Here is a 72,089-nt window from a genome sequence, read left to right on the forward strand (position 1 = left end):
GACAGAGAATGCCATCCTGGACAAAAAGCAACTGCCACAAGGTCACTCACATCATCATAGCCCAGAGAAAGCTTCAGATCTCTAACATCTGACTCCGTGTTGCATTAGGTCATCAACTGTGTTTCGGGTATGCATCTTTTATATTTCCTTAATGGCACATATTATACATGAATACAAACTGGAAAAATATACAGACGTTAACTACTGCCCCTTGCTTTTATAGATAAGAAAGCACTTTCAGGAATTTTCTCTGTAAAGTTTTGGCAAAGTCATATTCCCTTGATTTGGGGGATCACCAACTCCTCAGAGAAGAAAATGGATGTGTTTTGGTTATTTTCCCTGGAAAATGCTTACTGAAAAATTCATGGGAAGCACATAGCTTGCCTATTGGCTGATGTTGCAAAATTTAATTCACAAGTCAAAAAAATGAAGAGAACATATCTTAAATCTCAATTAACCCAGCCTCCTCCATAAGTCTCCTCCCTCTAGTTAGTGAAGAGAAGTAATTGACCAGTTTGTATCATCAATCAGAGTGAGTTTTAGCCAGTCCCAAGGATAGTCTTCAGCTCCACCTTACAGTAATATATCATCTCTCAGAGCACCCTCATCCATCCACCTCCAGCCTAGTTTCTCCCTAGGAGAGTACCAGGTGTAGGGTTAGGAAGACCACCCATGTTCTTCTTTTTTTCTAAGGGGGCATTCAGTGAACTGGAGAAGCCGTGTCACTTTCTACCTGTCACAGGGTGGGTGAGTCAGGCTCCTTGGGGACCATGTCCTGGTCTATTTGGCTACTTCTAGCCCTATTGATGTGCAGGGATAGCTTCATCCATTTGTGTCCCCTCAGGTTCTTACTCCCTCACCTTGGCTCCCTCAGAGGTCTAGCTGGGCTGCCACTGGGCCTGGGACTAGTCTTCTTGGCAGCCCTCTACCCCTTCATGCCAGCGATCCCCTATGGCAAGTTCTCAGCCACCATCTCACCTACTTCCGTGGGTGCATCTCTCAGGAAATCTCAGCCTTACAGGTGTGCACCCAGCTGTGGGCAGCCTGGGAGGTGCTGTTCTCCACCATCCTCTGCAGGTGAGCAGGTAGAAGTTTGTCTTTAATTCTTCTCCACTTGCCTATTCTAGAAAGTTCAACGGCTTTGGTCTCCATTTCTCATAGGCCAGAAAAAGGTTAGACTTTTCTTTAGTACCCCTGAGTCTGTTCGTTTAGCCTTTTTTCACTATTAATGCCAATGTTTAGCCATAGGTTCATTAGAATAAACAATATGCTTACAGGAATGGAGTGGGTAATATTTACTGTTTGCCATAGGCTGAGAAATGCATATAAATACTTAAAATAGTATCTCATAATACCCACAACTCACCTATAAGGGAGCTGTTGTTATTCCTCACTGGGGAGATGGAAGAACTGAAACACAACCAGACTGAGTGCCTTGCCCAAGGCTGCTCAGCCAGTAAATGGACAGACATGATTCAAGTGCAGGAATTCTGAGCTCCAGAACCCATGGTGTTAACTGGTACCCACCATATACCACCTCTAGCATGACTGAAACAGAGTCTCACTTTGAGAAGGATCTAAATGAAAGCTAGAAAGACGAGCAGATAGAAACTTCAAAGTCACAGTTACATGCAATATCACTGAAAATTAAAATTTCCAGTCCTTGGTAGGATGACATTTTTACATTCAGGACTTCATTTGCTTAAAATCCAATTTCATGTGCTATATTGGACACAACTTTGCAGACAGACTGAAATGTACTGAGCTTTTCCACGTGCATGTTAACCTGGGTGCTACTTTACTCACAAGGGTGAAGCCGTAGTTCACTGAGCCTGCTGAAGGGCATCCATCCAAAAACACTCCTTATTAGCCCCATTTTACAGATGAAGAAATAGAAGTTTAGCAAGTTCAGTCCTTCGTCCAAGGTCACGCAGCTGGTAAGTGAACCCTCACTGAACTGCATCTGTCAGACTCTGGAGGCTCCATCACCATCAAGCAGTACTGCACATGCCGTAGAAAAAACACCCACACAAACAACTGCCCGCCAGGAAAAGACAGAACAGAGACCCCTCTCTTTGGGATCTGGTGTAAGGCCAGATATTTCTCAGATCTCTGTGTTTTTCTGTTCAGCCAAGTTTTTCTACATCCTCTGGGGCCCCACATTTCAAGGCTACAGTCATTCAGAAAGATGGAAAAATCCCATTTCTCCACGGGGCTGCCCACGAAACACCAGCCCAGATCCTCAGAGAGCCTGAGACACGATCAGCGTGAAAGTGGGTCCCGAGGTTCCCAGAGCTCCCCTCCGGTAACTGGGAGAGACCAAGCTAAGGAACTGCAACACCAGCCGCGGCCAGGGGCTCGACAGGTGAGAAACACGCAGGGCGAGGCCCAGTATCAGCTGGGAGGAGAGAAGGGTCATCACAGCTTGCCTGGGACGGCCACGGTCAGCACCAGAGAGGCAGCTGCCAAGGACCAGCGCTGTGAGACTGCAGAGGAAGTATAACCGCTAAGGAATGAACAGTGTGCATCCACATGAAGACAAACAGAAGTAAACCCTAATTACTCCTAAGTTGCCTGAATTCTTTGCTATTTTCATCTAGTAACGCAGAGCTGTTATAAATGTAATTACTGTGCACTGCTGATCTCATGATAATACTGAAGGTGCTACACAAACATTTATTATTAAGTTCTCTTTCATGGCAATCCAGGAAGCTCTTTTGAGTTCAGATTCCTCTTTTTTTTTTTTTTTAATTTACATTCTTACTTGTGGTCTGAAGGTAATTTCTTTGAACAATCTGCCAAAATTCTCAACAATCCTCTTAATAACATGAAATGTTGGGAGGGAGGGTATAGCTCAAGTGGTAGAGCGTGTGCTTAGCATGCACAAGGTCCTGGGTTCAATCCCCAGTATCTCCTCTAAAAATAAATCAATAAAATAAATTACGTCCCCCCACCCCAGAAAAAATAAAGAAAAAAGTAATATGAAACTTTTCTTATTTCAAGATCTCTTTTTATATCTTGGACCACATATTAAAAAATTAAACCCTCTAAAAATTAGAAGTTGTATCCTTATTCAAAATATGTGTATGTACACACATGTGCATATACATATATATAATAAGAGGTAACTAACTAAATACATTTGGAGAGGGGAGAAAGGGAGAGACACTACCCAAACACTAGTAGTAGATACAGAAAAAAATAAAATATTCTAAGCAAATGTTTCCTATGAAGATTTGAGAAGCACCAAAATTGTAAACTTGTACCATTGAACTTCATCAACATAAAAATTTCTTTGGAAATAGTCAAATTATGATTTGCTCCTGTTATTTCCTGATCTGATTTTCACCTCTTTAACAAACCTAAGATAATAAAAAAATGTAAGCATGGCAATCATCAGAGGTTGAAAAAAACATGGATTTTCCAAAAATCTTGATCTTTCTCTCCTGTTTTAATCCACCAATGAAAAACCAAGACTTTTTAAAATTCTCTTTTTAAAAAATATTATTTACTTATTTTAGCGGAGGTGCTGGGGATTGAACCCAGGATCTGGTGCATGCTACGCGTGTGTTCTACCACTGAGCTATTTCCCTCTCCACTCCACCAACACACACACACAAAAAAAACAGATTTGAATGCATGAAGTTAACTCTCTTTTAGTGAATTTCGACTGCCCCAGGAAGAATTAGTCAAAGGAAGCAAAACTACTAAAAAACGATGGTTTGTGTGATAGCACTCCCACCAGCAGTGAGCAGAAAGGAAGTAAAAACCAAGGAAAGAGAGGGAAGCTCCCAGGCTCCTGATGGGTGGGTTGGACTGTCTGCTCTCCCTCCTTGCCCTCAGCTGATCATCCCCTCTTCTATTTGCAAAATTCTCTGTAATTCTATTATCCAATTAGAGAAGGAAATACACAATCTTATCGAGAGGAAATCAGTCTGACAGTTGCTGTTTTCCCATTAAATAAGATCCAGGACTGTCAACTGTAAAGTGGGGTGAGCTTGCTAAAAATGTGCTAAAGAAGAAGGAAGCTGAACCAGAGGCCTGAGGCGAGGCTTCTGACCACACTCCTGCCATGGGATCCCTACGAGGCAGATTAAACCACATCTGCTGAAACAAGAATTCTGGCACCTGTCAGCTCTCCCAATCTACAATCCTGCTGTCATCTGTGCCCATGACCTACAAAATACCAGACCATTTTCTACCCTTCAATCAATAACCTTTCATTTCCATCATTATAAATAATACTACACTAGTATCAACTGAGCACTTAATATACACCAGGGATATCACAACTCCCAAATAATGTTCAGGTTGGATTCTATTACTTACTACCCTCATTGTACAGATAAAACACACACACACACACAGACGAGTGTTAAGCATTAGATTGCCAGCAGTAAAGTCCAACGTGGGCCGATCACAGAGCCTTAGCTTTTAACCCCTATGAGGATTGTTTATGTCTTTTTTTGTTAAAAGAAAAAAAAAAAAAGGCTTGGGATTGCCTGGATTCACATTCCAGCCCCACCAATACCTGTGTAAGTTACTTTCCCTTTCTGGCCTCGTTTCTCACAGGGTTGTGGTGCGTGTTTGTCAAACCAAAACATAAGAAATACTCGCTTAGCATGTACCCTAGACTACCCAAGTGTTTGCTGTTACCCTTATCCTTGTTATTACTACCATGCTTTGAAAAAGAATTTCTTATCCTTATCTTTCAGGTTTCAGGATCTGTGGAAAGGGTCATATCTGACTATTCCAGTATTTCCACCCAACCAGGTGGAAACAGTTCTTATCTCCAAAATGAAGACCCACGGTAGGTTAGTCACTGAGTGTGATGGAATCATAACAGTATCCAACAAGTGCCTGTATACCACGGGCACTCAAACAATGCTGATGTGCCGGCCGATGACACAGTACCTCGGGGCCAAACTCCAGATAAAACCTGTTGGAGGTACCCTGCCTCACTCTCAACTGTTCTGCACCCACCCCAAGGTGGTCAACTTGCTCTTTCGGGGAAAGAGGGCTAGTAATGCTACAGTCAGTCCATTGCTGGCAGGGCCCAACCATGCCCGGCTGTACAAGTCAGTGATGTCCTCACAAGTGGCCAGCAGCAGGGGTCTGTCCCAGGGCAAAGACTGGAAAAAAAAAAAACATGTTGCCAACCCCAAGATTCACAATATAGAGTCAGTCCTTACCCTGAGCAGCGCTGCTAGAAGTAGCAGTGGTGCGAGTTGCTAGATTATTCCAGGATTATCCCACGATTATTCCAAGCAAGATTACGCCTTGCCTATCATATTCTTTCATTCCAGTAAGTGAAAATAATCTACTGTTCGGTTGCTGCAGTGTCTCCTAGTTAAGTGCCTACCAGCCATTTAAATAAATATTATACAGAAGCATAACCAAGACATCCCCTCCTAAAACAGTGCTAAACTTCAAAGAAGGTGCAGTTACTAATCTAACACTAAGGATGGAGGGAACTTAAAAGAAGTGAGCTCCAGCAGGCACGGTCATGAAGCACTGCTCAGCTAGTACACTACGGAGATGCTCTACAAGAGGTTGACCTCAGCCAAAACTTACTTTCCAATACATTACATGTATAAACCTTACTCTGAGATGACAGCCTGTAAGGAGATTTTTTTCATTGTATTAGAAGTGTACTTTTGTCTCTTTTTCCTTCCCTTAAAGTTTTTCCCCTACCTCATCTTCCCCTCATGCATACCAGTTCACAAATGGAATCCGACTCTAAATCCTTTTGCAATCCCTTTATGCACAGACTATTTTGTAATTGATGGTCCTTACCCAGGAAACCAGAACATGTAGGTGTTCACAATACACCAATTTTCATGCCTTGATGGTGTTAATCTGAAAAAGCAGGAATTAGAGAAACAGAGGTCTATGGTTCTTAGGTGAGGAAGACTGGAATACTTTTCAAGCTATTAATACTATATTTTATGTAAAATCTGAATCTCAAATATGAATGCATAACTATGAAATCAACTAGCTTATATGCAAAATTCCCAAAGGGAGAGAGAACATGTAAGAAGTAATTAGAAATCTCTTGTGAGTACACAGTCTATATATGATGTACATACACACAGGATAGCAGCCTAAAATAAATTTAACAAACAGGGTGTCTCCTTTCCGTTACTGCCTTTTACAGACATCTTTAACCTTTCTACATGGATCAGGCTGCCCTAATAGTAGCGGATTTCAGCTACAGATACTTTCACCTGGGAAGTCAAACATCATGAGGCTCCTGCAAGCCCCTCGTCTCAATTAAGGATCAGGTGAGCCCAGCTCAACTGAATTATGGTCCACAGTGTGTACCACGCTGACTGCAATGAGATGAGTGACTCAGTCCCTCCAGCAAGGGGTGTGCAGTCTAAATAGAGAAGCCAGATCTACACAAGTGACAAATGGAGGACAGTAAAGCCAGGGATATTTTGATGCTAAAATCTGCCTTGCAGAGAAGAAGTGACACCAGAGCTAAGACAGGGTTGCCCAGGCTTAGCCATGGCTCAAAGAGGCTTGAGCTGGAAGAAAAGGAGTTGTTGGCTAGATAACAGTCAGGTGTGCCCTAGCCTAGGGGTTCGAATCGAGGTCAGTAAATGAGGCTAAAATCACAAAACTAAGATCACCCTTGAAAATCCCCTAACTCTATAAAGTACAGTTTGGCATTTAAAATACAAATACAGAGGACAGTTCTATAGTACTACTTAATACATATCTATATAGCTCACATTGCTTAGATTAAATGCACAGATGATACTTCATTGAAGAGAAGTTCAGATGGGTTATTCGAAACAGCAGTCTGGCTTCTCAAAAGTCCAAGTGGAAGAGCTTCCTAGGGATTGCAGACCTTGCTTCAGAGAGAATGTTGCTTCATGTCCCAAGGTCTCCAATCTATGCCTTAATTCCGTGTCCTACCCAATTCTAGTTTAGTGGTCCTAATGCCAGGTCCTGCTACCCAAAATTACAATCCTGAGATTTCTGCCCAGCTCATTTTTGACCCAAACTGAGGTCCATTCTGATGTTGTGATTTAGACCTACCCTAAGCCATGCTAGCCTGTACTCATTCCAGAATTCAGTTCTATGCCTGGATCTTAAAACAACTTGCATTAGAATGCACAGCTCTCCATGGGACTTCATTTACAATTTAGAGCCACAGATGCTCAAGGTTTGCAACAACATCAAGTTCATACAGTCCAACCATAATTCTGATCTTCAAATCCCCACTAAAGTGAACTTGTTACATGGCCTCACAAATCTCATTTGAGCAACTTCAGTTGATCAACTGTCAATTCCCAAAGGCAGGCATTCATATCATACTCAGTGTGACACACACACACACCAGTTCCTTACAAATGCCTTCCTCACCTAGCAATCCAATGTCTGCCTGTCTCTCTCTTATGTAGCTACTTGAATCCTTTGAGGCCAGCAGTCAAACTCTTCTTTTTTAAAATTAAGGTGATGGGGGGTAGTGTATAGCTCAGTGGTAGAGCACGTGCTTGGCATTTAAAGGTCATGGGTTCAATCCCCAGTGTCTCTGTTAAGGGGGAAAAAGAGGGTAAATAAATAAATAAATAAAATTAGGATGACCACACAACCTGTTTTCCCAGTGCAGTCCTTGTGCATGAAGGCTTCCACCTAATCATTAATACTACCTCTCTTTTATTCTCAAAGTTGCCCCCTTTGGAAAATTAATTATATGGTCATCCTAATATAATAGATCTTAACCAGCTGGTAGATTCCCTGAGTCTGAGCCATCTCTACTCCCAGCTAAACTTTCCTGTATCCTTCAAACAGTCCACCTGGTATAATTTAAATCCTGTAACCATTCCATTTTCCTCTTTTGAATACAGAGCAGCCGGTCTCTGTGTGGGTCTGGGGAAAAGAAGACAGATCCTAAGTTCCCCTTACTCTGTAAGTCTGCTGTTTACATTGACAGTCGCTTCACATCTTGTATTCAGCTTGTAATATTTTCTTTCTTGTGAGTAATAGCTTCTATTTCTAATTTTGCAGTGGCCCTTGGGATTTCATCTGCTCTTCAAAATGGGGTTCCTACAAAGAGTTAGTTAGCCCGTCACTGAGGTCAAAGACTACATTAGATCCCACTCAGTTGTGTTTAACCACTGACATCAGTCCAAACTATGTGAATAACTTGACAAGGGAGTTTTGTAAAGAAACACAGAAATAAAAATGCAAACACAAAAGACTAAGAGTCAGAATGCAAGCAGCCATACCATGTGAGGAAACAGCACTGAAACAGGAAAATCAAGCCCAAATCTACTGTCACTATGTTGCTGCTATTTTAGCTTTAGAGACCAGCACTAGAAAAAAAAAAATTGTGCTCTTTAACTCTGAGAATTTGGGGGATGCTCTTTTGAAAGTTGTGCCCTCGGTATTTCTACCCTTGTCCCATGTATGACTTAAAAAAATTTACGTACTTTCCCTCAAACTAGCCCTTCACAAAATATACAATGAGTAGAGCCCCTGACGGCTTCCATATTTCAGTCTGATGGAGAGCATGGCTTCGCCCTTCCAACCTCCTTTCCTGGAGAATCAACACAGTCTCACAGACACATTTTCCTTTCAAACAGACCCCTTATGTGACATTCACAGGACACTGGTATTAACATTTAATAGAGTTTGTGGGCATAAAGCACTTTTATGGACACCTGCTAGAGAGCTTTATTTTCCTTAAAAGTTTTATTGGAGCTGTTACATTTTTCTGCAGTGTTTTATGTGACTTGCTGTAAATGATTATTTTACTGCATTAAACACAACAAAATCACTGGTGACAGGCAACTAAAAAACGACATGACCAGATGCTTGTCACCTATTTAGAAGAAGGGAGAAACAAATCTAATGTCACATAAAACTACCCGGTTTTGCTGGTGAGGAAAATAAAAATTAAATAACCACATAGGGCCTTAAATGAGAAATTTGATAAAAAGATACATAGATACAAACGAAATGTAAAAATACTAGCAACTTACACAAAAATCATTGATTTTTCCCCCTCTGATTACTATTTCAGTGATCAGAGTATATTAGGTACTCGCTTGCCTGTGATGTGTTTTATTAATGCTCTGTATCTGACACCCAATTTGGAAATCAATGCTTATTTCATCATTTTTCTCTGAGGGGTTCTATTATTTACAATTGATTTAACAGGAATGAAAGGCTTACCATTAACAAGACCCAGTGGCTGACACTTCGCAGATGAAATATTGGAATTCAAAAACTGAATTAACTTAACCATCGCCAAGACTGATGGTTTGATAATTTTTTTGCACCAGGTTTAATGTATTTATAATTAGATGTCAAAACAATGGTGCTCTTGCTTTGCTATCCTTCAGGATTTCTCCACTTTATAATATTTAAAAATGTGTCTGCATCATAGACCATCATTCCTTTGAGTCTAAAAATATTCCTTTAGTGGCCTAAAATACTGCCACATTATGACTGTTGAAAGTTTGGCTCCAAACATGTCCAAGTAAACAGGTATCTTTCACCCCAAGTTGATATCAAAGGAATAAAGCACATAAAAGCATATAATTACTAGAGGTCAACATCACTATCAAATGAAACTTACTTTTGGAAAAATAGCAATTAAAATGACTTCATTTGCAAGTTTTTAAAAATTTAGATTAAATTGACTAACTTACAGAGACTTATAAAATCTAAGTTAAAAAAAATGGGGTTAATTCCCAGGGTTGGTTAATTTAGTTCCATGTGTCATAAGGACCCATATTTTACTCTGCATCCTCAAATTCAGGTCCCCTCAGTGCTGCATGCAGTTTCAAGAAACACAGCTTCCATCAACACCATCCATCAGATGAGAACCATCCTGTGTCTTTATAAGGCAACCTCTTCCAGATACTATCACTGGTGAAGTCTCTCCCCCAGGTCTAATTGGTCAGAATTCTGTCCATATGCGTTTGCCAGCTCAACACTGGTCAGAAGAATGGAATTGCCAATGCTGGTTAAACAGAAATCCATGGGGAGGAAGGTGGAGTTCTAAACACAGTGGGCATTCTGCCAGAGAGGATGTGGAGAATGAGAAACAAAATATTTTCAACCAGGTCTTTATCTTACAGGCAGAAGATAGTAAGTTTCCCCCTGTCCCAGGGAAATCTTATCAGTTCAAGAGGAACCACAAGAATTCTGACACCAGAGGCTCCTCAATATATGGTACATACAGATCATTATTTACAGTAGTGGTTCTCAACCAGATTGATATGAACCCTGCCTCCATTCCAGGGAACACTTGGCAATGTCTGGAGGTATTTTAGGCTGTCACTATTAGGGAGTGCTAATGGCATTTGATGGGCAGGGTCAAGGATGCTGCTCAACATCCTACAAAACACAGGATAGCTCCTGACAACAAAGAATTATATGGCCCCAAATGTTAACAGTGCTGGCATTGAGAATTTCTGACTTAAAGCAATCCTCACCATTGATATGCCCCAGCTACCCTTTCAGATCCTCCAGTCAGCTTGTTTCCCATTCTAAACCATAGTCAAGCAAGGCTTCTATCATGTATCTGAGGACAGCATTTAAAGTGGAAGATAGAGGACTATGCAAAGGGAGAGATGAAACAAAAAAAGCAACATGAAGGAAATATGTCAAGTAGGAAGAAGAAAATTAAAACTCAACTGTGTGCTATTTATGAGGGACACACATAAAGCACAGAAACATTTTTTAACTGATGGGAAATGACATACCAGGAAACTATCAACAAAAAGAAAATTAGTATAGCTATATTAATACAGACAAAGGAGACTTTAGGACAAAAGTTTGACTTGAGGAGTTATTATGTAATGATAAGACTTCATTCACCAGGACAGAATAACAGTTCTAAACAGGTATGCAGCTAACAACATAGCCTCAAAACACTCATTCTGTGCTTTTCTTTACTGTTCTCATTTTGAAACCTTACACATACACTACTTTTATTTTTCCTTTATGTCAGTAGGGGGCCATCTGGGTGGTAAATGGGCCATTTTTCCTCTCTTTCTGAATGCATGTCTGTGTTGTAAAAATACCTAGTATTCAATATATTTTGAAAATTAAACAAATAAAAAGAAAATCTGATAATATCTTTCAAAGCTGATTAGAGAGTTCACAAGCATCTTGGAGGCTGGTAGACAGGATGATTTCCCCTCAATCATCACTACCTCTAAGTTGTTTTTTGTTGTTGTTGTTTTCAGCCCTAGCTGTACTCAGTATCTTGGCTGCAGTATTATGGTTTTGTTGGATCAACATCTTTACAAGTGAAATTTTAGGATTTTGCAGAGGAGGTTAAAGTCATTGTAATTGTTTCTATTACAGACTTTCAACAAATCCTCCTATTTTCAGCCAAACGTGCACTCCACTTTTTAAAGTTTCCTGGGACTTGCTATTCCTAAGTCTCTAAAGAATTTTAGAAAGATTATATGAATTTATATATTAAAAAAACGAAGTTACTTTCTTTGAAAAAACTGACTAAATCATATAAAATTTAGTATGACTAATTTCAGATGTTGCAAGGAAATGCATCAAACCTTTTCAGGTTAATGTATTTATATCCTTTTTGACATAAACGATGAAAAGGGGGTGCTTAAGAATCACTGTGCAGCTAAGAAATGTTTCCATTTAAATTGAAACAAACAGCTTTCAAAAAAATTGTACAGGTGTTACTTTTACATAGTACATCCAACCATTAAATTAAATATTTTTCCAATGCAGGGCACTGCTAATAAAAATTTGAGAAAATGCACAGGATAGAACAAACGCGTTTGCATTTAGTAGAGACATATATTGCCATTCCAATTTGTACTAGTAGCTCTCAGTCCTAAATATTCTTATTAATATTCTAAGGTAGCCTCAGGGTTAATAAAATTATATTTCTCTTGCTACTTATTCCTTTATGATAAATTTATGTAAATTCTGCTTCTGAATATGCTTATGCCTGGGAATGAGATTATATATTGTAATTCTTACATCAATCCATAGTAATAAATACTTGATAAATAAAATACCACTATCTAAATTTCATTTTCCTAATTGGCACTAGGTTTTAGTATAATATAACACAGCTAGTTTTTGTTTCCCAGAGCTAAACATTTCCAGCAATGAATATATTGTGGGATTCTTAAAGATACACATTTTAAAAATGCAATAGAATTAAGAAATTAAGACTTTGGTTTATACTACATGAAATTAATGAGAAATAAGACTTGGGTAGTTCATAAGATTTACAGTTCCTTTGTATTATGGGTTAAAAAAATAAATATTAAATTTATTTGCTTGCTAAATAATATGTTCACATACATTTCACATTTCAGATTTAATTAATCCTGGATATACTTATGATTCTGAGCTACCTGTATGTGGTTCTCTCCTTCACACCCTTTCACATTATTACTATAATTTATTTTTATTATAATATTACCCATAATAATTGAATTAAATAATAGAAAAAGGGACAGGTCTCCCATATAGGAAAACATCTGAGTTACTAAACACAGAATAGATGTGGGAAATAGAAAATCTCCATTAAGCAAACACTCTAATAATGAGAGTTGCAGTCAAGATCCATCAACGGATGCTAAAATTAGTGGTTGAAAGTTTGAGAAGAAACAGGATATTTGCATCGTCCCAACGTTATCTTCTCTAAGATATTCATTAATCACAAATGGAAAAGTGTAACCTTATAGTGAAGAAACACAGCAGGCACCACCTAACTAAGTGACCCAAGTTAACATCATCATCATCAGTAATAAGACATGTTGACATCATGTACCCCTGATATGATGCACTGAAAAGGGCTCATCACTTCTGTGATATTCTCGTCAAAGCGTGTAACCTCCATCCAAGCTTATGTCATCAGAGAGCTCTGAATCAAAGGATGTTCTAAAAAATAACTGACAAATACTCTTGAAAAGTGTCAAGGGAAGACTGAAGAACTGTCACAGACAGGAGGAGACAAGAACATGGGCCAGCTGAACTGCAGTGTGGGATCCTGAGTTGTGCTCTGGAATAGGAAAAGGACAACTGGGGAACTCTGAGCAAGGTCTGGAATTTAGTTAATACTATTGTATTAGTGTTACTTCCTTGGTTTTGGTAATTGTACTATGGTTATATAAGATATTAATATCAGGACAAGTTTTGTAAAGATATATGAGTACTCCCTGAAATACCTTTGTAACCTTCCTGAAAACAAACACTTCCAAGGTTTTGGTCTGATTGTTTCAAGGAACAAAGTCACCAATAGCAGAAATTGAGAAGCCTTGCATGAAACAGGTCTGGTAAATGCAGGGAAGAGAATCAAAATTTAGTTTTAGACCTGTTAGATTTGAGATGTCTGCTGGGCATCCAAGTAGAGGTGCTAAGTTGCAGTTGGATATCTAAGTCTGGTCTTTTGGAGAGGGGACTAGGCAGAAAATATACAGTTGAAAACATAGCCATAAACACCTAGAGATTACTAAGAAAATAAATGTTGAAAAGAACTGTGTCCTGGGACACTCAGACATGTAGAGATCAAAGAGAAGAACCAGAAAGGTACCTGAAAAGGAGCAAGGAAGAAACCAAGGAGACAGGCGATAGTGGTTGGAGGTTCCTAAAAGCCCAATGAGAGAAGTGTATCAAGAAAGAGGGCCTAGAGGTCAACAGGTAAAATAAGATGAAGGGTGAAAATTGACCATTCAGTTCAACATCAAAAGACTTAAAAAGAAAACTGTATTACTGTCTTAATAAATGTTAAAAAAAGAGAAACATTAAATAAAAATTAGCTAACATAATAAGAAGTCCTAGAAAATTAAGAATACAAGCAAATTTCCTTAACCTAGTAAGGGGTTGCTATACAAAAACTTTTAACTCATTGATTAAAAATATTCCCCTAAAAATTAGGAACAAGACAAGGTTGGCCACTTTCACAAGTTCTATTAAAAATGGTACTAGAGGTCTTAATCTGTGCAATAAGATGCATTCATCCACCCTTCTCCACCTCCTCCAACATCCAGAGCAAAATGATTGAAGAAAAACAAGAATCACATATAATACAATTCCAAAGAAGCTACAAATTATTAAAATTAACATGAGTTTGTAAACTTCTCTGGATATAAAAATCAATTATATTTATATGCTATGAACAAGCAGAAAATATTATTTTTAAAAAGTTATCATTAAAATACTAACAAAAATAATGTATCTACAATAAGCTAAGCAGAATTTATGCCACTTCCATGAGGAAGAATATAGAAGTCTTTTGGTTTTTTTTTTATTTTTTTCCCTTTATTTTCTTAAATTTTTTTTAATTCAAGTATAGCTGATTTATAATGTTGTATTAGTTTTAGGCATACAGCAAAGTGATTCAGATAGATAGAAAGATAGATAGATATTCTTTTTCAGATTCTTTTCCACTATAGGTTATTACAAGATATTGAATATAGTTCCATGTGATACACAGTAAATCCTTGTTTGTCTATTTTATATATAGTAGTGTGTATATGTTTTGAAATACATCAAGAAGTCAAATAAATGAGAGTAATACCCATATTTAAGAATTGTGTCTGCCTAATTTGCATATAGGCAAAACTATTTCAATCAAAATCTCTACGGTTTTTTTTTTACAAAACTTGATGAGTGATTTCAGAAAATTATTAGGAAAAGCAAAGAAAGAGAAAGCAAAATATTCCTAAAGACGTACAAGGTAGGAAAAGAAAAGAAAAAAAGTATAAGGCTTAACCTTTCAGAAATCAAGACTCAGTGTACATACACATTATATTGCCTGTAAATACATATAAACAGTATACTGCACTTTTTTTAGCTTTCATATATGTACCAACTATTGTTCCTAAGATAATTCTACATAATAAAACTGGAAAAAATAATAAAATTAAAAAAAAAATTTTTAAAAAGCAAATTCATTACAAAAACAAACAAAAAGACTCAGTGAAAAAAAAGTAATTAAAGCAGTATTGATATAGAGTAAACCTATGAACAATGAGTCAGAAGTAAGGGGTCAGAAATACACACACACACATGAATTTTATTTATATCAGGAAAGATATTTATCATTGAGATAAGGATGGACTATAAAACAGAGTTTTGGAGCAAGAAGTTTCCACATTAGGAAAAAAACAGATCCCTACCTCACACCAGTTACAGAAATCAATTCCAAATGAATGATGTAAAAGGCAAAATAAGATGTTTAAAAGAAAAAAATACTTTTATTTTCTTGAGATAGAGCATAAAAGAAAAGAAAATTGGAATGCATTAAAATTAATAAGCTGTGCTTATCAAAAGACACCACAAAGATAGTAAGATATGCTTCAAGCTGGGAGTGTCTATTTACAAAGCATATCATTAACAAGGAATTACTCTACAGGACATATAAAGAACTTTGAGAAATCAATAGAAAATATCACAGGCATTTCATAAAAGGTAAAGCACATATGTTTATTGAACATGAAAAGACACACAGCCTCATTAGTAAATTAGGTAAATGCTAACTAAAACTATGATATATTTTTCTATACCAAGCAAGTGCAGTAAAATAAAGAAGTTTAGCAACACAAAGTGCTGGTGAATATATAAAACAACTGGAATACTCATATACACAATATATTATTTTGACATACACACAAATGACAGACCCATAAATAGGGAAATTATTAACACAAAACTCAGGGAGCACTAAGGCTCTGTTCGAAAGATGCAGAGATAGTAAAAAGGTACACCAGTGGGTAATGACAACATTCTGTTTCTTAAACTAGGTGTGGAATAATGGGGTTTTATTTTGCATATTATTACATATTTTGCTTCTTGTTTATTATTGATTATTTTATTTTAGAATTTTATTTTCATTTTATTGCTCTTATTTCACTATATTATTTATTTCATTATTTTGTCATTGATTATATTTATTTATATTTCTACAGTAAAGAAATATTTGCATTTGTTATTTTGTCTATTATTTTCAAGTATTTTAGTCATTATTTTATTATCTTTTATACACATTCTTCCATGTATATTAAGTTTCATGACTATAAATTACCCTGAAAAAACAAACAATGGAAATTAAGCCACAAAGCCAAATGAAAATCTCAGACAAAACTCATTATCTCAAAGCAATTCAGGAACAAGTGACCTCTGAAACAAGAATACAGAGATGGGATGGAAGATTTAAAAAAAAAATAAGGTAACAGAAAGAGATGAAGAGTTAGCTAGCCTAGCTCAGAAAAAATTGGAAATGAAAGACAAAACTATTACTGAAACAAAATCACACTAAATCAATCAGACAGGCATAGTAAAAAATAGTCAGCAACTTGAAAAACAGGCTGGGAGAAACTGAGCAAAATGAAATTAAGGCATTAAAATGGAGAAAAAGATTATTGATGTCTAAGTCAGACCAAGGTTATACAAGGAATGCATGAATTATATCCTTACTAAAATGAGGAATATTCAAAGGATCTTTTTTTCTAAAATAAAGGAAGTTCTGCACCAACGAATGAGAAGTGTATAGAGAATGGGGAGAGGGGAATAAATAATCAACACTAAGGCATATCTTGGTAAAGCCGCCATGTATTAAACACAAAACAAAAATTAGAGAGTCAACCACAGGGATGAATAAAAAGACAAATATATTCTGGGTTGGAAATTAAAGAATGCAATGATGACTTCTCTCTGAACTGTAACTGTAATTCAAATTTGATTCACATCTTCAAATGAGGAGAAAGTAGGCAAGTGTGAATAGCCAGGAAAAGGCTAAAATCAGCAAAAAGAGTAATAAGAGAGACTGACACTCTCAATTATTAAAGTTTGTCATAAAGTTGTAGTAATTAACAAATCAACAGCTACATCTATGGAACCAAACAGAGAAACCAGAAATGGACACAGATGAGAGTATCTCACAGCAGTAGGCAAAAGATGGCTTGGCAAATGAAGAGTTTTAAAAATAAGATTTTATACTGGTAAAGAAGAAGTAAAATAAGTACTTCCAGACACCACTGATAGCAATGTAAGTTTTTCTACCTTATCTGAAAAATATTTTGTCAATATGAAGAAAGCTCCACTTTTGACTTGGTGATCCAGTAGTTCCATTTCTAGGAAGCCATCCTAAAGTCATCACCAGTATAAACACAGCTATGAAGATGTCTGTTGTTTATTTATAAAATATAAAAGTTAGCAATACTTTTAGGTCTGCATAAAGGAATGCTTAATATGGGCCACCATACTTCTATATGATGGAATATTATGCAGGTATTTAAAGAACATTCAATGATAGGAAATGTTCTTGCTTAGAGAACAGTCAACTTACAGTAAGATTCTAATTCTGAGGAAGGAATACATTGACAACTGTGTTGTACATTTTAGGAAACCGGAATATATTGTGAGTGATTCATCTTCTCCTTTATACTTTTTTCTCTATCCTCCAATTTTTTAACATTGGACACGTTATAATTACTTAATCAAAAGAAGATAAGTATTAAACTCAATGTTCTAAGCATGATTTTAGTCAGTTTAAGTAAATTTCTTAGAATGTACAGCAAAAGCCATATATTCTAAACTCTAAATGTGTACTTTGAACCTCCTAATAAGATCTTTTATCAACATATCAAAATGTTGCACACAAATGACAGTTGATCAGATTTATAAAATAACCTAGGAAACAATATTGTTAAAAACCTCACATATGCAAATAATTGCAAATAATTATACTTTTAATTGTACACTTTCTGTAAGATATTGAAAACATCATCTATGTAAGTGAATAAGGAGCCATACCTTACTAAGAATCATTCAGTTTCTTGGACAAAAAGGAAATATAACATGAAGTGTTGATGTCTTGCTTCACAGAAATAGAAATGGAAAAGTAGCCACACAAGGAGTTAACACAGGAAGTATTTTGACAGTGATTCACTTTCAGAAGTCTTATCAGTCTTCAAAATGGATTGAACTAAATTTAGCATCGTTTGTTATAGATGTGTTTCTGAACTGTCTTCTGTCCTTGTTGTGTATTAAATTAATTCTTTTGATCTCAAAAACATCGATTTTCTACCACTAAACAGTATCATCGGGATATATCTTAAAAGATGCTAACACCCAGGTGTAACACATGCATTTTACAGCGTTTTAGTGGATCAGTGTTGAAGAGATTGGAATTTGAGTGCTAACACGGCCCAGCAAAATTATAATTTGATAGTTCTTACAATACAGATCACTAGCCTCACTTCCTCTATAACCCATCCTGAGACATGGAACTGTATTTTCCTCAGGAGGGATGATTTGTCTCAAACACTGATCCCTTTAATAGGCACTTGTATATAATCTCACAGTGAATACTTTTATCTCAGTGAGGTTCCTTACGTGACACTTGACTTGGAAATCCGCCCAGTGGTAGAGGTGACCGCAATGGCAGTCAATGGAAATGTCCCAAGCCTCTACTCATTTCCTTGTTATGTTTGTAGATTATTCTTGAGAGAATTTCCAAGGTTGATTTTTCAACTTAGTGAACCACTAAAAACATGGTATGACCTGAACACAGTGAGTGTGGAGGAACAAGCAACACATCTGAAAAAGACCCCAAGGTCCAGTTCTGAGTTGCCTGGACATGAGTCACCTCCTCTCTTGTGCTAGGAAGGGCACTGCACCCCAAATCAGCTTCCAAGGGGACTTCTGTCCTCACTTCATCAGGCTCCCTTCCCCACATGGAAGGAATAACCCTCTTCCCCTGGGATTTAAGGTTTCGGGGTGCTGGGCAGCTGGCTCTCCAAGACAATGCTGAATAGTTGATAGTCCCAAATCCTGTCTGCCTAGAGCTCAGCTCATCCAATTATTTCCCACCCAGAAGGCTGCTCCTCATGCTTCCCCCAGAAAAGGAAGCAGAATGTGGGAGAACATTCTGCATTTGGAACAGAACTGTGACCCACCACGCATCTTGGTGGGTGAGGGAGCTGGGGATCCCACGCACCCCCTTCTCTTGCTGATCCTAACTGTAACTTCTCCCTTTCCCCACAAAGTCTATTTCTGAAGCCATGCCGGGGAACAATATGGAATTCACCTGGAAGCAACGGTGCAGAAGAGGACGCAGCACAAGAGGGCCTTGTCCTGTATTACAGTCAGCCATGAGCTAGCTTCCCTATGCACACATCAGTTTGATGGTTTACCAGATGGCTGTGCTGATGCAGGTCTCAAAAGGTGAACAGGAGTTGGGAGTTGAGTGGATGTGAGGGGTGGACCTGAGGATCAAAAGAGTGAGTCGTGCAGAGGAAAATTTCATACAAAGGCCTAAGGAACAAAATAGTTCACTGAGTACCTGGACTTACAGGCAGTTTAGTATGGATGACATGGGAAGTGTGAGAAAGTAGCAGGAGAGGAAAAGAGGAGAGGAGGGAAACAAGCGGGTGTGATGGCCTTGACCACCAGCACAGAAGTCAGACTTCACCCTGGAGGACTGGTCCCCAGATTGGCAACTGCTAGCCACCTGAAAATTCCGAGTCCCTGTGGAATTCAGGACCACTGTTTTTCTTTTCTTTCTCTTTTTTTTTAATTGAAGTATAGTTGATTTACAATGTTAGTTTCAGGTGTACAGCAAAGTGATTCAGTTATACACATACATACACATTTTTTTTTCTTTTCAGAGTCTTTTCTGTTATATGTTATTACAAGAAATTGAGTATAATTCCTTGTGCTATACAGTAGGACCTTGTTGTTTATCTCTTTTATATGTAGTAATGTGTGTACAAACTACTACATGTAAAACAGACAAACAACAAGATCCTACTGTATAGCACATGAACTATATTTAATATCCTGTAATGAACCATAATGGAAAAGAATCTGAAAAAGAATATATATGTAAAACTCTTCAAAAGGACAGCAGTCAAAGGAGAAGGGAGCAGAAGCAGATGAAACGTTTCTCCCTAAGAGAGGGCAAAAAATCCAAGAGCAGAGACAGATGGGAGAGGACAGGGGAGGAGTACTTGAAGGATCCAGGGGTCCCTGAAGAAGGAGAATGAAAGCAAAAGGGTAGCACCAAGAGCCCCAGGGAAGGGACCTGCCCGACACAGGAGGACGCACGCCCCTCCTGCACACACCTGCAGGAAGGACAGAGATAGAAGTTCCAGGATGTGCAAGAAGTTCAGCTTCTTTATTTTCGATAACTTCAATTTTATCAACCAAATAGAAAGTAAGGCTACCAAGTAAGGTTAGAAAGGTGTTCGACTGGGGACAGGCAGGAAGTGGGGAAGATAACAGAGCTGCAGTTCTTTAAAAAGAAATCAAACTTTTCACCAGTTCAGAATATATTTCCCCTGATCGGTGGGAATTAGTGGTCTTCTCTAATTACACTGGATTTATGAACAGGCTCGGCACACAGGAGATTCCATTCCCTACTCTATTTCAGCTTTCACTGCTTGACGCTTTCTTTCCGCTAACCCAAGTTACACTGACATGATCTTTGCCTTCCCACCAAGAAGTGTTCATTTTAACTGGCAGGCAAATGATATTACACTCGGAAGGCCCATCACGCTCAATGACCATTAAACCATTACACTTAAGAACTGCCTCGCAAGACAGAGACTCCAAGTGCTTCACACAGTATCACTGTTTAACGCTCAGCATTTTATAAACAGGGAAATGTCATCACCAAACTCACGTGAATTCCTTCAGTTTTACACAGAACATCTGTGGCTGGTTAGCTGGGTTGGTTCATCCGTGAAGTTAAATGACCAAAGTCTTGGGTGGAACCCTTGTAGAGCTCTGTTAGCACGGCTCTATTTATAAGCCACTTATCCGCAGCCCGTTAGATGAGACATCTCACAGAGGGGGCTCAGATTTAAAGAGGGGGTGGCCATCACCTCATCAACCAGCCTCCTGTCTCCTTATTCAGCATGGACCCTTCATATTTACAAGGCTCTTCTCCTTTCTGGCCACGGTGTCTCTGTGCCTTTCCCCAAATTCTTCCTCCCACTGATTTATTCTGTTCCCGGACGATCCCTCTCTGCGCTTCAAAGTGTGCCTCAATTTTACTCCAGTCCCACTTTTTTTCTCAGCGGATTCCAGCTATGCTAAGTCTCCCCTAAGCTGAACTACAGGAATCTATACTCTATAATTTAGTTCACAATTATACTCAGTTTGAGACTGTAAGCTGCCAAGGGCAGGTAACACAGGTATAGCACAATATAATATTAAGAGGAGATTTTTTTTTTCTATTTCAAGGGCAGTACTTCCTATATAGGTAACCCTGGGTAATGCATCTAATCTCTCTGCACGTTCACTTTCTCATTTGAAAGATGAAACCCCCACGATTATCATTTTCTGCCTCACACTTTTTAATCACTTCGGTCTTCAGTAGCACTCAGGCAACACCTGATGACTGCAGAAGTCTGGTCTGTGAATAGATAAAGAAAACTCAGTTCATACTTATGATGATATTTGGGATAGCAAATATCTTCATTTAGCAGTCCAGAGCAGCACAGGGCAGAAAAAGAAATGAAATGTGATTATTCAGAGTTTTTCCCTGCTTCTTCACAACACGTCCTTTCCATGATGTGGATGTTTATCCTTCTCACTAGGAAGAGGAACCAACAAACTCCTTTGCTAAACCTTAAACCAACCTGAAACCCCTCCACTGAAGCTGTGACCATCAAGAGGAAGGAAACAGAGTGATGGGGTCAGGCCTTTTGTGCTAAGCTTTCTATGAACTGGGCTTTAAAAGATCAACAAGATATGAGCTGCACAAAAGATCTACCACTAGGACGGACCTTGGACCCAAGAGCAAAGTGAAAGGAGACTGGATAGAAGTTCTGCTAAAATCCAGAACCATAAAGATTTAAAGGAAGAAAAGGATACATGTTGCCATCTTTTTGGTTTCCTCATATGATCAAAAAATCCTAGAGTCTACAGAGAAATACCTGTAATTACCTCCTCGCTATCTTGGGGAAACATGACAGTGGCTTCTAATTCTAGCTTTTCCTCAAAAAAAAAAAAAAAAAAAAAAAAAAGAAAGAAAAAGAAAAAGGTCCTAGGTTCTAGATTGTCTTTTATACAAAGAATATAATTCAGTTTTCTTAATTTTCTTCTGGTTAAAAAAAGCCAACAACTTTGAGATACTTTTTTTTTTAAACATGCGTTTTTTTTTTTTTTTTCAGATTCTTTTCCATTACAGCTCATTACAAGAAATTGAATATAGTTCCCTGTGCTATACAGCAGGTCCTTGTTGTTTATCTATTTTATATATAGTAATGTGTATCTATTAATCCCAAATTCCTAATCTATCCCTCCCACCCCCTAAAAAAATACAAATTGTATTTACAAACCAGAGATACTCTTAGACTGAAGTTTAATGACCACAACTGGACATTCTGGAAGTCCAATGGCATTAGTCCAAAGAGAACCAACTGCCAGATTTAACAAATAAAAACACAGGTCACCTAATTAAATTTCAATTTCTGATAAACAACAAATATATTTTTAGCCTAAATATGTCCCAAGTATAAATATACCCCAAATGATGCCTGGAATATACAGACACTAAAAATGTTATTTGTTGATTATCTGAAATTCAAATTTAACTGGGCAGTCCATATTTTTTCTGACAATCCTAGAAGTAACTTTAATTCAAAGTGCTTCTTGGTGGACAAGTAGTGGGGAAAGCTTGGTGACTATGTTGTGTCTACTCCTGAAGGTGACCGGCTTTGGTTTGGAACAGACCTAGACACTTTTATCCTCATTTCCTCATTTCTCCAATCTGTGAAGTGTGAGGTAGGATATTGCAATGTTTCCTGGGCCTGCCCTGGGAAGTAAATGTAATGATAGTCCCGTTATAAGATAAACGTCCTTCATTTTTTGACTCCCTTAAATTGCTTATGTATGTATCTTATTGATCAGAGTAATTAATTTATAAGACTTACATGTAAGTGAAATAAGAACAAAACTATTTGGGTTTCAATTCCACTCTTGGGCATCACCATGAACTTGCAGGCATAGCTCAGTCACTCAGTGATGGGAAGGCATTTTCTCCTCAGCTTTGATGCATTCTCTCAACCAAATAAATCAATTTAAAACTCATCTTGACACTCACTCACCCCATCATTTCAATGTAGGGAAAAGAAAAAAAAGGAAAGAGATTGAAACCAACTAACCCAATTACTTTCTCGAGATACAGTCTCCTTAAGTGTTGCCTCAGACCATGTCTGACCTCTTGAACTCACAGCGGGGAAATTAAGGCAGAAAAATCTAGCAGTTTAAACCACTACAGCTTCAAGACTTGGTAAGATTTAATCTCTGAGGCTCCCTAAGGCAAGTAAAGTTGAGCAAAATAACCAAAGAGTAACATGTTGAAGAATGGTTTATTTTTTTATATTTACTTTTTTTATTAATAGACTTTATTTTTTAGAGCAGTTTCAGGTTCACAGCAGAATTGAACAGAAAATACAGAGAGTTCGCACACAGCCCTCCCCAATCATACATATATAATCCCCTCCCCTCAACATCCCTCATCAGTGTGGCATATTTGGTACAATCGATGAACCAACATGGCCACATTATTATCAACCAAAGTCCACAGTTTACATTAGGATTCACACTTGATGTTGTACATTCTATGGGTTTTGACAAATGCATAATGACATGTAGCCACCACTATAGTATCATACAGAACAACTGCTTTGCCCTAAAAATCCCTCTTTGAATGGTTTCTTTTTAAGGACCAAAAATGACCCTAAACGCTGAACATTTAGGAGGGAAGAAGTTACAGAAGTTCAAGGTTATCATATTAAGTTACCAAAGCACAATGACACAGGTAATGCATCAGGGAGAGGTGGGTTGAATGCAAAAACAAATAAAAACACAAACAAGCCTTAGATAACTGGGTACAAGAAATCAAGGAATATTTTGCCTTGGATGACTTTAACCAACTTCAAGGACATCATGGCAGACATAATACCTTATTTACCTCAGAGTTCCTTTCATCACAGAGTGGACCAAGAAGCATTTCTATTTCTTAATATTATTGATTGGCTTGAGCAAACCAAAAAAGGAAAAGAACTAGTTCCCCCTAAGTAGTCTCCTGAATGTTCAACCCAGGAAACCTCACCAGGATGTTAAAAACCCCTCAGGATGACTCCCTGAGCATGCCATAGTAGGTCTACAACCTGGCCTCTCCTTGGGAAGGCCTTTGGAACCTCATGTGTTAATTTTCACACCTGGAAAATTCCACTACTAGGGCATTTCAAATAATTAAATGGGGACCAAGATACAAACATATGAGAAGAATAAAGATTATCAAAATATTGTACCTATTCAAGAATCATTTTGGGGAAACTTGCTATAAATGCAGATTACCAGTCTCCAGCACAGGGATTCTGACACGGTAGGTCTAAATTTTCCTGTTTTTTGTTTATTTGCTTGTTTTATTTACAGTGTGTGTGATATATATTGATCATGTACTTTGAGCAATGTAACGTGCCAAGCACTGGAATTTCAGAAATATGAATGTACACAATCTCTTCTCAAAAGTTTACCTTCATTCAAAGATTTTATTTTTCAGAGCAGACCTACAGAGGGCAAGTATTAGTCCTGCTTTACAGAAGAGAAAGCAGAAATCCAAAAAGACCACAGAATATACTCAAAAAAATATAGCTAGTATGGGCAGAAGCCAAATCCAGAAACAGGTAAGTTCATTCATTCATTCATTCATTTATTATTACTCACACCTTTTCCCTAACAACTTTCCTCACTGTCCCCTCTAAAGTGAAGAGGACTTTCCTCAATGTCCCCTCACTCTGGGTACTTACTGTCCTCTGAACCTACTAGACACATGGCTGCCGCAGGACCTTTGTTGTTTTTCTTCTCTATGCCTGAAGGGTTCTTCCCCATCACCCTTCACTTCCTTCAGTCTTTGATGAAGTTTCACCTCCTCAGTGAGAACTTCCATGAACATATTATTTAAAATTATAACCTTCGCCTCCCCTAGAACACCCTGTTCTCCTTCCCTATCTCCCCTATCCTTCCAAAGCATGGCATTTAATGGATGAAGTGAAGACACTCCATCTTACAAATTTTACATGTAGCACACCAATCACTCCAAGTGATTTATGCATGTGTACGTATTTGTTTCTTGCCTGTCCTTCCAGGTGTTTCTCAAACCCGGGCTGCATAAGAATCACCAGAAAGACTTACTAAAACACAGATTTCTCATTCCTGCCCCAGAAATTTGATTGAAGTGATGGTAATGGTGGTCAGCAAGCCATTTGAATAGCCATGTCCTAAGGCACTAGTTCTCATCCGGGATGCTCCTGCCCCCCCCCCCCCCCCCGGAAACCACTTCTATTATCTGGATACATTGTTTTATTGTCAGAACTGAGGCAAGGGAGCTACTTGGCATTTCATGTTTTCAAGATCCTGCCATGCACTCCTAGGATGGCCCACCATAACACACAATTATCCAGCCACAAATGTCAGTATTGCCGAGGTTGTGAAACCCTGCCTGAGAAGAATGCATCTCAAACTCTAGCATGCATCAACACCTGCAGGGATTGTTAAAAATTATATTGTCGGACTGTACCCCCCAAACTTTCTGACTTGTTAAGTAGGTGCAGTGTGGGGCATGACAATTTACATGCTACTGGGTACTCAAGTAACGGAGACGCTGTTGGCCCATCACCCACTCTTAGAGAACAGGTTAGTAGAAGGAACACTCCACAAGGCAGGGATCTTGGTCCCTTTCACTCACTGTTGTTTCCCCAGCAACAGAGTGTGGCACACATAGTCACTTAAGTGTCTAATTTTTCAGTAAGAGTCCCCCTATCCTAGCCCCAACAAGGTGATTCTTATATACCAATGATCCTTGTAACAGACACTGAGAAACAAGAATTTTTTTTGTTTGTTGAACGTTGTTCTGGAAGCAACTGTGAGACCTCTTCTCTTCCCACTGACTCCTCAGCTCTTAAGGAGGTCTGGTGGGAACCATGAGTGGGCCCAGGCACACGTCACTGTCTGCCCGCAGGTGCTCAAGTTACGCCTCCACAGCGAGATCCTCCCAAAAAACCAGCCAAATGCAAGTCCCTGCATTTTTCATTTATTTATTTATGATGCAACTGCATGGTCTGACAAGCACCTGTCAAGCAATTCCCATTGTGAAAAAGTAAGGCCAGAGAATTCACACACACACCTACAGACACACATAAACACATATACACTTAGTTCTTAAATCTGATGCTTCAGTGAGTTCCCTGGCATTTTTAACACCTGGGACTTGGGGTATCTTCTCGAATACACCTGTGCTTCTATAACCTCATCTGTGGCAGTGGTTCCTTCTCTTTAAGATGGTATCCAATTACTTCTCCTTCTATCATTTTCCAGGGGAATATTAAATTCAGTTCCTTTTAACCTGTGCCCAAGGCCAGCAATGGGCAGTTGATCTCCATAATTCAAACCTGCCTGATATCTCAGATTCAATTGCCCTGCTTAAGACAGGTGCTTAATGAAGAACTGGTGAGTGAGAAGTTTAATGGCTAAAGTGAAGATACTCCATCTTACAAATCCCATTCTACTCGTGTAGTATCATCAGCCAGTGTTATTGATTTGCATTTACTGACTGGACTTTCTATCGTTTTCAGATATTAGTATCCTCGGCCAGTGCCTGCGGGCTATTAGTTTCAGGGTTAAGCTTGCCTACTGAATTGAGAAAGCTGAAGCATTCACGATCTCTGGGAGACTCCCAACACATTTCAGGAAGTGAAAAGGTATTTCACTGATTGTCTTCATCTTACAACAATGAGAACATATGTGGAAATCATCAAAATCTTAAAAAGCAGCATTACTGAGTTACAATTTACATGCTGTGAAATTCATGGTCAAACCCAAGTTCATGTGCCTGACGCATGGTGAAGCCAAACTGATACTTCTGAGTTTGGTGCAGAGAAGGGTTTATTGCAGGGTCAAGCAAGGAGGACAGGTGGCTCATGTTCAAAAGACCCAAACTCCCTGATGGTATTCAGGGAAGAGTTTTTAAGGCAAATTTTGGGGGAAGGGTGGCAGGGTGTGTGAGCATCCTCTGACTGGTTGGTGGGGAGGTAACCGGGTGGTGTTTCAGGAATCTCAACCATCAGCCTTCTGGTTTTAACCAGTCTGGAGTCTATGTGCTTGTGCTCAGCCTGAAGTTACCACCCTCCACCTGGGTGGAAGCTTACGTCCTGCAGAAGAACTCGAAGATATGTATTATATTGTTATTTATCTCCCATGAGTTGGAACCAGGATTCTGCTTTATCGCCGCACTATTGTTTCTTGACTGCTCTCCCTTTGTTTTCATATTCCTTCACTTCTCTAATTAGTAACTGTTTGAATCTGCCCTTTGGAACTCAGGGAAGGCGTACAAACAAGAAATGGGGGACACAGAAACACTTTTTTACCCAGCAGGGCTCCACAGGGTCCTGCACCATTTCAGTCCCCTCTTTGTCTGATACTCCTCAATCTTGATAGGGAATAGGTGAAGGACAAGAAAGGGGAAAAGGGTTTGGATAGAGAGTTTCATCATAAACTCAGCAGAGAAACTCAGCTGCAGGGAGACTTGGTTTCAAATTCACCCATTTGAGTGTACAATGTAATGATGTTTGGTAAATTTGCAGAGCCGTGTAGCTATCACCACTGTTGAATTTTAGACCATTTCCATCATCCCAAAGAGAAACCTCAAGCCCATCTGCAGTTACCTGCCACCAGCCCCAGTCAACTCCTAATTCACTTGCTGTCTCTAGATTTGCCTTCTACAGAAATTCCATATAAATGGAATCACACAATGTGCGGTCTTTTGTGCCTGGCCCTCTTCACCTAGCATACTGTTTTTGAGGTTCATGCATGCTGTAGCCTTTATCAGAATTTCATTCCTTTTTATTGCCAAATGGTATTCATTGTCTAGAGGCATGGCAATTTGTTTATCCACTCACCAGTTGATGGACTTTTGTTTTGTTTTGGTTATCAGGAAGAATGCTGCTGTGAACATCTGTGTACCAGCCTTTATGGGGCCACATTTTCATTTCCCTCGGGTAGATTCCTAGAAGTAGAATTTCTGGGTCATATGGTAAATCTATCTTTTACATTTTAAGAAAACACTAAACTGTTTTCCAAAGTGGCTGTGTCATATTACAGTCCCACCAGCAACGTAAGGGGGTCCCAGCTTCTCCACATCCTCTCCGACACTTGTAATTGCCGGTCTTTGGTTCACTCTAAATGTTCAAATAAGAGTGATTTCAAATTTATACCACAAATATAAAAATACACCTTACATAAGAGTAGTCCCTCAATAAATGTTATGTTCTTTAAATATATAACTGTTAACCAATCATTAACACAATGAGATATTATCTATAGGGAATATAGATATTATCAATATTTACAAATGAAGAAATAAGGCTCAGAAAAATTAAACCGTTGCCCGTGGAACCCCAGCAAGCAGATGGCAGGATCTGAATTCAATGCCAGATGTGCATAACAGAGAACTCAAAGAGTTATTCATGCAGAAGTTAAGACATATTTGAAATATAAGCACAGGTTTCTTCTTACAAGTATGGCCAAGACACTTCTGCTAATGTCATTAAAGAGAGGAGTTCAGAAACAATAAATTCAACTCTTTCTAATAACTACAGATTTCCTTTTGAAGAAATTAAACTGAAGTTCTAGAGAACAATTTCATCTCGAAATCTTCTCTTCAGATGTTAAATCCCATAGTTGCAGTTTTGATTCAGGATTTAACTAGCAAGATATTTATGACAATCAAAACTCAAATGGAACATACTTCATAGCAATGAAATTGCTGAATGGTTTTTATTAACTGTACTGAATCACTTGCTACTGTCTACAGATGTGAATTCTGACAACTGCTGTTCATGTCTGAGTGCTCAAAACACATTTATTGCAGTTTCTGAAGTCCTGTCTATGATCAAAGAGTACTGACGTTTCATCCGGCACACCTGCCATTACAAACTGGCTGCTGGCAGAAGGTGATGGCCGAAGTCCTTGGTTGGAACTGCTCCAGCTCAAAATCATTAACTCACTTTTCTCTGGCTTACACTTCTTGATCTACCCACTCTCCTACCACCAATCATGAATCCATCTGCTCTGTTCACTGTCATTTAAAAGGTCATTCTACTGTCTCAAAGCCTAGTTTTCCTCTGTCTTGGAGATGCTCTGAACACTGATTAGAAATCCCCAACATTTCAGAATAGACAGCTTTATTCCTTTCAGAGTCATTTTTGGCCTATTGGACCCACGTGGTTAGCTAATGAACACTTGTTTCCCTCTTCTGTTTTAGAATACCTGGTGATATAGATCGTTGCTACTCAAAGTATAAATATCCCATGGAAATTTGTCAAGCAGAGTTTGCAAAACTGATCTAAGTAAGGCACAGCTCAAATACTTCCATGTCTATTCAAAAGATACTTTTTCAGTCCCCATTATATGCTAGCCACTGGGACACCATGGTAAAAAGACAAACGTGGAATTTGCAGTCTATTGGGAAAGAAAACCTAATCAACCCTGGGTGGGCCTGAAATTCTCTAACACCTATTGTCTGTACTGCCTGTTAGGCACTTAATGTTTACCATGTTGTATCCGAGCCTCCTTTCGCATGGAGACTGCAAGCTCCTTAAAATACAGGGATTCGTGTATTGGCCTTAGGGCCTTGAATATGGTACCCAACGAAAGCCTGCTGCCATGTTTGTTCATAAATGAGGGCTCTGGATACTGGTATATGAGAAGGTGTTGTCAGAGTGATGGTGTATCTTCATTCACATGAAAGGCAGACCTCAACCACCACATTTCCAGCAGTTGTTCAACGGCTGAAGCAAAGGTCTTTACCCTGCCACGGGACAGCAGAGTCAATGAGTTCTTGTCCTTTCATAGACTAACCAGACCCAGCAACCCAGAATATGGTCATATAACAATATCTAGGTAGTCTTCATTATTTGTAGAGTCCCTATTTGTGAAATTTGTCTACTCAGTAAAATTTATCTGTAATCCTAAAATCAATACCTATGGTATGTTCACTGTCATTTGTGAATATGCCCAAAGCCATAAAAAATTTGAGTCATACTATGGACACATCAGCAGAGGTGGACAAGGCAACATTCTGCCTTCTCCTTTCCCTTCTCACACAGTGAATAAGTGTCCTTTTCCAGGTCTTTTTAATGTCACAATTTTCACATTTTTTTAGTGCTTTTTGTTGATGTTGCTATTTAAACTGGCCCCTAAGCATAGTGTCACAGTGCGATCTAGTGGTCCTAAAGGAGGAAGGCTGCAATGAGCCTCATAGAGCAAATGGACGTATTAGATAAGCTACATTCAGGCAGGAGTTGCAGTTGAGGCCAGTCTTAATGAGTCAACAATGTATATTAAAAAAGGTGTCTTGACCTAAATAGACATTTCTTCAAAGGAGACATCCAGAAGGCCAACAGGCACATGAAAGGACACTCAATATTGCTAATTATTAGAGGAATGTAAATCCAAACTACAATGAGGTATCACCTCACACCAGTCAGGCCATCATTAAAAAGTCTACAAAAAATAAATGCTGGAGAGGGTGTGGAGAAAAAGGAACCCTCCTACACTGTTGGTGGGAATGTAGCCACTATGGAGGACAGTATGCATGTTCCTCAGAAAACTAAAAATAAGACTTACCATATGATCCAGCAATCCCACTTCTGGGCATATATCCGGAGAAAACTATAATTTGAAAAGACACATGCTACTCAGTGTTCACAGCAGCACTATTTACAATATAATTTGAAAAGACACATGCTACTCAGTGTTCACAGCAGCACTATTTACAATACTATTTACAAGAGATGTCTGGATAAAGAATATGTGGTATATTTATACAATGGAATATTGCTCCACCATAAAAAAGAATGAAATTATTCCATTTACAACATGGATGGACCTAGAGATCATCATATTGAGTGAAATAAAGTCAGACAAAGAAAGAAAAATATCATATGATATCACTTATATATGGAAACCAAAAAAAAAAATGATACAAATTCTATTTACAAACCAAAAACAGACTCACAGACATAGAAAATAAACTATGGTTACCACAGAGGAAAGGGTGGGGAGGGATAAATTAGGGGTTGGGGATTAACAGACACACATCTCTATATATAAAATAGATAAACAACAAGGACTTACTGTATAGCACAGGGAACTATATTCAATTTCTTGTAATAACATATAATGAAAAAGAATCTGAAAAGAAAATATATATATGTATGTATATGTATAACTGAATCACTTTGCTGTACACCTGAAACTACTATTGTAAATCAACTTCACTTTAATAAAAAATTTTAAATAAACAAGGTGTCTTAAAACAGAAACACACATAACACAAGGTTATACATGGATCAGTTGACAAAAAATGTCGTGACTATATGACCAGGAACCCAACCCCGTCTATCCCCTAGGGACAATTGTCGAGTATTCATTAACTTAGGGTTTGTGGTCCTTTAGAGACAATAACTACAGTGAATAATGAGGATTAACCAAGAAACTGAGCAGGACCCTGTGTGGCCTTCCCGGGATAGACCCCTCCCCTGTATCTTCTCCTGTAGCTCCTCTCTGAAGCACTCAGATAATAGTATCACGCATATTTCCTCAGTTTTCCAGATGCTAAAAGCCACGACCAAATGGAAGAAATTAACTACTTGATTGAGAGCACGTGGCCCCCAGATCCACTGGCACCTAGAGGTTGGTAGTGTTGATGACCCCGTTACCTCAACATCAACCAGAGAATTGTGCACAAGCTGATCACGTACCTGTGAGCCCCACCCCAACCTGCTCACCTGGCCTTTAAATATGCTTTGCTGAAACCCTTCAAGGAGTTCAGGGTTTTCTTGGGCACGAGCCACCCCATCCTCCTTGCTCAGCCTTGCAATAAACCTTTCTCTACTCCAAACTCTGTTTCAGTTTGGCTTCATGGACTTGCATTTGGTAACAACTCTCCATCCAGACAACTTGATACATCATCAGAAATTCCTATGACCAGCAGCTTCTTGAAAGCGATTACCAAGCTCTGCCACAGGCATAGCCACATCGCCCTCTGTCCATGAGCAGGTAAGGTACAGAGACAAGAAGACTGACCATGGGTATGTAAGCAGAATGCAGTAGGCATCACAAGGCAATAAATTCAATGCATGCCCCTCCCAAGTGGGGAGTAAGGAGAAATCACATAATCAACATCAAATAAATTATTTCTTGTGCTTTGGGTGGTCACAACGTGTAAACACAATTTATGATGATCTTAAAGGTCACACTAAAGCTGGATTTTTTTTTTTAAAGTAACTCTCTAGGACATCCTGAAGTAAAATTTGGACAATCAATCATGGAAACAGATGGGATACAGAATGCTGCTGTGTTGCAATTAGTAAAGGAGGTTATGGATAAAGCAAAACTCATTATGCTGAAAAGCAGAAACGCTGCAGAAAGCAAAGGGCCCCGTGGTCGACCACAGCTGTAAACCCAAGGACAAATGTGCCATTTGTGAGGCAAAGACAAGACCAAAAATGAGACATACACCATCCCAGGGCATTTTCAGATGCTCAGCCCAAACAAGGAAAAATATTACATCATACTCAAAACACAAACTGAGAAATCAATAGGCTTCAGAACGTTCTATTCATGGGTCAACAGCAGTCACCTGCCCTTGTAGAGAACAATTCTTTTTAAAGAGTATTTGGATTTGATGAGTGAAAGGTCTACAACCCAGAAGGGTAGAGACTTGTTAATACTCTATATTTGTAGGCAAAACCCACAATCCTAAAGCCTTAGAGATGGCCCTGAAATTCTCTCTGAATTTGGTAGGGCCAAGTAGCCCATCTGCAGCGTAAGTGGCTCTGGGGAATCCTAACTTACCTCCACACAGGCCAGCTCAAGGGTGACAAACAGAATGGCTGGCTACCCGAGCATGGTCCACAGATCAGCAGAGGGATGTCACCTGCGGACTTGATGGAAATGCAGACTCTCCAGCTCCAACCTAGGAGCACTAAATCAGAGCTTGCATTTTAACAAGATCTCCAATGATTCCCACCTTACAGCTGGACAAGCAATAGCCACAATTAGGGTGACCGACTGTCCAGGGCCTGGGGGAAGCACTGCAAGTCCTGTGCTGTGGAAAACCTCTCAGGTGTAGGCACATCTGGACAGCTGATCAGCCTATTTATCCCAACATCACAACCAAAGGAAGTTCCCGACAGGAAGGCCTGACTCTCACAGCCACTTAAGAATCACTGCACCCTGAAACAATTTCCTAGGCTTTATTTGGAGATGCATTTGGTTTTGTAGTCCCCACATAAGGAAAGCAGTCTAAGCCTTTGAAGAACCATCTTTCTCCACACCCAAGCCTGACACACCAGGACATAACAGCCCAAGAAATCTAGTTTGAAACTGAGCAGAGAGACCAGGAGACGAGCTCCAGGAGCCCAGAGCCATCCTATGGGGTTGGCTGCATCATCACCAGAACTTTCAAAACCAGAGGTGGCTACTCAGAGTGCAACGGTTCTCAAACCTTCACTGCATGAGAATCACCTGCAGGGCTTGTGAACACAGACTTCAGGCCCCACCCTCCAAATCTGAGGTCGTCTCAGAAGGGACCCCTCTTGCACTCCTAACACATTCCCGGGTGATGCAGATGCTGACTCGCTGGGATCACACATGTTAAACCCCCTTTTGTTTGGGTTTTTTAACTTTTTTTTAAATTAAGCTTTTGGGGGGATTGGATTTATTTTTTATTTTATTTATTTATTTTTAATGGAAGTACTGGGGACTGAACCCAGGGCCTCGTGCATGCTAAGCACATGCTAAGCATGTGCTCTACCACTGAGCTATACCCTCCCCACTGAACCAGTGTTTTAAAGGGTCCCAGCTTCTCCATTCTGGGAGAACTGGCTGCCTTTATTCCATGACCTTGCCTCTTAAAAAAAACCAAAACAATAACAAACCCGAACAAAACAAAATCGCAGCAACGAAACAGTGCAGTACTTTGCTTCTCAAAGTGGGATCCCAGATCAGTAGCATCCAAATCACAGGGCAGCGTGTGAGAAATCCAGACTCTCGGGCTCCACCTCAGACCCGCTGAGCCAGGACCGCACTTTCCCAGGATCCCCTAGCGATTCACTTGCACAGCGAAGTCTGAGGCACACTGATACTGGGGCTGTTAAGTCTGCGTCCTGCGTGCACCTACAACCGCTTTATCTCCTCAGAACCAGCATTCTATGCCCTTCTCTTCCTTTTATTTATTTATTTCATTTTTACTGTAACCATAAACGAAGAAGAAAGTTTATTTTCTCACAGCTTCAGAGTCAGAATGGAGAAAACAACTTACCTCCAAACCCAAGGACATGAAGCTCTGTCGCTGCAGGTGAAGGAGCATTTGCACTGGCTCTGAGAACTTAAGGCCTCCTGGTCCCTCCGGGGAGGCAGTCGCGCAGGGGAAGCCCCCACAGCCCACGAAGGCCACCTGGACACAGCCACCGGCCGCCGCCAGACCTCGGAGTCCCTGCCCTTTGCCGACAGTTTCCGCACCTTCTGAACACAGGACAGCATTTATTGGCTGCAGCTGCTGGAAAAGTTTGACTCCTACCTATTTAACAGCTTAGGTAGTTAGGTAAGTGGGGGCACCAGGCAGATAAGGTGGAGGAGAGGGAGAAAGTTCTGGAAAATGGCGGTGTGCCCGCCTCCAGCATAAATGGGCGTTCCTTTCTCTAAATGAGCTCCGGCAAGAAACCGGTTAGAACCAGATGGCCGCACCTGCGCAGTAGCGAGGACCTAACCGGATATGACCCAGTGCTCATTATAATATAATTAGCATTTTGGCTTAGTCCACCCACCCACCCGCCGCCCCGCCCCACCCCACCCCACCTCGGGGTTTTCTGTGTGCATCATGGGTAAGGACATGCGCAAAAGGAGACGAGCGTGACAGGCCTCCAGGGGCAAGAGCTGTCAGTCAGTCAAGAGTCCACCCCTAAGGGAGAGTATAAGAGTAGGGGCAAAGACCAAAGACCACTGCTTTTCCTCCCTTGGGTCAGCCTGTACCCCGATCTTGAAGCTGTACTTTCCCTTTGCTAAATAAATCCTCTAAAATATTTTGCTACACGACGCTTCCTCTCCCATCTGAATGTTACCAAAGGCAAGTCTGTGTGCTCGCCACGCCATGAGGCCAAATAAACTGAAACGTCGGAGTTTGGAGCAGAGCAAGGTTTACTGCAGGGCTGAGCAAGGAGGACAGGGTGGATCGTGCCCAAGAAAACCCCGAACTCCTCGGAGGGTTTCAGCAATGCTTATTTAAAGGCCAGGTGAGAGAGGGGGTTTGCAGGGTACGTGATCAGCTCATGCACAATTCTCTGACTGGTTGATGTGGAGGTAACAGGGTGGCCAACACTGTCAACCCCTAGGCACCAGAAGGTCTGGGGGCCACGTGCTCTCGATCGTCAAGTAGTTAATTTCTTCTGTTTGGTGGTTATTGGTTGTCTGGTGGTGGAAGACCACTTAATGATCAAGAGCACATGTCCCCCAGACTCACTGGCACCCAGGGGTTGACAATGTTGACCGCCCTGTTACCTCAACATTAACCAGAGAACTGCACATGAGCTGATCATGTACCTGTGACCTCTCTCCCTTTAAATAAGCTTTGCTGAAACCCTTCGAGGAGTTTGGGGGTTTTTTTGGGTGTGAGCCACCCCGTCCTCCTTGCTTGGCCCTCCAATAAACCTTTCTCTGCTCCAAACTCCAAAGTTTCAGTTTTTTTGGCTTCATGGTGCATCAGGCATGTAGATTTGCCTTCGGTAACCAGCCTAGGAAGTAGCTATTATGATTAGTCCCAATTTTAGGGAATTGAAGACACAGAGTGGCTAATTAACTTGCCCGAAGTCATTCAGCAGGTAGATTCCAGAGCCTGCACATTAATTTTTTTAAAATTATTGTATCATATCTTTTCATTCTAGCTTTTTAAAAATTGTAATAAAGGAAAGGGTGTTGCAAGCGGGACCCTGTTGTATTGGACAGAAAATGTCTTTTAACCTGTGTGTATCTCAGCTTCTTCTCATGATGGGTCAGATAATAAAAAGCACTCTGCCTCTCACCCAGCTGTATTAGTCTGTGCCTACACCATGTAAACTGTAAAGGCACAGGACAAAGACAATGATCAGAGGGATGATAATCACCTAAAATCATTTATCAATTCTCGAAACGTGCTTGTGAAATACAGGAAATCGAGACTGGCTTAATTGTTGGCGACCATCAAAATGAGGCATGTCAAGATTCTATTTTTGCTCTTCAGGTGGGTGGAGGAGAGCTTTTTGCTGCGCAGTTGACTCTCAAGAGAGGGAGGGAACGCTGAACCTCTCTGAGAAGTTGCAGAAGAAAGAGGAAAAAGGAACAGGGCAGTTTCTATGTGGATGGCAGCAATGATGAATCACCAAACCTGGCACCCAGCTAGGCTGCATTTCCCAGCTCCTTTGCAGTTAAGCTTGGCCACGTGTTGCAGCTTTTGACAGTGGAAGGTAAGCATAAAACATGCATACCTCCTCCAGCTTTACCCCATAAATACATCCCAGCCATGATCCTCTCTCTCTTCCAAACTGCCAACTGGTTGCCAATACCCAGGGCAGCCTAGGAAAGCACACATGGAAGACAGCAGACCTTTGTCCGCTTGGATCCCTGAATGCCTGGAGCCACCCTTCTCACCACGGTTTCTCCCAGCTGAGGTGTGTCATCATTACACTGTTACCTACATGTAACATAAAGTTTAACTTATTAAGCCATTGAAATGTGGGGATTTGTCTGCTATTGTAGCTGGTATTAGCCAAATTATTATACTGATCAATGTCCTCTTTACCCGAAAATTTGCTGTCTGCTACTTTAAATGTCACTCAGGTTGTTGCAAGTTCCCATGAATAAATATTCCATCCAGGTTAGAAAGAAAAAAAATAACCTTCAAATAATTAAGGGAGAGTCTACTCTTTTATGTGCATGAATCTGGTTGTTTCCCTCCTAACTCCCACCTGAGATCGGCCACACTGGGTAAATGAGAGCTTTGATTGTTGGAGAGAGGAACAGGAAGAGATTGTGTGGCAAGGTTGGAGCAGGAGTTTGCTGAAGATGAAGACGGTCATTACGAGCTCACCAGATTTCTAAGGTTAGAGCAGAGTCAGAAAGGGAGGTGGGGTGGTACCCAAAAGAAGTCTCCTGACTTGACAGTGTGGCCAAGACTGGCCTTGGGAGGAGGGGAAAGAGGAGCATTAGAGAATTAACCCTCTGGGAGCTGGGGAGAGGGGTTCCGGACCTCTAGGGTCCAGGGACCTTGGGGTGAACTTCACGGAACTATACCCTGGGTATAGCTGATAAAGTGATATTTATCACAATGTTACAGGAACATGACACATTTGATTTGCCCAAGATTATGCAATACAATCAATTTCCCAAACCTTTAGGAGCCTAGTTCCCTGTTCCTGCCTGCACACAAGACAGCAATCTCTCTCCTCAACTCCACCGCTGTCTGGGCAAAACCAGCTCCCCAGTTACCCTACTGCAACCATACCCTATGCCAGCCGGTGAACCAGCAACTTTGAAATTTGGAACCAATAGAGAAGTGTTGAGACCCAGGCCAGTCGGTCACAGACGGGGAACTGTAAGATGCCAGCGTATACTCCTCTGTCCCTTCTGAGCAAGAAAGACTATCATCAGAAGAAAACTGCTCCCAAAGCACAGAGGCGCCCCCCCCCACCCCCGGTCGTGCAGGGCACTGGAAGAAGAACAGGCGCTCCCTTTGTTCCCACCACACACATCCAACAGATTCTCCCAAGCTCTGCAGATCTCCTGGCAGGAGCGGCAGTGAGCCAAGCCCTCCTCCCTGCCGGGCTTGGGTAATGCTCCTGGCAAGGACCGCAAGCACATCTGTCTCTCTCCAGGCCCTCCGAGGGCTGCTGTGCGTCTGCAGAACAGATGGGAGACTCTGCTTGTCTGCCTATTGGTGGCTTGATTTCACCCAATAAACATTTATTGAGGTTCTCCTTGTGCCAGACCCGATGCTGAGGGCTGTCCCCTGGATGTGTAGGGACCGGGAGCTCATCTGCCCCCCACGGACAGGTGCTGGGGGAATGCCTTGCATGTGCCTGTCCCCCCAGCATCACCAGACAACAGGTGAGTGGTGAGGAGACACGAATGACATAGATCACAACAGCTCAACATTGTTAGGAGGGAAATGCCAGCACTCCTCAAACTTGGCCACGTGCACAACCACCTGGGGACCTTGTTAAAACACAGCTTCTGACTCAGCAGGTCTGGGGTCAGGCCCGAGACTCTGCATTTCTCACCAGCTCTCAGGTGATGCTGATGCTGCTTCTCTAAGGACCAAACTCCAAGTGGTGAAAGGTTTACCTGGTCTTCATGCCGACTGGAAACATGAGTCTGCTGTTGTGCGGGCAGGTAGGAGGTAGGTCTGCAAGTCTACGTGTGCCTATAAGCCAATGAGCATATGCGATTCACCTTGTGTGATGAGTCTATGACACGCCAGGTACTTTGCCTATGTAAATTCCAGAAATCCTCAAGGTAGGAGCTACGACATCTCTTTCCCAGGTGAGAAGGCTTAAATTCAGAGTAATGTGACTTGTCTGCAGCCCCAGAGCTAGTAAAGGTAAGATTTGAAATGAAGTCTCTAAATCTTTTAAAATCCACATTTTGCCTACCCCCCCACCACTGTTCCCTCATCCATTTAGACTGACTTCTGCCTGGAAATAGATTGTTTAAAAGTCCACAGATTTTAAAATGAGTTGCCTTTCACTTGGCCCCTGAAACCCAGTACAATCTAATATACGACTCTCTGCTCAGCAGCACTGCTCAATTAATCCAATTGTTGAAAACATAGCTATCATTAAAACCTCTAGACAGATGTTTAAAAACAGCAACCCAACACCGTATTAGTGGGTTTTCACCTTCTGGCAATGACCCGACAGCAATGAACAGGTATCAGTATCTGGAACGTGATGGATTTTTATTGTGCCAGAGCGAAACAGTAACAATAAAGGCCAAGGGTGAAACTCCTTCCAGCATAAAAAGAAATACTGTGAGGACAGTTTACCAGGAGGCCTCGGCCCCAGCCCAGCAGTCTCCAGAGAACCAGCGTATGACGATTGCCAGGGTAGCCCAGCCAAGTTTTCACAATATATTGGGTTTCACGCTTAAAGAATTATGTTTATTGTTTCCTCTAATCAATTTTATTTCACAAAATAAAGAGTGATATATCACTCGTGGAAGAAAGGAGTGTCAAAAACCTTGCAAATAAAGTATGTGTAAAGAAAATGGGTACAGAGTGGGTTCTTAACAGGAGAGGACGCAAATGGCCCGCTCTTTAAGCTCCCGGGGAATCATGACCTCAGAAAGCACCCACGATTTCTCAGGAGAACTATTACTTAGCAAAATCTCCACAATAACAATGAATTACGGCCTGCCAAAGAATATAAATAGAAAAGGATTTAATATATATCCCATAGTCATGAGATTATTAGCCAAGGGAGTCTGGTGCTAATGAGATCACTCTCTCAGCCTCCAAATCAAATTCCTCACAAAATAATATTCATATTACTAATGCTTATAAGGTAAGAAGATAATCCTCTATAATTTGCAGCCCAATTGGCACTTCTTCCATATGGGAAATAACTCAAAATGATAAAATAACTCCATTTTGAAGTTTGTTTTAATATGCAGATCTAACTATAGTGTTGAATTTATAATGGAATAGTTTCAGTGTTTTATATCTAAATACAATGAATCTCTGATAAGAACTAAAAATGAAAATGACCTGAATTATTTCTCATCATTTGCTTATTTCCATAACTGTAGCCAGACTTGGGCAGTTCTCAGTCTTTCCTCCCCCTGCTTCATCCTATTACTCTCAGGACTGTTGCTCAATAGAAAATCGAACCAACAAAAATGGGGCATTCTTAATGCATCATTAGGCCTTTGGAGCACGAAAATAGACCACATCAATTAAAAACAAAGGTCCGGGAATATATTTTCTGTCTTCTGATTATTAAAACTCGAAAAAAAAGCCATTTTCCAATAGGTTCATTTATGTTTAGCTTCATGTAATAATATAAAAGACAATAAATATAAAACTCACAAAATGTATACATTAATAAATACATTTTAAATAACAATTTATAAAATTTCTCTACTTTAATTGTTTCTAAACCTATTACAATCCATTAAAAACTCCTATTTATAGTTATAAAATACTTGCTAATGATTTTACTAATAGTAAGTTATTTTATTAGTTGTTATTTGTTAAATTATAAAGGATTATTAGTATTAGAATTATGTAATTCACTTGCATGCTGTCAGTCTACTTTTTCTACTCATCTAAAATGTGAGGACACAATAGCATTTAATTTTGATTTAAGGGGTTACTATAAATTTGGTTTAATTTTTTTTCTTTGAAATCTGGTTCTAAGCTTGACCTTGCTAAAATACTTTATGGTATTTCACAGTCATCAAAACTACAACACACCTTCTGGAACAGCCTTTCTGACTCATGACAGCATTTTGAGAAAGTTACCATAACTGTCATCTAGGCGGTAATTCTGACCAATTACAAGTTCATGGCCATGTGCCACGGCCAAAGAACAGGGTTTGCATATGTCTTTTTGTGTACAATCAATGTTGATGTTACCACTAGGGCTATGGCAGGTAAATTTCTTTTTGTCTAATTCTATTTTGAAATCTCATATAATATGACCTTAGAAATATATGACCTGAGGTGGAAGGACTGGGAAAATATCAATGAACTTGCTCAACTGAATAACTAAAGTTCAAGAAAGCAAGTTGGCAAACATTTCGTTTTGTTTGGTTGATTTTTTTTTTTTTTTGTCTTTTAGAGCATCTCCTGGATACCAATCTCCAGCTAGAAAATATTATCATGATATTTTACTTAAAATGTTTTCCTAGAGTCTCTCCCCACACTGCTGCCCCCACTGCTCTCCAAAACCCTTTGCAAGAGCCTGAGTCAGCATGTGTACTACAGTGCATTACGATGTTTATCTTCCCAGCTAGAACACATCCTCCAGGAGCACAGGCACCACGTCACTGGCTTGTGTGTGTCATTTTGTTTTTATCCCCAACACCCAGCATAGCTGAAACAGGATAGATGCTCAATAAATGTTTATTAAATGATTCTGTAGTGGCTGTGCTGGGTGTCATCTTCACACTTGTGCTCCATTTTCACATTTTTCTTTTCCTCTTACTCATGCCAGACCAAAGAAAATGGCCCAGTAGGTAAAGCAGCAAATGCTAGCCATTTAGACTTCAAATCCATATATAGTATTTATGTACATTGCCTCCAGCAATCCTTTTCAGCCCATCGTGAATAAGAAACCTTGGTTTTTCTATTTGATACAAAAGGAGTCTAAAGCCCAGATGATGTGTGTCTTTCCCATATTCCTCCAGCTGGGCTGGAATGCTGTAAAGGCAGTGCCTGGATCCAGGTCCTTGGACACAGAATCCAAAAGTGTTGCTACGAAACCACAGCAACACTCCATGCTGGGAATTTCTGGGAAAAAGGAAACCCTCCATCCACCTCAACAAAGGCAGCAAGTGGCCAAGAAGAGATGAAACTTCAACCCAGTGTTGGAATTCTAACTCTACCATGCCTTTACATGCTCACTTCATTTGCTACAGGGCAGGTAAACACTGCTGCTATGTGGGCAGTTACACATTCTGTCATTTTTAAATCCACAGCATGAATTGATGGTGGTGGATAAAATACTGGCTGCCCCAATCTAGAATCATGTAATAAGAACCCAAGTGCTTTAAATGCATCAGTCCATTTAATCTTTACCACCACCTCTGAGCTCCGTGTTGATGATCCCATTTTGCAGGTGAGGAAACCGAGTCTGAATTCAAAGTCTACTTAGTTTGACTCATATTGCTGTTTTCTCAACAATTACACCATCCTATCGCCTCTGTTCCTACCCAGCTGGAGATATTTATAAAAACCTTGTGAACCTCAAACTCAATCTGTAGAATAAAATGTCTGGGCCTCCTTTCGCCCTTTGATACATTGTAAATATAAATTTTTCTTTTAAATCAGTGTTTTAAAAGGATATTCTCCCTATCCCTGAAGACAAATGTAATTTTCTACAGTGGGATCTGTGCATGGATTATCCAAACTGTCCCTTCACACTCCTTCAAATTCAGGGAATAATTCATCACATTTTTCCTGATCCCTTTTGTTTGTGCAAACCTGAGGAGTATCAACTAAGAAAAAGTGGTATTCTAGACACTTGGGTAGGGTTAATCACTCTGGAAACACAATTATGGCATTAATTATCTCCCTGGGTTTTTTGGGGGGGAGGTAGGGGGTTTTTGTTTTGTTTTTTACTGTAGGTTAATAAAAGTAGATCATTAAGTCACACTGTCACATCTGGAAGCCCAAAATTTCCTAGCCTTAGTACCCTGGAACACTTTAACATCTTTCTCAATGCCAGTTCCTACGCGAGTATTTTCCACCATATTAAATACCTTTTTCACTCGCGCATGGACTTCACCCAGTATGAGTAAAACCGTAAATTGCTAACTGGCAGCCCATGTGCCAAATTTAGTCCCCCAATATATTAAGTTTGGGTGCTAAGATTATTTTTAAGTTTGCTTTAGTTGGCATTAAAAAAAAAAAATAACAACAACCCTGGAGATTTTACACAGATTTCCAGACCCACACAAAATTCCAGATTTCTAAACCATCATTTCAAGTCAGACATTTGTCAACAGGAGGCTGAAACTGCTTCGGAGCGAAGCCAGTACCTGGAACTGGGCCGCCTCTCTTCTTGACCCTGACCCCTGCAGGCCTTTGAATGTTCTACCACAGGACAAGAACATTTCCTTGTTTTCTCGAGCTTGCTTTTTGGAGGCCATGTCTCACAAAATTACATAATCGGGTTTTGTTTTGTTTTGTTTTAGTACTGTCTGTAATCTGCAGTGGCTCTTATACAAGACGTACTAAAACAACAGCACTTTCTCCTTCCCCAAAAGTGGAGAGGGTTCAAGCCAACCTCCTTGCCAGCTCATCTGGTCTGTCTCAGTTGACAAGGATATTCCCAAGGTAGACAAAGTTCTGGCCCCTGCTGTCTAATGTCACTCCTGTGAACATATTACCTGACTTGGGAAAGGGGACGTTGCAGATGTAATTAAGGTCACTCATCAGCTGACCCTGAAATGGGAGAATATCCTGGATTATCTGCGTGGGCTCAGTCTAAGCACATGAACCCTTATGAAGCAGAGAACTTTCTCTGGCTGGAGGCCGGAGAGATATGGGGAAAGAGAGTCAGAGAGATTAGATGCGTGAGGAGGACTGAGCCCACTCTTGCTGGTTTTGAAGATGGAAGGGTCCATGAGCCAAGAAATGCCTCCAGAAGTTGAGCCTGATTCCCAGTTGACAGCCCACAAGGAAGTGAGGACCTCAGTTCCACAACCACATGGAACTGAATTCTCCCAACCACATGAGTGAGCCTGGAAGCAAATTCTTTCCAGATAAAAGCCAGGCTGGCCACCCCTGGATTTTGGGCCTTGTGAGACCCTAAGCAGAATATCCAGCCAGGCCTGCCTGGACTTCTCACCTACAGAGGCTATACGATAATAAACTTGGGATGTTTTCAGCCACTAAGTTTGTGTTAATTTATTCAGGCAGTGATGGAAAACTAATAAAGGCCCCTTAGTCACCAGTGACCCTAGCAGGTGGCATTAGAAAGGCTCTGAATGCTTCGTCCATAGCGATCACCATTTCTCTGTTGTCAATCATTAACCTCATCCTTAATCATCTATGTTTCTAAGCCAAACTTATTGATTTGGAGCCTGCATTTGTTTTCTATCACTGCCGTAATGAATTCACACAAACCAGAAAATAAAGAGGCCAAAATTGGTACTGAGAAAATTAAGTAATGATAAATCACATGGAAATTGAGCCTCTTCAATTTAAGTTTTGTCAGAATGATCTCTTTTAACTATAACATTGAATGTACTGCTGTGTGAGGAATGCTCTCTACTCCATGTATGGCGTCTTCATTATGTCTTTTATCAAAAGAATCCTAGAATTATCATTGTATCAGTGAAACATTTGCTACAGGTTTAAAATGAAATGCAAAGTAGATTCACAGAAGCCACCAATCTGGGACCTTCTTTTGTTAAATCGTTTGTTTTTCAAAGAATATTTTAAAAGTAACCCTTATGCTAATAGTGAAAAAAATCTCCAGGAAGACAAGATCATGTATTCACACTATACACAACTATTTAAACTGTATGCTTCCTTGAGTATCATTTTCGGCACAGGAGAGGGGAGACAGAGGACCACATCACTCGGGGTTAAAAATCCAGAGGGTGTGGGATCTGTAATTAAACCTCCCCTCCCTCCAACTCTATGCTACATGTTTCTTTATAGAACGTTCTGTTATCTGAAATTATCGCTTCATTTGTCTACTTTACTGTAATCTATGTCTCCTAGTAGAATGTCAGCCACAAGAGGCCAGCAACTTTGCCTTCTTGTTCACTGATGGACAGCCAGCCTTTACATCAGTGCCTGGTACACAGTAGAGTCTCAATAAATACTTTATTAAATGAAGAATAAATAAATGATGGAAACTCTAGGTTAGCATCCAGCAGTTCTGATATACTACTTTTATTCTCATTCATCCACTCACTAAAATGTCCCTATGCCTTTCCTTTCAAACCTTAACTTTTCTAGTGTCTCCATTTAAACAGCAAGGGTTTCCTTCTTTATTTGTTCAAAAGACACCATTAAGCATCTTGAATCGTCCCTGGTTCGCTCAAGAGTCATTCATTTATTCAACAAAATAGGCCAGAGGATGAGGTCAGAAGGATAACAGGGGGCAGATCATGAAAAGCCTCCTGGGCCCCTGCAAGGTCTTGGGTTTTTAATAAGAGAGACAATTAGGATGCTATGGGAGGACCCTCACAAGGGAAGTGTGTTATTCTGATTAACATTTTGAATAAGGCCAATCTAGCAACTATGTGAGGCGAGGATAGAAACAAGGTCACCAGTCAGGAAGCTGTTGGAAGAATCCTGTTTTTGGACTGCCCTCTTTCTCATACAGTTCAAACTAGGTTGTGGAATGAGCTGCATCAGAATCCAGGCTTCAACTTGGAAGCCCGTGTAAGACACTCAACATCGATTGCCTCCTTCGTACTCAGTCCCTCCGCATGCATAGCATCCATAGCATCTGCAAAGAATCAGAGAGACCACCTCCGCTTTCAGAAGAGAAGGTCCTGTTGTGCTCATTCCTTGGTCAAGGCTCATTTCACCTCCACAATGCCATCATGTTTCTCTGCTGCTCAAACCTGGTGTTTTGTACCATTCAGTCTCCCTAAAGACAAATTATAGCATGTTTATTCCAAAATTTAAAAGTGAGTTGCCTTGGAAAGAAAGAAGAGGAAGAAGTCACTTATATCTCTTAAGGTTCTTCCAAAGCTATGACGCATAGGTCATCCCACCCTGAAAATCTCTCTGGTTTTCAGGCTTCCCCAGGAGCCACACTAGAGAGAGAGAGGAACATGGTCTGCTGTTACAATGCTTTCCTATGAAGGTCCTCACCCTAAGATTTACTCAGCTGACCTCCCATTACAGCTTGAGCCCACAGGACCAACAAATGCCATTCTTCCCACCCATATTTTCTTTGTGGTGTGTCCGTGTTAGAGCAGACACTATACTATGGCTTCCGGGAATTCCAGCTGCTACCTGTCACTATGAAGGTATTCACAGATGTAGCACCTGAGCATTGCTGCAGCACAGAGCACAGCAGCTAAGAAGAACTGAGTTGCTGCCCCCGTATTTTGAGCCCTGCAACCTTTGATCAAGTAACTTAACCTTATTTAGTCTGTTTCCTCATTTGTAATGTGGGCCTACTAGGAGCGAGGAATGCACAAAACAATATGTAACAAGCATTTAGCACAGTCTGGCACAGAGCAATCACCTCTGTACATATTAGTTACCATCATTTAAACCATTATTCTATTGTCATCATCACTGTGAAGATGGACATAAACACTACCCAAGCCCAGGAAGTAGGGATGCCACCTTTATATCACCTGGTGGTAAAGGCTCCTTCCTGGAAAGAGATCATTCTAGAGTACGGTACTATGGATCCACAAATCATTTCATTAATCCCTTTCTTCCACCTCTTATATGTCTATTTGTTGACAGAGGGAAAACTGAGGCAAGAATGTTAAGGTTCTTGAGATAAGTTCCAAAGGATGAATGCAAAGAGTACTAAATACAAAAGGCAGGGGGCATGTGGTAGATTAAATCCTCTAATGGTTGTAATGGCCAGGGCAAAAGCTCATGTAGATCTCTCTGTGTTGTCTGTTTTTGCTTATCTAAGGATGGTGAAGAAATGCAATAAAAAAGATGAGGGACAGGAGAAAAGGAGAAGGAAAGGAAAGAACTAAGAGAAACTGAAGAAGTAAAAAGGAAACCCTGAAGGGGGAGGAAGGAACAGTGGAAGAGAAGAAAGAGGATGAGAGAAGAAGACAAAGAGAAAGGAGAATTACTAACAGGCTTAGTTTACAGCCCACTGTAATCCAAAAAGAAAAGCCAAGGTCAGCAACATCAGACTTACAGAGAATATAATGAACACTTGCAATTGAACCTTCCTTGCATTCCTGTGCTACTTTTGGAAATGAAAATGCCTCTATCTTTAGAAAATGCTACCCTGTTGAAGTAAAACCTTATTACTCATAAATGCAGTGACTCCAAAGAGAAGTAGACTCAAGGATGCCCATTTTGCTAAGAATGTGGCCTTCTAGCCAAAAGAGGGGGAGACTAGAAAACAAACAGTTCTAGAGCTGGCACCAATGGTACACCTCACTCCAGTTATTTTGCTTTCATTTTCTGTTTTTTGTCAAAAAAAAAAAATCTGTGTACCAACACTTAATATGCTTGATGCTCAGTCTCTTAATTGTATTTCTAGATTAACCTTTGATTAACTGCACTCTGTTGGCCAAAAGAAAGAATAGATTGTTCAAAATTATGATTACTTAAACTTACTTTTTAAACTTTCTTTATCGATAGAACTTCCTCTGGGTGTGGGACGGAGATATAAGAAGAGGGCCCAGGCTGGAGCCACAAGGTTGGACAAATGTCCAACCTCCATTCAGAGACAAGTAATGAAGGAGGAGCCGACTGAGAAATAATTAAAGCTTAATAAGGGAAACTGCAAATATATAGTGTCATAGAAGCCACCAAAGGCACTGGTGCCAAGAGAAACTAGCTTATGAACTAAAAGGGATGAATCAACTCTTTCAAATGCTCCAAGGCATTGAGGAAAAATGTAGTTCACAGGGTCTGACCACACAGGGGTCACTGCTGATCTCAACAGATGTTTCCATAAGTGGTAGAGGGGGAAGCCATGTGGGTGTGGGATGGACGGTAAAGGGGAGAGGAAGTGAAGTAAGCTCACATAGACTAGCATCACCAGAAACTTGATGGCAGCAAGGAGCAGAGAAACGATGTAAGGGATGCTGAGAAGTATCAGATCCAGGGTTTGTTTTGAAAACGGAAAGCATTAAAGCATGTTAACATGTCATCTTCACAACTCTGTAATCTAGAGAGTATGATTTCCCCCACTTACCCGATAAGAAAACTGAGGCTCAGAGAGATTTAAAACTTTAGCACAAGTTCTCACAGTGAGAGGCAGAGCTGAAAGCTGAACCCAATCTATTTCATCCCTAGGGCAGACTGCCACTGGTTACATTTTACCTCATTTGTTTATCTACAGAACTGTCACCCTCACTTTCTAAGCACAGGGACTGAGTCTAACTCATCTTTGAATCCTTGGCACCTAGTACAATATATCTGGTAGCTAATAATGGATACTTAGTAAATGCATGTCACAGAAATGAATGAAATAACCAGCAGTCATATTTCACCCTTTACAACAAAGAAAAATTGAGAACTGCCCTAAAGAACAATGGTATAAAGAACAATAGAAATACAGAGAAATTGGGTGGCCTTTGAACTATTGGGAATATAAAAGTGATAACAGAGAAACAGAGACTTTCTTTAAGGAAGAATATAATAATTTAACCCATATTCAAAACCTGCTTTGTTCACAGGATTGCAAAACTGTAAGAACTTGCCCTGATCTTTCACAATCACCAGTCTCCACGATAATGAACAGTTTGCTTGTCATTTACTCTTTCTTCCCCCTCTACACTTAAAATACATATGAGTTTCTTATTCCCACATGGAATCCATTCTCAGGTAATACCAATTTCATTGTGCTGTTCCACATAAGAACAGCATATTTGTATGGAAAGGAAAAGGTGCATTCAATCATTGTGATATTTTGTGTGCATGGCAAGAATAAATGGATTTTTTTTAAACATTCATATGATGGACTGATTCCTCCCAACCACTACACGTTTGCTCAGCTGTTTTGCTGGCATGTTACTCCACAGCCCTTTATCATATGAGTAAAGCAGTTTCAGCAAGGATTCTAAGGTTAAAATAATTAATAATAGCTTTAAAATGTATGAACTCTGATGTTTGTCTCAAAATGTTAATAACTTAAATTTCTGGGGAAAAAATTTTGTTTTGCACTTCCTTCAATAAACCTCTCCCTTCATTTCAGAAATTTTACCCTTTTAAAGTTTGAATAGAAAAAAAAAAAAAAAGACTTTTCCAGATTAACAAAAATTGCTTCATGATGCAAGGTAGAGTACTTTGGTTGGGTTAACATTAGCTAGGAAAGAAATTTAGTGTCTGCCCATTAACTAATTACATATATATTGTTAAAAGTACTTGACCAAGTTAAATAAAATAAAGATGCCTAAAGTAGGTTGAATTTGCATTCTGATTATTTCCAGCCAGTTTCTAATCCCACAAAGTTTCTTAAAAATCCTTATCATGCTTAATGTAAGGATTGCCTACTAGTATTCTCCCCCCCTCAGTAATTCTATAAGCATCAAGTATTTTTTTTCCTAAAAGGGATGTACTATACAATTTAGCAATTCATTTATGCAAATGATGGTAAACAGAATTATAAAGACAGATAATAAACAGCAAATGAGGTTATTTTGTTTCACGCTTTATGTTGTCAGAGTTCTGAGCATGGTTTAGTGTTTTCTATTCATGACTTTATATTACCAAATTACTCCCTGATGGTGTCTCAGATGTGCTTTTGTCTGCAAATGAGAAGGAATAAAATACCAGGACATTAACGTTAAATTACAATCGTTAATGGCGTAAATACGAAAATAATTACTGCATCATACCATCAATTGTTATGTGTTCATTACCGAAGTTCTTGTAAAGCCTTCATTTTCTTGTTACAATTATTTTTTCCTTTATTTTTGTCTGGCTATTTTATAGTCCTGACAGTACTTTAGCAACATGCAGCAGTTACACAAGCCATTTAATCCTACTCAAAGCTTCATTTAAACTTCATTTTAACTGCATTTTATTTGTGTATATATGCCTTTTACTTCTTTCTGACAGTCAAAAGGTACTTCCAGAGTAGGTGCTGGAAAGATGTGTCAAAGGAGATTATCTAAAACAAGCAATAAACTTGGGCGAAGGTTTCAGACTTACTTTAACATCGCTCACTAAAATACCTTTATTAGCCAAACTTACTAAGTCCCCATCCTCTAAAATTTTAGCTTCCGCATCCCGCATCTCTTTTGAAAACTAATTTATAATTTTACAGCTAATAGGGCAAGGTGGTTTTAAAGCTCTGCTCTCTTCTTCCTCCCGCACGGTTTTTTTCTCCTGGGCCCCGCCTCGCTTTTCTCTGGCGTGTACCTCATCCTCCATTTACCAGTGTTTTCTCCCTAGCTGGCAGGAAAGAAACGACCCCCCCCCCCACCAATACACACACACATATACACACACACCAGCCGCCTCGCCCTCGGAGGGTCGTCCAAGTGCACCCTTTGTCTGCTCTGCTCCGCTACCATCACTTCGCCTCTCGCCTGCCAGCTTTAGGCGGGGAGTGGCAGGAAAACTCACACCGCTGTCGCGAGCTGGAAGGGGGACCGGGGAGGCGGGGATGAGGCTCGGCGGGCGGTCCAGCATCCCTCGCCGCTGCGCGCGCAGGCAAACACACACACACACACACACACACACACACACACACACACACACGCACGCACGCACGCACACACACGCAGTCTCCTGTCACCTGTTCGCTTTCAAAACCAGCTCTAGCACTGGAGAAAACTTATCCCCCCACCCACCTCCACCACTACCCTGGGAGTTCGCGTCCAAGAAGACAATCCCGTGCATAGTTCTCCCAAAATATCCGGAGGGGGAAAAGTGTGCACTGGGTTCGCTGCAATTATATATCTATACCCCAAGTATCTCCCTCTTCCTCTCTCTTTTTCGCGCATCTTCTCTGCAATTACACAGCCTTTTCCTGCTAATGAGCGTACACAACAAGCATCTCATCTCTGCTGACAGTCCAGGCTTGGAGCCTCAGCCCTGGAGGTACAGTCTCTCGGTACCGAGTCCCTCTGCCTGGCGCCAAGCCCTTAGCGCTCTCTCCAACTCGTGCCATGTGCTGCCGAGAGCTGCCGGCTCCCTAGCCCTAACCGAGGCTCCAAACTTTTTCTCGCCCTCTCTCCAGCCCCAAATCACGCGCATCCGGGAGGTCTGACAACCAAGCCCCGATCCCAGACCACACAGGGGAATGAGCGAAAAGCGTTGGCCGCGTGGGCGCCGGGTCTCGAGGTGCCCAGCCCTAGTGTGCACTGGGTCTGGCAGGGATGAGAAGGGAGGCTGGGTAGATCCGGCTGGCAGGTGCAACTTGCCAGGGACTCCCGGGTTCACGCCCTTAGGGGATCGAGGGTTTGGCCTGGTGAGAACAAAGCTGGAGTCCGGGGAGACTGTCAGACGCGAGGCGCTAAGACAATAGCAATAAAGGGAACTTAGAGTAGGACCGCTGCGCAAAGTTGTCTACGAGTCCGCATGTCCTGGGATGACCGCAGGCTCCCGCTGCAGACCCAAAACCTCCCGCCCCGGCCCCGGCCCGGTGCACGCAAAACCCTGGCTCAGCAGCCAGGTTGCAATGCAAATGCCCTGGGCGCCCAGACCCAGTTTGGGGGCCGGACGCCCCGGGGCTTAGACAGCAGCTGCCGGGCAGGAAGACCCGCCAGCGCGCTCTCCTGGCTTTACCTTTCGGCGGGCTGCCTCGGAGTCCGCGGCGGGCTGCCTCGGAGTCCGCGGCGCGCCGCCCGCTGGCTGTGCCCTCAGCCCCTGCCGCGGCGGCGGAGAGCAGACAGTGGGAGCCCGGCTCTCTGCGCCCCGCCCCCGGCACCAGGCCCCGCCCCCAGCACCAGGCCCCGCCCCTCCACGCTGCCCGACCACCGCGCGGAGCCGCACGGGCCCAGTGGGGTTTGCGCGCGAGCTGTGGCTACCGCGGCAGCTACTGCCGCCGCTCCCGCTGCTGCCACTGCTGCGTAGCCGCCGCCGCTGCTGCTGCTGCTGCAGCTGCATCCCATAGGCCAGGATGCCTCTGAATTGTCCAGGGGTACCCCCTCCCCAACAAGCAAGCAAGATGATTGTAGGTGACCTCTAGAACAAGTGAGTATGGGCTGTGCATTTGTAGCATCACCTGAGAGCTTACTAGAAATGCAAATTTCTGGGCCCCACCCCGGATCAACTGATTCAGAATCGCTAGGGGAGGCCTAGCAGTGAGTGTTTTAACAAGCTCTTGGGTCGATTCCAAGAATCATCACGCCAGTTTAACACTGGAGAAGCACTGCTCTCTTGCTCAAGAACTAAGGGACTGATCAGACCAGGAGCCCACCCGGACGGAGGATTTAACTTGGCAGCGTTTGCGCAGCCAAAGAGTACCTCTGTGCCCTGGATGTCATTCATCTTGCTTTATTGACTGGGAAGTCTTTAGAGATAAACAGAGAGGGGAACGCATTTACTTCTGATCTGACAGCTCTAATGAGCTCAAGGAAGAATTATGTAAACATTATTAACTGTAATAAACACGTGTCGGCACCAGGCAATCTTCTCTGGAGAAGAGTTGGCAAAAGCCTGCCAGAGCCAACGTTTTATCCATAATGTCTTTTTAACTTTATGTTGCCTGTGTAATAGGCCTTTGGCTTTGCTGTTGCCCAGACGGAAAATCATTACCCCAGTAATGGATGAGCAAGTTCCAAAGGAGAGCCACCGGGAAGCTGAGCACTTCCATTCATGAATGCTGTGTATCAGAGACAGGGGGAGCCCTCTCCTGCCAATGTAGCTATTTTAATTACACGACTGTTGTCCAGGCGTCTTGTTTCAACTTCCCAAGGCATCACTTGGCTCAAACTCTAAGTACCCAACAGAAGTCATATCACTATTGTGCTGGTAGTGAGTTCCCTGATCTTTTTCTCTCCTCTGCTTTCCAGAGCTTCAGGTATCATAAAACACCAGAGGAACTGATGACGGCTCACCAGGGGAGAACCCAAGGAGCTCCCTTGACTTCCACTGCTAGCTCCAGGAATCAGTTCTGGCTTTGCACCCTTATTTTGGGTAGATTTGGAAGCTGGAAGTCTGATTCCACAAGGAAGACCCGTCAGTGATATCCAGAGCCAGTGGACCTTCAAGAGCCCTCTTCTCTGCCCTCCTCGTATTCCCTTTTCATAAAAGATGACAACCTGCGCTCAGCAGTAATAGCATTTCCATTTTAAGTAATGAAAGTGTGGGAGGGGAGCATTATTATCAAGAGGATTAGTCCATGAAAGAATCTAAAACAATTCAGCCTCCCCCCAAAATTCCATGAGTGCTGTGAGAGAAAGGACTTGAAATCTGGCATCACAGGGCTTATTCTAGATGGGAGATCAAAGAAGAAGGGGGGAAAAAAAGACAAAGAAAGAATGGAGGGAGAAAGGAAGGGAGGAAAGGAGACCAGGCAGGGAGGGAGAAAATGAACATAAACTGCTACTCAGGCCTTAGAAAGTAATCAAAAGGAAAACTGGGGAGAGATGGCAGAGTAAAGAGGGGATGAGCCTAAGTGCAGGTTCTCCAGAGAAAAAGAACCAACAGGGGGTGTAGGAGGTACAGACACAGATGTAGATGTGCAGACCAAGATGTACGCTAAGGAACTGGCTCACATGCTTACGGAGGCTGAGAAGGCCCACCATCTCCTGTCTGCAAGCTGGAGGCCCAGGAGAGCCCGTGGTGGAGTTCTAAGGCCTGAGAGCTAGAGAACTGAAGATGTAGGTTCCAGTTAGAGTGTGAAGGCCTGAGAACTAGGAGCCTGATGGCAGGAGATGTTGGAAGTAAGTCCCAACTCCAGCACTCAGGCGGAGAGAGGACAGATTCTTTATTCCTCCACCCTTTTGTTCTATTCACTCACATTGAGGAGGGCCTTCTGCTTTGCTCAGTCCCCCAGTTCAAATGCCAATCTCTTCCAGAAACACCTTCACAGACACACGTACAAGTCGTGTTTAATCAGAAATCTGGGCATCTAGGGAACCGGTGGAGTTGACACCTTAAACTATCCCAAGGGCAGCAATGGGCTGAGCTACATTCTCACCCAACGTGTCAGGTTCCCAAAGAGCAGGCCCAGAATGGGGAGTTATGTGCCATTTACTAAGAAAGCGCTCCCAGGGGAAACCACTAAGGGAATGGCTAGCAGAACAAGGAAGAGGAGAAAGCCAAACAAGTGTTCAGAAGTCCCCCAGCGAGCTACACTTGGACTCATTCTGCAGCGAAGCTCTGGAGTTTAAGTTAAGCCTCTCAGTTTTCCCAAACTGACTCAAGAGAGCTGGACATTCATAGTACTTTGCTGGACAGTTTATTGGTTAACAGCCTCCCAGGGGGAATAAATCCCTTGGCACTTGGGTAAGCTCCAGTAACTTGAGGGCCATCCTTCAAAGAAAAGTCAAGTGTACTAGCTGTTGAAAGCAATGAACTCAGAAATTTGGAGGAGGTGGGATGTCACACAAAAATAGTGGAAAGGATTTGAGAGTATCTGAGCCGAGCACTGACTATGTCTGTTTCAGTGTGTGGATTTTCCCAGCTCAAGCACCACTCAAACTGCACTGAGTGGCTGATACCCAACCCAAAAAGGGGCCACACTGAGACTGGGAAGCTCACCAGCAAGTCCCTATGGGGTCAGGTAGTAGGGACATTGAGGGCATTGAGTCACATCTGAGAGTGAGATCTTGGCTGGCATGGCAGTGTCCTTATAACATTGTCATCTGTGAGAGCCCACATTTGGATGCCTGGGACGAGAGCGCACAGATGACCAGCTCCCATGAGCCAGAGAAGCTGTGACAGCCTGTGACGAGGGCAGTTAGACATTGGGAATTTGCCCTTCCTCCTTTCGTCCCCTCCCTCAGCCCCTAAGAACAGAGGAGAAGGGAGTTTTGCCTTGAAGATGGAAGGAAAAGAGATATCCCCAAACCAAACACTGATTGCCCTCGAATTTTGAGTGCTGCTTCAAGAAAAGAAATAAGCACAGGCCACAGCCCCTTCCGACTAAGGCTCCTTAGACCCGGGACAGGACTCTGATCAGGGCGGGAGCTCTGGATGGGAGAGAACCCTGGAAATTTAAACTCAGTGGGTTTTTAAGAAGTGAAAGTGAATAACAGAAAATGACCCAGAAAAGTTAGGGAATCTGCCAAGGGTCTTATTAAGGGGTCTTCTACCTGGGAGAAGATTTGACATGTACATTTAGGGCCAGTGATTTGAGGAAAAAATATAATAATTTCCTGTTTACACTTCAGTTTGTACAGTAAGTTGGTTATATTTGGAATTGTTGACCTCTCCTGGCTGCCTCCTGTGACATGTCCTCAAGTAACTTCCTCTACCTTAGGGGACCCTCCACGCCAGTGTTTACTGGGATGGCTGTGGCCTGGCAAGGCCTGTGCACTGCCTGAGGACATGTCCTGCCTGATTACCATACGCCCTGAAATGCTGGGAACGTTTGCAAGGCAAGCCACAAAGGGAAAGCTATAATAGAACTACACGTGGTTCAATACTATGTATACGTCTAATTTTTTTGCTTTCTTTTAAGGAAAAGCACTAGCTAGAAATATGCACAGGATGGTTTCATCTCCTTACTTTTCACTTATAATTTTCTTTAAAATATCTATATAAATACTTTGGTTTTATTTCGGTTAGAATTCTGGGCTCTGGTTATACACACCTGGGTTCAGTACTTGGGGAAATAGTCCTGACCAGCAATTGGAAATTGATTCAGATGAGAATCTGAAGCTGCGAGGGTCTGTTTTGTTTTTGGCCTTGGGTTTTTTTGCTTGTTTGTTGTTTGTTTTTTAATGGAGGTACTGGGGATTGAACCCAGGACCTCATGCATGCTAAGCAGGCGCTCTACCCACCAAGCTGTAACCTCTGCCTAGGAGGATCTGGTTTTGCTGATGTTGCAATTTTGCCACCAGGCTGGTGGCAGGAGCCCACTGATGGTTTTCATCTGTGTTTGGAATGCTCTACACTGTCCCAGTGGAGAGTTCATCTCACGTTTTCTCTCCTATCCCTTCCTGTCCGGAGCTCCCTGACCTGCCTTCTAGTCCAATTCTATTCCCACGCGTTGCTTGCTCCATTTCCCACTTGGACCATGCCTCTAAGATAAGATCCACCACATGTCCTGGGCTGTAACAGAGTGTGATAAATATGATTCATTAAGCACAGCGTACATCAATATCAGGTCAGGGTAGAAAATATCGAGCATAATGAATGGTCTACAGCTTGAGACTGAAGAGTGTGCGGTCGTCCCACGGAGGTTTTTAGTGGTGTCATCAATCATGGAAGTAAAAGTGCAGTGGTTTGAGGTATTACTAGAATGCGAACAGGTAGGCTGTTCTCCACTCCCTCTCACACCCCCACTAACCCTCACTTGCTTTCCTTAATGATGGTAAGATCGATGCACTACCTGTAACATACAATTACCCTTTTCCCCCTATTGATATAAGTTTTTAGGGAGTCAATTAGTGTCATCTTCCTATCCAAGTAAAGCTTTCCAAGAACAAATTAATAAGTTGCCACATTTTATTCACTGACCACAGCCTTAGACTTTGACATCTCAGAAAGGAGTTGAGTTACTAATCTCCCGAAGGTTAGAATTATTTTGGAAAAAAGTCATAAGATCTAGCTCATGCTGCCCACTTGAAAAAAAGGTTGTTTCCTGATATTTCAAATTATTTCTTAAAGGCTCAATTTTTCAGGGAACTAATAGTAATGATGGAAGAAATGTGAATCTATTGAGAAAAATATGTATTTATGAAAGTAGTCATAATGTGTGTTTCTAAAGCAATTGACTCAAGGGTATTTGTATGCATAAATTTTCTTTTCTTGTTGAATTTAGCTGGATTGAATAGTTGTTTTCTAAGAGTTACTTTGAGCTGCATGCGATACAGATGAACTCACTTTTTTCATCTGCAAATGAGCAATACAAAATTCACTCCAAGAATTATTTACTGAGTGCCTACTATGTGTGATGCAATATGACAAATGCTTTAAGGAGTTTAAAAAATAGATCCTTCCCTCAAAAACTTAATGCATATTTTCCTTATTATAAAATAGTATTAAAACAAAAAATTATGAAAGAAGAAGAAAGACAATGCATGATTCCATTTTTCTAAAAACCATCACCTTACTTTAACTTTTAATTCATACCTATGCATACCAGAGTATAATAAAATCTCATATTCATGGACCACAGTCACATTGTAGGCATGTTTCCGTAGTACTAAGTAATCTTCAATAATGGTTCAGCAGTTTAGACTGCAGACTCTCCCAGCTGCCTTTTTTTTTTTTTTTTTTTTTGCCAAAAATGACAAGCTGATCCTAAAACAATATGAAAATGCAAAGGACCCAGAATGATGAATACAGTCTTGAACAAAACAAGTTAGGGGGCTTCCACTTTCCTATTTCAAAACTTAACTAAAAATCTACAGTAATTACGACCATGTAGTACTAGCATAAGGATAGACATACAGATTAATGGTTTAGAAAAAAAGAGCCCAGTAATAAATTCATACATTTATGTTCAGCTGACTTTTGACAAGAGTGCCAAGACTATTCAACAGGGAAAGAATAATTTTTTTTAACGAATGTTGTATCCTGACAACTAGACAGTCATACACAAAAGAATGCAGTTGGACTCCTACCACATACTGTATACAAAAATTAACTCAAAAATGGATCAAAGATCTACATACCAATGCTAAAACCATAGAACCATTAGAAGAAATCCCAGGAGTGAATGTGTTTGAATTTGGATCAGGCAATGGTTTCCTAAATATGAGAATAAAAGTGCAACTGACAGAAGAATAAATAGAGAAATTGGACTTCATCAAAATTGAATACTTTCAAGCATCAAAAAACACTATTAAAAATTGAAGACAACCATAGAATGGGAAAAATTTTGCAAATAATCCACCTGATAAGGTCTTTTTATCAAGAAGATATAAGTAACTCTTACAATTTCAACAGAAAAAAGACAAATAACCAAATTTTTTTAAATTGGCAGGTCTGAGTAGACATTTTTTTTCCAAAGAAGACATGCAAATATCCAGTAAGCACATGAAAAGATGCTCAACATCATTAGTTATCAGGGAAATTCAAATCAAAAGGACAATGTGATGACATTACATCTACTAAGATAGATACAATAGATATAATAATAAATACAATATAGATACAATAATAAATTTTAAAAAGACAGACAATAGCAGGTGTTGGTGAGGATGTGGAGAAGTTAGAATCCTTTATACATTGCTGATGAGGGTATAGAATGGTATAGCCACTGAGAAAAACAATCTGGAAGTTCCTCAGAATGTTGACATTGAGTTATTAAATGACCCAGCAATTTTATTTTATATTTTTTTTTTCCCAAGAGAATAGAAGGCACATACTCACACACAAAAAAATGTGTACCTGTTTTTGGAAGCATTATTCACACTCGCCAAAAGGTGGAGACATTCTAAATGTCCATAAACTGTGGAATGGAAAACAAAATGTGGTATTTCCATACAATGGAACAACATTCAGCCATAAAAAGAAATAAACTACTGCTATGTACTACAACGTGGGTGAACTTTCAAAACCTTCTGCTAAGTTAAAGAAAGAAGACACAAACGGCTCATATTGTATGGTATCAATTATATGAAAAGCTCAGAACAGGAAAATTCATGGACACAGAAAGTAAATTAGTGGTTACCAAGGCCTGGTGGTAGCGGGGAGTGAAGGGTGAGTAATTGCTAATAGGTATGGGAGATTCTCTGTCTTCTTCTGTCTTTCCCTTCCTTTCTCTTTCTCTCTTCTTTCTTGTTTGCTTTTAAACAGATGATTTTTAGAGTAGCTTTAGGTTCACAGCAAAATTGACCAAAAGGCACAGAGATTTCGCATCTCTCTCTTGCCCCCACATATGCATGGCCTCCCCCATTATGGAAATCCCCCAGCAGGGTGGGACACTTGTTACAACTGATGGCCCTACACTGACACATCATAATTACCCCAAATCCGTGCTTCATGTTGGAATTTAAGCTGGCTGTTGTGCATTCTGTGGATTAGGACAAATGTTTAATAACATGTATCCATCATTACTGTATCATACAGAATAGTTTCACTGCCCTCAAAATCTGTGTGCTCCCTTATACCCCTCTAACTCCTGGCAATCACTAATCCTTTCACAGTCTTCATAGTTTTGCTTTTTCCAGGATGTCATATTGTCTGAATTGTACAGTATGTAGCCTTTTCAGGTTGGCTTCTTTCATTCAGTAATATACATTTGAGGTTCTACTATATCTTCTTATGACTTGATAGTTCTTTCTTTTCAGCACTGAATACTATTCCAGTGTCTGAATGAACCACAGTTTGTTTATCCATGCACCTTGCTTGCTTCCAAGTTTTGGCAATTATGAAAAAAGCTGATGTAGATGTTCCATGTGTAAGTTTTTGTGTGGACTAAGTTTTCAATTCCTTTGGGTAACTAGCAAGGAGCAAGATTACTGGATCATATTTTAAGAGTATGTTTAGTTTTGTAAGAAACTGTCAAACTGTCCTAAAGTGGCTGTACCACCTTGCATTCCCACCAGCAATGAAGGAGAGTTTCTTTTGCTCCATGTCCTCTTAGGATTTGGTGTTGTCAGTGTTTCAGATTTGGGACATTCTAATAGGTGTGTAGTGGTATCTCATTGTTGTGTTAATTTGCATTTCCCTGATGACATAAGATGGGGAACGTCTTTTCACATGCTCATTTGCCATCTGGTATATGTTCTTTGGTGAGATATCTGTTCAGATGTTTTGCTTATTTTTAAAATTAGGTTGTTCATTTTCTTGTTGAGTTTTAAGAGTTCTTGTAGATATTGAATATCAGATGTGTCTTTTGCAAATGTTTCTTTCAGTCTGTGACTTGTCTTTTTACTCTCTTGACAGTGTCTTCTACAGAGCAAAAGTTTTTCAGGGTTTTTTTTTTTTTTTTTTTTTTGGAGGAGGTGATGAAAAGTTTCTAAAATTAGATCGTGATGATAGTTGGTGTGCAATATGTCACCTCCATGACTAGGTTTCTGTCTTGGGCTCTCTTTGGGTTAGAAGTAGGCTGCCCTGTGATAAGCAGCCCTCTGGAGAGTCCATGTGCTAAGGAGCTGAGGTCTGTCTACACCACCTGAGTAAACTTGGGAGTGAACTTTCTGGCTTGGACCCTCTTCAGATCACTGCGGCTTTGGCTACAACCTGAGCCAGAATTATGCATCTTCCCTGGATTCTTGGCCCTCAGAAATGCTGAGAGATAATAAATATTTGTTAGTTTCAGCTGCTAAGTTTTGGAGTAATTTATTATGCAATAAATAATATAGTCTACTTATTAAATTAAATTTGATCACTTTTGTATATGTTCATTTTTTTAAGTGACTTTAAAGGACCAGACTAATTTCAAACCCTGATAAATATTTAAGACAGAGTTTTAAAATGCAAAAAAAATAATCTTTGGAATTTGGTATTTTTCTTTTTTCCTGTGGTATGAATTTACCACAGTTTTGGGTTATTTATTTATTGATTTATTGCTATTCTCTTTTTTTGGAGGGGGAGGTAACTAGGTTTATTTATTTATTTTTTAAATGGAGGTGCTGGGGATTGAATCCATGACCTTGTGCATGCTAAGCGTGCACTCTACCACTGAGCTATACCCTCCCGCCCAGTATTTTTTTAACTTAAAGAACAATGAGAATATACAGAATCTTGGATATTTTATTATTTGCCATATTTTTAATTGTTATATTTAATATATTATTATTTGTTATATTTGTTTCTATTTGCATTGGAGATGGCTCACAATAGAGTTAGAAGAGATAAATGGATAGATAATTTCTGTTAAAATAGATATATAATATTAAATCTATGAAAGAGCAGGGACAGCTAATATTGTTACAGTTATTAAGACACAGAGTTCGTTTTGGGCTTTCTTACAGGGCCAAGAGGGAAACTTCCCCACACTCTGTTTTAAGAAAAACAAATATTTTCCTGGTAGTAAGCTGTAAAGGCAACTTATCACAAGATTCTTAGTGAGGAAATATTAAAAACTTAGTGGACTGTGTCTTTCACATAGCTTTATAGCTAAAAAAGAAACAGTTTTTCTCGGCTATCCTTGTATTAACTATCAAGGCTATCGAAGTACATATTATTGATTTGGGACCAGCCTTTTGCATTTTGCTTTACAGGATATTAAACAAGCGATGAAGTAATTAGACCTACTGATTAAATAGTAGTTTCATTGTTGCTTTCTTGGTTTTTATAATTGTACTGCAGTTAAGAAAGAGATTATCCTTGTTTTTAGGAAATACATGCTGAGTATTTGAGGAAAGAAGAGGAGATAGGGGTGCACCTTACTCTCAGATGTTTATATAGGTATGTGTGAATATGTGTGTGTGTATAAAATGATAAAGCAAAAATAGTGAAATATTAGCTGTCAGAGAATCTGAGTACACATAGGAAACTATATACTCTTGTGGATTTTCTGTAAATCTAAAATTATTTCTAAATTTTAAAATTACCAAATAAAAAAGAGAAATGATTGAGATGGCTTTACTTTAGATTAGATAAGACTTCTCTAAGGAGGTGACATTTATGCTGGGACATGACATCTGAGAAAGAGCCAGACATACAAAAAGCCAGTGCATCTCAAACTTTCAACATACATCATAATTGCCTGGAAAGCCTGTTAAAACAGAAGCACCTGGACCCCACCCCAAAGTTTCTGATGCAGCGGGTATAAGGTAGGTCCTAATGATTTGCATTTTTCACAAGTACCATATGGTGCTGAGGCTGCCCGTCCAAGGCTCACACTTTTGAGTAGCACTATAATTTTTCAGAAATGAGTGTTTAGAATTCAATCAGATACACTTTCATGGAATCATTTACATTGATAAGATCTGACTGGCTTTAAAGTATATAATAATACTGTTAATGAAATTTCTAGATACATTGAAAATAAATATTTCATAATATGATAAACAGTATACAAGATATAACACAACTTTACAAAGATAAAATATGCTATACAAGTGTTCAAATGTAAACTCACATTACACTTATACATACATTATTCAGTTCAATTAAAAATATATAGATAATATCCCAATTGGAGGTATTTCTGCTTATTAAAATTAAGTGTGTGTGTGTGTGTGTGTGTGTGTGTGTATGTGTGTGTATGTGTGTGTAAAACAGCCACAAATTTAATTGGAACAAAAAGAACTTATTCTATTTTATTTTTAGCTTTTACAAAGAGGGTAGAATTAAGTCAATTTCAATTAAATGAAAAGATGTATCTGAAAATATTCTTCTGTCAAATTTCTATAAATTATATACCAGTCATGTTAACAGATTTCTATTACAATACAGGGGTGATTTAATTTTAGTTTTAGAAGACCATATTCAAATCTTGATGCTTCAACTTTAAGTATATTTTTCCTTTTCTGCTTTTCAGACATCTACCTACAACCAAATCAAGTCTCTCTGTGAAGCATTTAATAATCTGTAAAACATAAACACATAAATGCCTTGTGATATTCACTAATTTAAAGGGTCCTGGGAGTCAATTATGTTTTAATGTTAATAATCACTTCTGAATTGTAAACACTTTTCTATTTTAAAATAGAATAAGATTTCATCACAAATCTCCAGTGATTCTAAACTACGTATGTAGTTATATGTATACAATATATTTGCAACATGAATATCTGGAAGGACAATTACCTTAGCTTTACATCAAGCTATGATTAAATCATGTACTTTTGCTGACATTGGAGTGAAGGTCATCTTCAATATAACATTCACTGAGTACTCTGTACCAAAGCTGTTTTCACAAAGATGAACAAGGCACAGATCTTCCTGCTTCTGTGGATTTAGGAGTACGATTCCAAAATGTATAAACTCTTACACAGATGAAGGTAATAATTCTTCACAACTGGCTTTTCCAAAATGATATGTATTTTTTCTTTAAATTCACAGTTATAAGTTTTTCTTTTATGTGAACTTTACAATTATAGCTATAATTTGCCTAGAAAATCCTTAGAAAATTTTAAATAAATTGTTATTTATTAATTTACTACAAAGAAACTTTCAGAATTCAAGGCTTGTTTTAATTTTTAAAATTCCTATCCTTCAGCAGAAGGATGGACTATCTCCTCCCTCTTTTTCTTCAGGGATTCAGAAATAATATTGACCAATTTTACCCTACACTATTAAATGCCATTTTAACCTATATTTCATTACCTTATCAGGAATTGAACATCTCCATTAAAGAAAGAGATGCTAATTCTGAGAGGTAATAATGTTGTACACCTTTACTATCTTCTTCCCCCCAAAGTCTCCCAAGTAAAAACAAAAATACAGGAATATGAGATCCAGATATATATTTATATATATATAATAATATATAATAATGTGTGTGTGTATATATATATATATAAAATTATTATTACTTTTTGAATTCTGCACATGTTTTTCCACAAAGTACATTTAATATTTGTATCAAGTTCAAAATCACATTAACAGTGGCAGATGAACAGTTCTGGCAATGCTACACATGCACACGGGAATTAAACAGTTAAGTAAATGGACGGTAGGTCATGGGAGCCAGCTTTCTCACTGCTGGAGTGGGAGGCTACAGATCAGCAAGGAAAGGAGATTGGATGATTCATGAGGCAATGAATTAGAGTTGGAGGCATTAGTACAAACTCGTGTTTCGCTTAAAATATATGGTTACAGATAGAAATATTTATAAAAATATTAATGTACAGTGGTTGTTATATACATGTATATTTCCTTGCTCTGTCAGCTGAGGGTGCCTGACAGTAAAGACACCCCAGAAGCAATGAGCACACTTAACACCAAGATCTTGGTTTCTAATACTATTCTCTAATAAACAGTACCAGCAGTTCTTGGAGAAGTTGATGATTGTAGGCTAAGGGCAGAAAAGACAGATGAGGCTGAAGCACCAGAAAGGAAAGAAGTACCGGGGCTGGGGGGTGGAGGGGATAGCTCACTATATTGGGAGTATGTCAAAGGGACACAGGAACCATCTGAAAGGGAAATGGAACAAAGCTAGAACAATTTGAACAACAAAGTAATAATCATTGAATTATGACAAAAATAAATATACAAAATATATTTAAATAAATGATTGAATAAATAAATAAATGGAAGAAGAGACAAGTCTTTCACATAGAATAATTCTAAATAACTTTTGTACTCTGTCCTCCAGAAGGAAGAGCCGTAAGTCCCCACTCTAAAGGGTGGGCTACTCATAGTGAGTTCCTTCCAACGAGTACATTATGGAAAAGGGTTTTAAAAAGATTGGCTGTACAATAGAGAAGCCTAACAAACACGACCTCAGCCAGGTGGTCAAGGTCAACATCAACAGTCATAAGTCATGCTGAGAATATGGAAGCTTGATATGATGTGGTGAGTTGCACTTGGCCTCTGTGGTTTTTCTCCCCAAATCTCCAGCCCCAGCCTAATTGTGAGAAAAACCTCAGACAAATTTCAGTTGAGGATTGGACTGGCATACCTCAAAGCTGTCAAAGCCATCAAAAACAAAGAAAGTCTGAGCAGCTGTCACAGTCATCAGGAGCTAAAGAGAATGACAATGCAACATGGTGTCTTGGATGGAACCCTGGAACAACAACCCAAAAAAAGGGAAATCGGCTAAAATCGAGTGAAATCTGAATAAACTATGGACTTAATAATAATATATCAGTATTGGATTGTTAATGGTAACAAATGTACCATACTAGTGTAAGATGTTAATGGTAGGAGACACGACATACAGTGAGCGGTGTATGGCATTTATATCTCAGGAAAACTGGAAGAAAAAATTTTTAAGATATCAATAATAAGGAGAAATCGGGAACCATGTTTATGAGAACTCCCTGTATTATCTGTATAATTTTTCTGTAAACCTAAAACTGTTCTGAAAAATAAGGTTTATTTTTTAAAAATCACATTAACAACAATTATTAAAACAACAAATATTTATGGAGTTAACTCCTGGCCCCTGGAAGATACTGAGTCAGTTTTAAACTTTACTACTCAGTGCCATTTTGAATACTCCTCCTTCCCAGTTCTTGAGTTTTTGACTTATTACTTCATGATTAGAAAACGAAGAAAATCCTTTTTATGCATTTTTCTTTTCCAGCAGATTTCTTGGGGTGGTAAGATTTATTAGTCCATTCTTGCCTGACAATATCTTTTTCTTGTCCCTTACCGTAAACAGTGGCCTAACCAGGAATAGACATGATTAGAAACAAAGAGTATTTCTCCTAGAAAGTCTACATGTTCCTCCTTTTCTAGCATTTGAATTTGAATTAACCTCTTTGGGTAGTATTATATCCACCTACTGGTAATTTAACTCTTTAAATCAAAAAGGTACTTTAGAAAATGCTTGGGTATGGATCATTTTCAATAAGTGTTAATTAGTACTCTAGAAGTGTTTTCATCCAAGGCTCAAGATTTTCAGGGAAACTTTCTATATTTTTAAAATTTGTAGCAGGCAACATTCATACTTCTTCCTGTCTAACAGAACCTTGCTTTTTTTCAGTTATTTGCACTCCTTCCCACAACTGTGTTTAAGGGAGGTGAGGAGGTAACACCTAATTGGTCTTAGTCAATCATGGGGACCCTTTTCTTGCATTGGGGGCATGAGTATCAGATGCAGTTTCAGACGATGATGAGTCAAGAGGAAAAGTCTGTGTGTGTGTGTGTGTGTGTGTGTGTGTGTGTGTGTGTGTGTGTGTTTGTGTTTGAGCACATGATAAAAGGTTCTCTTCACTAATAAAAAGAAGGATGCACAGTTTGTTCTGTATTTAGGACAACCATCCTAACAATCAGATAGCATAATATGATGAAAAATGCAGAGCAAAAAGATGAAAGAAACTTTGAAGACATTGTTGGGCCCCTGTATTAATCTAACCTAGAACCATCCTATTTTAAGACGTCTTGTTTTATAAAATAATTGAAGTTTTATAAAATGATTATTTCAATTATTTTGAGTTGTTTTATTCTACTTTTAGACAAAAGCATTATAACACATTTTAATGCTATCTTATCTATTCTCTTTTTTCCCTGTTTCCAATCATTTGTATAGAATTTTCTGGTTGTATTTAATTCTTTTTCTGAAAGAGAACATGTGTTCAGAAAATAATACAAAATATGAAATGTAGACTACAATGAATTGCTGTAAAGCAAATACTACTCTAAATACCACTTGGGTCAAGAAATAAAACAGGAACTTATGTGATTCAATATCATAAAAAAAATTGTATTGAAAAATGGGCAGAGGATCTGAATAGACATTTTTTTAAAGAAGACATGCAGAATGCCAACAGGCACGTGAAAAGGTGATGAACATCATTAATCATCAGGGAAATGCAAATCAAAACCACAATCAGATAGTGCCTTACACCTGTCAGAATGGCTTTTATCAAAAGGCAAGAAATAACAGATGTTAGTGAAGATTTCAAGAAAAAGCAACCCTATGCACTGTTGGTGGGAATGTAAATTGCTGCAGCCACCATAGAAAACAGTATGGAAGTTCCTCAAAAAATTAAAAGTAGTACTACCATATGACACAGCAATTCCACTTCTGGATATTTACCCAAGGAAAACAAAACACTAATTCAAAAATATAACCACCCCTATGTTCCTTGCAGCATGATTTACAATAGCTAAGATGTGGAAGCAACCTGATAGATGAATGACAAAGAAAATGTGAGATATATATATATATATATATATATATATACACACACACACACACACACACACACATACACACATACACATACATAAACACTCAATGGAATATTACTTAGTCATAAAAACAATGAAACCCTGCCATTTGCAACAACATCGATGGACGTGGAGGATCTTATGCTATGTAAAATAAGTCAGATAGAAAAAGACAAATACCATATGATTTCACCTATGTTTAGAATCTAAATGACAAAATAATGAACAAACAAAACAAAACAGAAACAGACTCAGATACAGAGAAGAAATGGGTGGTTACCAGAGGGGAGGGTGGAAGACTAGGCTAAACAGGTGAAGAAGATTAAGAGGTACAGACTTGCAGTTATAAAATAAATTAGTCAGAGGGATATAATATACAGCATAAGGAATATAGTCAATAATACTGTAATAACTTTGTATGGTGACAGATGGTTACTAGACTTATCATAGTGATCATTTCATAATGTATTTAAAGGTCTAATCACTATGTTGTATACCTGAAACTAACATAATATTGTACATCGACTATACTTCAATTAAAAAAAAGAAAGAAAACATGACCAGCTACCTAGCAGCCTCAGCATGCCTGTCTCCAGCAACAACCCTTGTCTTTCCTCTTGGCAATAACCACTCTCCTAACTTAGACAACAGTCACTTTTTTGCTTTTCTCTATAGTTTTTGCACTTACTCTTGCATCCTTCAACAATGTAGTTCAACTCTTTTGAATTTTACATGATTATAAAAATACATGTATCATTTTAAGACTGCTTTTCTCACTCGATATTATGTTTGTGAGATTTTTCCATGTTATTTTGAATAGTTGCAGTTAATTTTTTCTTGCTTTTCACTACAGTATTCCAATGTCTTAAAGTAACACAATTTCCTTATCCATGATGCTGTGGATGGATAATGAATTGTTCCTAGGTTCTGCCGATTTCAAGCAATGCGGCTATGACTGTTCTCATATATCTATCCTAATGTTAATATCCACCACTTTTCCCAAGGGCAAGTACTTTAAGTGGATTTGCAAAGTTGTAGGATAAACTGTATACAATTAATTTAACTAGAAAAATGCCCAATTATTTTCCATAGCGGTTATACCAATTTACACTCTTCAGTGAAGTGTACGGGAGTTTTCTGTCACTTCACATCTTTGCCAACATTTGGTATGGTCAAACTTTAAAAAATATTTGCCAGCCAGCTGGGCAGGCAATGCTACCTGATTGTAGTTTCACTTTGCATTTCCCTGGTTATTGATGGGGATACTTAAAACATTGAACTTTTCATAAATTTATTGGTCTAATGTATTTCCTTGTTTGCTAAATGCCTATCCTAGTCTTTTCTGTGTTTCAGTAAGGCATTTATCAAAGGAAATTCTGATTTAAAAACCTTAACATTGACAACATAGAGCCTTTAAAAGGACTTGGTGATGTTAAAATGAATATAACTCATCATTCCCAATGCACTTAAAAATCATTTCACTTGGACCTTGGACCCCTTTTAACATCTCACTGCTAAACCAAGCCAATAATAAATTGTATATGCTAGAGGAAAATTAATACACTTAAATTCATTAATGTGTCTACATCTGGAAGATGAACTGTGCAAAGCTCTTAGCTCTAATCTGTAAAATATATTGTAAATACTTTCAAAACCTCTTCAACTGATGCTTTGACAAATTTTAGTTTAAATATCTTAAGATAACACGTTCTATCTTTTGGTATAGGTTTTAAATTTTTAGTAAATTTTTACTATATTATAGAAATAAAAAAACTTAATGACAGGATCATTTATTGAGTTTTTCTCCACTGAGAATAAAGGTCCTGGTAGAAACTGGTTTGGTAACTTGAACCCTGTCTTTAAGAGACAAAGGTCTCTACCTGAATTAGGCATAATTTTTAGAGGTGATTTACTGAAATATCAAAATAATTGAGTTCTTCTTCCATAAAGAAAGATAATATTTTTAAATGGTTAATTAGGGACATAAGTATAAATAAATAGTTTTCCCAGGACATTGTTCTATCTTTGTATATGTATACACATAAAATATTGATATTAATCAAATTGTGAAGCAATTTATAGATTAACCTATTTCTATTAAAATATACTCAACATGTGTTATATAAAACGTCTGAAGGGCTTCACTGTTTTGATAAAGTATATGGTATGTATATGTGTACTAGAGTTTATTAGGTTTTGTTTGTTTCTTTGGAGGGTTATTTAAAACATCTCAACATGCTATCTGATTTTACTGTTAAGTCTATTTGAAAGCAACTTCAGCTTTTAACCATAACCAAGTAACTGGTAACAGACATATCCTCTTTCTGAAAAGAACTATAAAATTGGAAAAATATGTGAAGTCATTGTTTTAGAAATTAAACAATAGTCTGGACAAGACTGTGATCCCTGAAAGAAGAGAGATCTAAGGCATAACATGATCATGATCACCCCACAATCACCTCAACTTTCCCAACAGCAGAAAAGTAGAACTAACAGGATTAGCTCTCACCGAAGAAGAGATTGGTGATCCAGGCTGCTGAGACATCTGGAATTTATAAAGCATCTTACCTGAGAAAAGGATCTATTTTGATGGAGGCTCCAGCAGTGTATGTAGGCTTTACAAGGCCTAGCAAAGATTGTTTTTTTCAAGGCTGAGAGCTAAACAGCAATACTAGAGGGCTTAGAGTGCTGGATTTTATTGATGTCCCAGCCCAGCCAAAGTGAAATGACCTACCTTGTCATTCACTTGAGACTTCAGTAAAATGATACCCTAAGTGTAAGGACCATGCCTTAGAAAGAAGTTTAAAATTAAATGTAAATAAAGCTTTAATAAAGAATAAATCCAGGCCTGAGAAGAACAGAATTATCCACTAGTGATTTATCTGTCATTCACATAAAAGTCAATATTGTTTAAGGGAGACAGCATAATCCAAATTCCCTTTAATTTATAATTCATAACGTCCAGCATATAACTAAAAGTTACTACAAATAAGAAAACAGAAAAAAAAATGTGAATCGTATTTGAGAGAAAAAGCGTTCTATATAAATCAATGCAAAATGTCCAGATGTTGGAATTAGCAGCCAGGGACTTTAAAGCAGCTTTTATAAATATTTTAAAGGACAACATAATCATGATGAATGTACAGATAGTGTATCTCAGACTAGGAATGGAAACTATAAATATCAACCAAATAAAAGTTATAGAATTAAAGAGTATAATATTTGGGGAAAAATCACTTGATAGCTTTAATTATAGATTGACAACCTGAAAAAGATCATTGAACTCAATGAAAGATCCACATGCAATTATGCACTTTGAAGAACAGTGAGAAAATTAGATAGAAGAAAATGAATAGCATAGGACCTATGGAACAATATCAAAAGTTATAACATAAGCATAATTGGAATTTTAGAAGAGGCGGAGAGGAGAAGGTAGACAAGGAAAGGAGAAGGTAAAAGAGGAGAGGAGGAGGAGAGAGAATAATGCAGTAAAAAAGAACATTTAAAGAATATTGGCCACAATGTTTCTGAGTTTGGTGAAAAGCACCATTCATACTGTTTTTAAAACATACTAAACGAAATCATTTTATTTAAAATAAAATGTATGCATTTTAATTTATGCAGATTTCTTTTTTCCCTTGAATTTTTCATCAATTTATACAAATAGGTGACCAAAAAAAATATCATCACAGTCTCATAGGTTAACATGCTAAAGTTCAAGATATCCAAAGTTGTAAATAATTATATTTTAAAAAACAAAATAAACTTTATAGTAGACCAAGATGTTGAATTAAAATGTCTCAGATCAAAAAAGAGAAAAGAAAAAATATTTTTCTTATTGTAGTTTAGGATAATAATAATCTATACTGTTTTAAAGCTGTGTTCTTTGAAAACAAGCAATAAAAAGAAATAACTGACTTTAGCAGAATGGAGTTGGAAGGAGCTTATAGAATCACAGGCATAATGAAAGGAGATTAAAAAAGTGAAAAGAAGCAAAGAAGCTTCAGAAAGTCTTGGTAGCATGTGTAGGTTCACACCTTTATTCATTATCCATTGCTGTTAAATATACTACCCACAAATGTCATGGCTCAAATGACAGTAAACATTCTTGTATCTCACAGTTTCAATGGTGAAAAATTTGGGAGTACCTCAGCTAACAATTTGCGGCTTAGGGTCTCTCATGAGGTTGCCACCAAGATGTTGGTGACAGCTTTGGTCATTTGAAGGTTAATTAAGAGCTAAAGTTTCCACTTCCTCAGTGTCACTCACACAACTATCAAGCCTCTGATGGCTCTTAAAATAAGCCTCAATTCTTCATGAGGGACACTTCCAGGTCTACTTGAGTGTCCTCACATCATGGTGGCTGATTTCCCCTAGAAGGGAAAGAGAAGAGAAGAGAAGGGAAAACTAGGTGAAAGCTGATTCCTTTTCATGCCTAGCTTTGGGAGTTTCTTAGAAATTATACATTCTATTTACTAGAAGCAAGTCATGAAGTTTGGCCCAATTCATAAAGAAAGGAATGAGATTCCACCTTTTGAAGAGAGGAATGTCAAAGGATTTGAAGATGCATTGAAACCACCACCACAACCTTGACAGAGCTGCTACTGTAATGAATATTTACAGCTCTAAATATTTTATTCTGGTTTTACACCACTCTGGTGAAAATGAAAGTTGAAGACAATCATATTGTCATATTTTGGTTTACATTCCAACTAAAACTGCACATAATAGAAATAGACAATTTCCTAAAAAGAATTAATCATTTTATTGCTTTGATATGTATAATACCAGTGGTTTGGATATTAGGCATCACCCAAACAGTAAGTCTGCAATATGTGGCATAGGGAAATTTGACAGTTATTCATTTAAATGAAAATTAAATGTATCAAATACTTACCTACCAAAAATACTTCCACATTATACTGCATGTTCTTTGGCTAGCACAGTACTAACAACAGTGTTCACAAGATTTAAGACCTCCTGTATTGCTTTTCAACCCAATATTTCAAGCACAGTTAGACTTTCCATCTCACACCACTATGGTTTTCTATTCCTCAGTACTTTCTCTAAGCATATGGTGTAACTATTCATTAAATTGCTTCCTTTTCTCACCATATTTCAATTAGGAGTAACAGTTTCCTATTAGAAACTCTTGAATGAATTCTATTACCAATAAAACAGTTTTTATTTTAAAGATGAATAGAATCTTCTTAAAATTCTTTCTGAACTGATACTGTTAACGTCTCAGATTATGAGAAGTTTTTATTGCTTTCCTTGTATGTGCAACCCAGAACCAACTTCAGTGTGGTTCCCTCTCCTTTCCTCTCCTCTCTTTAGATAACATTTTCATAAACAGACAGTTCACGGTTCTTAAAGGAGTAACATTATAGTTGCTTCTTTACTGGACTCAAGTGACCATGATGTATTTTCTATTTTTATAAAACAGTGTTTTTTTAATTTATGCATTTATTTTATAATATCATATTTTTAAAATTGAAGTATAGTTGATGTACAATATTATATGTTACAGGTGTACAATATAGTGGTTCACAAATTTTTAAAGGTTATACTCCATTTATAGTTATTATAAATATTGCCTATATTCCCCATGTTGTATAATACATCCTTATAGCTTATTTTATACCTGACGGTTTGTACCTCTTAATCCTCCACCTCCATCTTGCCCCCTCACCTCCCTCTTTCTACTGGTAACCACTAGTTCCTTCTCTACCTCTGTGAGTCTGTTTCTTTTCTGTTATATTCACTAGTTTGTTGTATTTTTTTTAGATTCCACACATAAGTGATATCTTAC

The sequence above is a fragment of the Camelus bactrianus genome, chromosome 1 (assembly GCF_048773025.1).
Source record: "Camelus bactrianus isolate YW-2024 breed Bactrian camel chromosome 1, ASM4877302v1, whole genome shotgun sequence".
Lineage (NCBI taxonomy): Eukaryota > Metazoa > Chordata > Mammalia > Artiodactyla > Camelidae > Camelus > Camelus bactrianus.